General features: G+C 34.7%; 3 protein-coding genes across 3 annotated transcripts; 1 reads left to right on the top strand and 2 right to left on the bottom strand.

The window, feature by feature from the left end:
• The first annotated feature begins 8,631 nt into the window (after window positions 1-8,631).
• LOC128552212 (mitogen-activated protein kinase mpk-1-like) lies at window positions 8,632-11,676 on the top strand. Its single transcript, XM_053533239.1, has 3 exons — window positions 8,632-9,066; window positions 10,181-10,285; window positions 11,575-11,676. The coding sequence occupies exons 1-3, from the start codon at window positions 8,632-8,634 to the stop codon at window positions 11,674-11,676; spliced, it is 642 nt and encodes a 213-aa protein (XP_053389214.1).
• A 14,245-nt stretch (window positions 11,677-25,921) lies between these two features.
• On the bottom strand, window positions 25,922-29,281 carry LOC128552211 (uncoordinated protein 79-like). Its single transcript, XM_053533238.1, has 3 exons — window positions 29,189-29,281; window positions 28,936-28,980; window positions 25,922-28,267 (listed from the first exon to the last, which is right to left on the bottom strand). The coding sequence occupies exons 1-3, from the start codon at window positions 29,255-29,257 to the stop codon at window positions 28,088-28,090; spliced, it is 294 nt and encodes a 97-aa protein (XP_053389213.1). The 5' UTR covers window positions 29,258-29,281; the 3' UTR covers window positions 25,922-28,087.
• Window positions 29,282-31,543: 2,262 nt separating this feature from the next.
• Window positions 31,544-40,844, bottom strand: LOC123527114 (uncharacterized). Its single transcript, XM_045306403.2, has 6 exons — window positions 40,789-40,844; window positions 36,258-36,568; window positions 35,643-35,697; window positions 34,811-35,240; window positions 34,157-34,338; window positions 31,544-33,767 (listed from the first exon to the last, which is right to left on the bottom strand). Exons 1-6 carry the CDS (start codon window positions 40,807-40,809, stop codon window positions 32,382-32,384), a joined length of 2,385 nt encoding a protein of 794 aa, XP_045162338.2. The 5' UTR covers window positions 40,810-40,844; the 3' UTR covers window positions 31,544-32,381.
• Window positions 40,845-64,768: the final 23,924 nt, after the last annotated feature.

The following is a 64,768-nucleotide window of genomic DNA, read 5'->3' on the forward strand; positions in this document are numbered from 1 at the left end:
GATCAATGAACCACAAATTGCGCGTGCAATATTACACGCATACCTAGTACAATAATACATTTTATATAAAAGACTAAGAACGAGTAAGGTTTTCGTGCAATGTTTAGCTTCAAATACACGCCAAAATGCACCATTTGCGGTTCTCAGATAAAAAAAATCATGGGAAGGATACCAATACCCCTACGCATTACCCCTGCGTACTATGAAGAATGGCATAGCTACGCGCCTGAAATACATTGAGATACATTCATCTATTGTTGATAAAAATACAAGTGTACGGGACTACGCATTTCTAATCGGAAGGCGATGGTACGATGGTGAAAACGCAATGGTACGATGGTGAAAACGCGATGGCACGATGGTGAAACCACGATGGTACGATGATGATAACGCGATGGCACGATGGTGAAAACACGATGGTACGATGGTGAAACCACTATGGTACGATGGTGAAGCCACGATGGTACGATGTTGATAACGCGATGGTACGATGGTGAAAAGGCGATATGGTACGATGGTGAAACCACGATGATACGATGATGATAACGCGATGGCACGACGGTGAAAACGCGATAGTACGATGGTGAAAACGCGATGGCACGATAGTACGATGATGAAAACGCGATGGTGCGATGGTGAAAACGCGATGGTACGATGATGAAAACGCGATATTACATCGACATTTCACCATCGTACCATCGCACCATCGCGATTTCATCATCGTGCCATCGCGTTTTCACCATCGTACCATCGTTGTTTCATCATCGTGCCATCGCGCCATCGCGTTTTCGTCATCGTACCATCGTGCATCGCGGTTCAGTATTAAATAAAAAGTCACTATTGTCCGAACGGAACACCGTACTCACCTGAGTTCAGTTGCTTGCTTGATCAGTTACTAAATAAATACAGGCAGGTAATGTGTATGTGTGAGCTTTTGTTGGTTTGTTTGTTTTTGGGTGGGTGGCTTGGGGCTTGAGGTTGGATAAGACATTTGGGAAATGATATGATATGACAATATTACACATGAAGATTTTTGGAATTTCCACTACATGGAAAAAAAAAAAGGAGTAAAGTGGCCACACCCAATGCTTTTGATGAAACAGAACAATTTCTACAACTTACGTAAATGGTCACCCAAGAAACATTTGTGTAATATTCTTTAAAATTGGCCTTGCTGTTTCTGACAATAATATTTTTATAGATGGAAAAAGTGGCCACAGCCCCTGTAGGCCATGTTTTTGACGAAACAAAATAATTTGAAGGGTCATACAGGAAAAATTTGTGTGAAATTATTTCAAAATCGGGCCAGCAGTTTCATACAAAAATATTTTTTAACTTTTCACTACATACATATAGGGAAAGTGACCGCGCCTCTCTGTTGGCCATGCCTTTTTACAAATCTTAATAATTTAAACAATCTTGGTAGACGGTCACATAAGAACCATTTGTGTAAAACTAATTAAAAATCGGACAAGCAGTTTCATATAAGAATTTAAAAAAAAAAAAACAACAACAAAACGCTATTGCACTATATTCATATAGGGAAAGTGACCATGCCCTCTGGCGGCCATGTTTTGCGAGGAATCCGAACAACTTGACCAGTTTTGGTAATGGAGCACACAAGGACCATTTGTGTAAATTATTTTAAAATCAGACCAGCTATTTCATACAAGAAGATTTTTAAAGCTTCCACTATATACATATAGGGAAAATAGACCACGCCATTTGATGGCCGTTTTATGGAATAGGAATAATTTGAACAATCTTGGTAGATGATCACAAAAGGTCAATTTGTGTGGTTTTATTTCAAAATCGGACCAGCAATTTCAAGAAGATTTTTAAAGTATCCACTATATCACTGTATACATATAGGGAAAAGAGACATCGCCCCTGGCGGCCATGTTTTTTATGAATCACTCTTGGCAGAGGGTTACATGTTAAGGACCATTTGTGTGAAATTATTTCAAGATCGGGCCAGCAGTTCCCACTATAATTATATATATAGGAAAAAGTGACCATTCAGGCCAAGCTTCATCAACTTCTACGAAATGTTTTCAGAGGAGATGTTGTTTTACCTCTGTTGTTGGCATACATCTGATATTATGATATTACATTAGATGATACATCATTACATTTTACACTTGCGTTAACAATGATAAAAATATCATTCCCTACATGTAAAGACATTTTCAAAGTCAGCAATCTTAACCACTCGGCTACATATCCTTTGAATAGTGATTGGTCTTCGTTACATAGCTTTTTTTCTGTTGAAGACTTAATTTTCTTAGCATTTTAGAGTAAACAGTTTTGGCACCGTGTTCTCACGACCGGTAGAACATGTTATTACTTCAAATCAGACTGGCATAACATCATATGTTTTCAAATAATAAAACGTTGCATTCATTAGAGTTAGAGTTTCAGATTATTAACTCATAAAGTTTAAGAATTTGGCAACTAGCATTTATCATTTGGCAATATGCATTAGCTCTTGGACATTTGGCACTCGGCATTTAGCATTAAGTATGTAGCAAGAATTAAGGATTACATGGTGTAATAGTCATATTTCATGTCTTGTAACTGGGTGGTAATATTTAAATGAAATTTGGTCACTTTAAAGACATTAAAAATTAAAAATGTTTCACCGAGAGATTTTTCAATTTTTTCATTTTTTGGGGAGATAATCGGTATTGAAGTTAATATTGATGTCTATGGGAAATATATAATTTCTTTGATTATGAGAATCTGAACTTGAGTTTCGAGAAAATTTTGCGGTAAAAAGCTGCATTATATGATTCTAATACAAATATCAAAAAGAAATCTAAAATTCCCCGTAGGGAAAAGGAGAAAACTTTTTTTTTCTAGTTTTCTATCCGCCACAATACAAACTGCTACATTACACATTTCAAATTAGTAAATACAAATTCCATGCACCTAGATTACAACTTCTAACTTCCATGTGGCAAAATTGAATTTTGCAACTAAACAATTTGAGTGTTCATACTCAAATCCCATTTTCTTACTACAGTGTATGAAAATTGCTAAATTGCATATTTCAGATTACAAATTCCATGTATCAACATGACAACGTTTAACTTCCTTGTGACTAATTTGAATGTTACAAGTAATAAATTAAAAAGTATATTCACTCAGCTGGGTAGAGTCTAATGCTTATAGAAGGAATTATTCCAAGAGTCAACTTTTTACTTTCATGAGCGTTGATTGCAATATTGTAATTTAAGTAATTACAAATTGCTTTCAGTGAAAGGTAATTATACTTTTCATTCTCAAAGGCGTATAAAACATGCATGTCAGTACTATTTGATGTTATTTATATTTTATTTCTTAATTCATTGTATCATTAAACAAGAGCTGTCCGTAAGACAGCGCGCTCCACTATTCGGCGATTTGAAAGTAAAGTGTATTTATGTCTCAATAAGAGACCTCTACTTTAAAAGGAAGATACACCAAGATATAAAAAGACCCTACTACTCAGATGGTTAAAGTTATATCAAGAAAGCGAAGATTGTAAAAAAAACTTTAAGTATGAAAGGGGCATAAATCTGTCAAAAATACAATTTGAGTTATGGGGATTGCAACCACACATGTAGATGATGCTTATAAAGAAATATCTTTAATTTCAAGTCATTATCTTTTAATTAAAGTACCAAAGATATGTCTATAAACGAAGCTTTCGAAAAAATCTAACATGAAAATAATTCCAATTATAACAACTTGGTGACCTTGACCTTTGGTATAATGGGCCCAGCCCCTGCACATACTTTGTTTGTATGCTGGACAATGTTTATGTTAAGTTACAGTAACATATAAGCAATAGTAACAAAGATATGACAGAAAAACAAAGGTTGCCGAAAAACTTTAACCTTAAAAATAACCTAAGTATAACACCTTGGTGACCTTGACCTTATGTATAATGGGCCCAGCCTCTGCACATACTTTGTTTGTATACTGGACAATGTTTATGTGAAGTTACAGTAAGGTATATGCAATAGTAAAGATATGACAGAAAAACAAAGTTTGCCGAAAAACTTTAACCTTGAAAATAACCCAAGTATAACACGTTTATGACCTTGACCTTGGGTATAATGGGCCCAGCCCCTGCACATACTTTGTTTGCATGCTGAACAATGTTAATGTGAAGTTACAGTAAGATATATGCAATAGTAACAAAGAAAAACAAAGGTTGTCGAAAAACTTTAACCAAGAAAGTTCACGCCGACGCCGGGGCGAGTAGAATAGCACCCCTATTCTCCGAATAGTAGAGCTAAAACTGTAATGTTATTACTTGGAATTAAGCTAAATTAACAACACCATCGGCGACCTACAACTTCGCCTTTCAAGGAGCAGCAATTTTTTTACGCTAGGTGACTCTGTAGATTATGACGAAAAGTAATACAGCGGGTAACGATCTAATATTAACATCATTGATACAAAATTTGTTTCTAGGATGAACCGTTATATCCAGAAGTTTCAAACATACAAATTAACAGTTGTCTTGTGGCAGAAATAAATTCGCACTTGAATGAAATACAATTTGGTAATTACCAAGTTGCAACATTAAATGTACATACATGTACATGGGAATAAGAATTTGGGATTTGCATAAGAGTAAACTCAAATTTCTCATTTGCAACATTTAGTCTACGCACAAGGAAGTAAGAATTTGTCATCTTGGTGCATGTAATTTGTAATTATCAATTTGAAAGGTGCAAAAAAGCAATTTATATTCACAGGAAGTTAGAAGTTTTCAACTAGGTGCATGGAATTGTATTTAGCAATTTGAAATAAGTAATGTAGCAGTTTGTATTGTGGCGCATAATGACCAAAAAGCAATTTACATTCATAGGAAGTTAGAAGCTGTCATCTAGGTGCATGGAATTTGCATTTACTAATTTGAAATATGTAATGTACCAGTTTGTATTGTGGCGGATAATATCCTCCATAGTTTTCAGGGATGATAACTCATGAAAAAAAAATTATCAGGGGGGCGGGTGGTAGTCTAAAGGATTTTTTTAGAACTTCTGTCACTATATAACTATGCGCGGATCCAGCTTATTTTCTCAGAGGGGGGTCCGACCCCCCCCCCCCCCCCCCCCCCCCCACGAAGCAATTTGAAATTTAGCGCTTCATTTTCTGCATTCTGGGGCATTTTAGGAGCATGTAAGAACACCTATCCACTGCAATTTTATATACAATATACCCTTTATTTTTACAGTTTTATGTGCTAACCTGTTAAATTTGGGGAAAATATCTGGCTCTTCTACCAGTTAGCATGGCGCACCAGCCTTCCATATGTATCTATACGAACTGTTAATTTAGCAGTATGGTAAAGTCACCCACTAATCTCTCTTTAATCTCCAAATATAGCACCACTGAGCTAAAGAGAATAGTTCAGGAAGATATATATAATACAGTCAATTATTTCACAGTCTTTTAAATGAAAGAACTATCATTCCTAAAACACTTGAATTCGTAAAAAAAAAAACAGCAACAGTTTCATCACACTTCTTTCAGAAAAGGAGTAAAAATTCAATTCATGCATTATGTCTTGACCGTATCTATAGTAAACTGGCAGCGTCACCCGAAAATATAGTCTACCCATTTCTTCTTGCATGCCAGACAGGAATTTCATGCGTTTTTGCCGGTGCTGGAAAAACTCGACTTGCACCACGGTGTGTAGAATGACCCACGTGCTGTATTTTTTTAATTTAATAAAGTAGTATACTAATAATAGAAAATTAGTCGGTTTTTATATCTTCTTTTATCTGAAAGGTACGGTATGCAAGAAGAAAAACCTATCACTTGAAAGAGCGGTTTGAATATATCTGGGTCTTCTACCAGTGAAATTAATACAAAAAAATGACCACGTCGGGAATCGAACCCGGAACCCCGTAGCAATAAAGAAGTGTTCCGCTTTCGTTACCAGTACCGTTAAGTATGAAATAATCAAGGCAGTTTCCCATTTAAGTTAAGTTGGTCTGCAGTTTACAGTTCGCGATTTCAAATGCTTAACTCAAATCGGTTTACCTCGAGTAAAGCGTTACAAACGCTTTTCGATTTTCATCGTAAAAATTAGTAAAAACAACTAATTCTCACGTGTTTCTGTAACATAATTAAGTTTCAAAGCAAGAAAATATAGCATTAATTTCCAGATACAATTTTGTATCTAAGGAGAACTTCCTTTTTTGTCGAACGATCTTGGGGCCAATGCCGTTGACTTTTCAGTGTTTCGGTTTCACTGTTACACGTAGAAGTCTGTTTAATTGATGATTTTATTAGTATGTGCGTTAACTTTCTAATATTTTCGCGGGGCTCATGTTTCCATGGTAAAGCATTTTCTCTCATTTTTAAACAACTATATATGATAACTGTTTTTTTTCGACGGCTTTAGTGTCATCCTTTTTATGACCAAAATTTAATATTAGGGCAATATAATTAGCAGAATATCAAACACTTTTCATCGCTTCGTTTGAAGTAACCATGGCAACATATATAGATGTTTAAAACATCTAAAAATTATATCTTCCTTTTAATCGTAATTTCTTAGAAAAATATTACATGAATTAATTTCCTCGTTTCATATAGCTTCAAAACATTTTATTTCTAAAGTAAGTAATATGTTCGTTTTATTTGCATTTATTTAAACAAATATCAAAGCTTAAAATACTTATAATATGCAATAAAATCATAGGTCACCGGTATTGAAAAAGAGTTTTCATGTCCCTTTACAAGTATATTTACGTAATAAAACAGTTGCACTTACTCCATAATGGTTAAAATTCTCTATTACGGAAGCCTTTTGGGGCCGTTTTGACTTAGAGCTTAGACTTTATAACTTAGATCTTAGAAATTAGAACTTAGAACTTAGATCTTAAAACTTAGATCTTAGAACTTAGATATTACATGTCCCCATACACCCGGAAAACGCCATATTGGATCCAGAAAGCCGGATGAATGGAGGTAAGACTATTTTAGTATTTTCCACGAATACGTACTTGCTGAGATAAAGTTTGTTTAATGGGAAATACCAAAACAGTTGAATTATCCAGCAGTTCCGTCCAGTAATCAACTAATGTAAAGTACTGTCTTCTGCGTGGTGTTCTTCGTGAGGGTAGATCTATATACGGTTGTATTATATTTATATTTTATATTGTACAAAGATCTACATACGGTTGACCGTGGAAAATTTTGTCTGACAGCACATCCTGGGGGTTGGGATTCTGACATCTCTGTGTTTCTTATTATCATTGTCTATTACATCACATGTACTAAGTGAAACATATTTTTTGGCATTGTAGGAGGATGAAAAGGAAACAGAACTTACTGCTAAACAATCGAAAACGAAAGTTACAAAATACAAGTTGCACATTGGCTGGGTGACCTACCAGAAATGGTAGTTTCGACAAGTAACATCAAAATATGGCGGTGACACTCTGGAAGTTTTTTTCATGAGAAAGACGTTCTACAGTCTTCGAAATGGCAAAAAAATGTTTTTCCCTAATGGCAAAAGCTATTTTGGTTTCTTGTCAGAAATTGATGCTTGTTTGAGTACATTCAAAAGTGACTAGATTGAAGCATTTCATGCCATTGATGGGAATGAGTGTAGTCTCCAAGATCAAATAGAATTTATTTCTCTTAGTTTTATGTTTACCTTAGAACAAGGTAATTGGACATAATTGCTGCAACATATAAAAAGGATAAATCTTCCGAGGAGGCGTCTGAAGATTAATCAGGTATGAAAAGCACAATAACACAAGGTTTGGAAACTAGACATGAAACAAAAATGAATGGAGCTGATGGAAATCAATAAGAATTCAAGTTTTCTTGTGAATGGAATGAGACCAGGGGAAATGTCAATCAAGTACACAAAAGAAAAACAGTCATTGTATGACAACTCCTTATCATATTTGAGTTGCTATTCCATCAAAGGATGTAATGAAAGAATACAACCTTCGAAGAATACAATCCCTTTCTGGATGGATTTCGGATGGCAAATATGTCAGTTGGTGGAATAACGATACACAATGTACTGGAAACAAATGCCAGTGATAACACATAAAATGCAGAATCTAAGTTAGATGAAGTCGTTATATATACTTCCCATGATATACATGATATACTTGGCTTTGAAGCAGCTGGAGTACATATTTGGTTCTTGGTGTGGTTACAAGGAATTTCCCGGAAAATCCAGTGATTTATTGGTACATGGATGGACAGCTTATATATGTTGGACGAGAGTTGTGTGCCATTCCTGTTACATTTCTGGCTCATACAGTGTTGCTCTTGAGATTGAAACTGAAGGTACAGTAAAAACGTTTGAGGTCAGTCCACCAGTATATGTAAGGTGCAGTCCATCCAAGCCCAAGACAGTCACTAGGGAGGTGAAGACCTTGTCTTCTGATGAGATATCAGTTACACATATTGATTTGCATGATATTGTCTTTGGAAATAAAATTGGACAGGGGTCATTTGGAGAAGTATATAAAGGCAGTTGAATTGACACTGATATCGCTATTAAAAATCAAAGTTAAAAGAATGAAGTATTGTAAGAAGCTTCTTTTGCGTGACATTGCTGTACACAGCAGGATAAGACACCCCCACATTGTGCTCATAATGGGTTTTGCAGTGGCTATGGACCACCTGTATCCGATTGTAGAATATGTTAAACGTTTGAATCTTGATGATGTTATCTTTAGTGAGGAAAATCAGAAACTAGATGTGGGCAAAATGTGTACATTTTCATTGCAAATTGCACAAGCTGTGGCATATCTATATAACCAGAAACCTGCGGTAGTTCATTGTGACATCAAGCCAGACCACATAATTATTTCAGAGAATGCTGATGTTGTGAAACTGTGCGATATGGGTCTTTCAAAATTAAATATATTAAACAGTACACTGACAACATTCGCAAATCAAAACGGACTTCAGCCTGGAACACCTGCCTACCAAGCGCCTGAAGTTATTTTGAACCACTCACCTGCTTGCAAAAGCACTGATGTTTGGAGCTTGCCATGCACCATATCTGAGGTATTTTCAGAAGAGCAAGTATGGCCTCTATAGGGAGATTCTCTAAAGGAAATCACTGAAGTAATGAAAAAGAAGAACACCATATAGACTCAGAAAATTGTTGGAAGATCAGGCTATTCCAAGAGTGGTAAACTTGGTCAGTCGTGGCCTGAATTACAACAGTGAAGAACGCCCGGCAGCTATTGAATTTATTGCAGAGTTGTAAAAGCTCACATGAGCTTAGTCTCATGTTAGATTTAACGATGTCCCTTTGTTGATTGAAATTGTATGTGATTTTAGCTCACCTGAGCCAAAGGCTCAAGGTAAGCTTTTGTGGCTACTCTATGTCTGTCGTCCGTCAAAAATTTTCTTCTTCAAAACCACTGGGAAAATTTATTGCAACCCTCACAGGAATTTTCTTGGGTGCGCCTCTTTCAAAATTGACCAAAGAATTGAAATCAATGCATAACTCTGCTTGCCATGGCAACCAAAAGGATACCTTTAAATATTTTCTTCTCGGGAACTGTCAGCCTGATCTGAAAAATATTTTGTAGGAATGATCTTTGGCTGACTCTCTACAAAAGATGCCCAAGCCGTTCCGTTTCGATAAAAACATGGGCCCATGGGGCTGAGCTTATTTTCCCTATATGTCTCTAAAGTTAACGTCAAATATCTTCTTCAAAACTTATTGGCAGGCTTACACCAAACGTCACAGTAATGTTCCTTCGGTGGCCTCCTTTCAAATTGCCCAAATAATTGAAATCCATGCTGAACTTTGGTTATCTTGGCAACCGAAAGGAAAATCTTTAAAATTCTTCTTCTCAGAAACTATCGGCGAGGTCTCAGGATTATTTTGTAAAATGATCTTTGGGTGATTCTCTACAAAAATTGCCAAAGCAATTCTAATTCAATAAAAAAAAAAAACATGGCCACCAGGGTGCGCGGCTTATTTTGCCTATATGGCTGTATCGTAAACTTCAAAAATCTTCTTCAAAACCACTTCGCCATTCAGTCAGTATCTGTTTGGTATGCACCCCTTTTAACAGTTAATGGTATTGTCCAAATTTAAAGATTGACAAGTTCATTAAGAAATGTGACGGGGTAAGGGTTAATACATTTAAGTTTAACTTAAGTTTTAATGTTACAATTACAGGAGAGGGACAAGCTGTATCTGACCAGGACTGTGATCTTTCAGCTTGTACAAGCTCTCAAATACAAGATCAGTTTACCTGATGAAAATTTCTTACTTCTTGTTCAGGTACACAGATTACATAATTTCATCCCCTATTCTCAACAGACGCTGAACAGACGCTTTGTAAAGGGAGTAAACTCTAAGAGAAGCTAGTGCGTACATTGATGGAGGAAGTACGTTTGGGGTTGGAAACTGATACAGCTAAACATACTATGGATTACATTGCATCTGTAATGCTACAAGAAGAGGTTATTATGGAAGAAACAAGACGCAGATGCCAGGTATCAGCCTGCGCAGAAATACATACATACGTCCCTGGCAAAGCATTTCCAAAAATAAAAATTATGTATTAACAGCACGTGAATTGCCTTGTTTGCAAACGATTTTAAACTACTTTTTTCGCTGGATCCGCCCATGTATAAACGGGAGAAAAATTGTGTGCAAACAAGGCAATTCACGTGCTGTTAATACATGATTTTTATTTTTGAAATGCTTTGCCAGGGACGTATGTATGTATTAATGATTTTTGTTAGTATCAGTCGGTTTGTTTTTACCTGATTTTTCGCAGAAATCATATAATAAACCTCGGAAGCTAGTCACTAGCTTCGTACTCATCCGTACTCCAAGTGTGTTCGTACTCAAAATAATTCGAATGTAAAGTTGTTGTTCTTAAAATTGTGTTCCTGTTAATTAAATTTTTAAGATATATGCAAAATTATGTGTAATGTAACGTTTGTAATAACTAGAAATAAAAATAACATGCTCAAAAACCTTCAAATCACGCTTTTAGTAGTGTTGTTGTTGTTATGTGTGCCCCGGTTATGGATATTTAAAACATGTTTACCGTTTCCAAGAACAACCGAATGGTAACTAAAAATGTATCGGAATCGTAAAGTCATCACATATGAAAACAATGCATTCAGTCGTCGTGTAATGTTTTTTTATGCAAGAATAGCGACAATACACGTTTGTTTTGTGTATTAACGCCTGCAGAAGCCCTTGGGATATGTTTGTGACCTCGACTTTCGGTCTCGGTCACAAACAATCCCGCGGGCTTCTGCAGACGTTAATACACAAAGAAACGTGTATTATCCCTACACTGATGGTAGAGGAGGACCCCAGGTGCCCGTCCATGCATTATTTCAATACGGGCGGGCACCTGGGTAGAACCACCGACCTTCCGTAAGCCAACTGAATGGCTTCCTCACATGAAGAATTCAACGCCCCGAGTGAGGTTCAAACCCACATCAGTGAGGGGCAAGTGATTTGAAGTCAGAGACCTTAACCACTCGGCCACGTAGGCCCCCTCTTTCAATACTATTTCAGTCATTATTAGTTGAATGTTGTCCAAGCAGTATGAATACACGTTTAAGATTCGCATGTCTTTAAACATGAGAGATTTATGCAGCAGTCTGAAAGTGTTCAATTTCTTCTCTCTGTTTCTTGTACAACGCTGAGTGAATTAAAAAAAACATGTCCATTTGAAAGACACTGTTTACAGTTTTAAAGGTATGTGTCGGTCAGTATATTTAGCAAGTATATTGGTATGTCTAAATAAATTATATATGTAAATATGATAAATACAATAACAATCCCGTTAAAATACTACTTTTATAAATTTACAGAAAAAAACTTTGTACGAGCGTATATATATTGTGCATGCTGCATGTTACATTAACAGTTGTGGTTTTCAAGCGCAACCAATTTAACTCTACCAGTTAGAGAGGGGTTTCTAGTGACAATCTTTCCTATTGTGAGTAATAAACTACAGCAATTTTCATGAAAAATTGCTTTTCTCGTTTCATGATCAGCTGTAGAAAGGAACCACTTTCGATGTTTAAATCCCAAATACAGTATTATTACTTTCAACTACATTGCGCCGAGATATTTCTTGTTTATTTTTTAGAATGGATATACGTTCAAACGTATTTGCTATTTGCATACTTTCTGATACATTCATAACTGCAACATGCTTATTCTGAATAGTCTAAAATAGTGTTGCAAACATTTCTCCAGGTTGTTTGCATTATCCTTTGTTCATTTTCTACCTTCCAAACAATTCTTGGTTTTACTCTGAGCAGCTGTTTCATTACAGGTGTCATGTTCTTCCTATCAATACCAGAGCCATCAATAAGAAAAAGTATGATCGGTTTTCCATTTTCTCGTGCTCCTTCAATAACGCTGCCGTACCTAGTATCTTTACAGAAAGATAATGATGCAACAGCGATAACAACTGACGTTTTATTTACAACATCATCTAGTTCTGTACCAAAAGAATGTCCTGCCTGCACGTCTTCGCTTTCCTTTAAAAGAGATCTGTTTTCATTTTTGATCTTGGTAAGACTTCTTAATTCATCTTCCAGATCTTTAACTAAATTATCTTGAACAAAACTGTTGTCATCTTCGTGGTAAACAAGAAGTGCAGCATGCTTGTATTTGTTCTTACCTGTCCGAAGTCGTTGAATTACCTCATTACGGTGCCATTTTTTGCATGCTTTAACGGACGCGATAGCCGTTAGAACTGAAATAAATGCAACTGAGAGGCATATAATAACATTGTATAGTGCAAAGAAACATATGTTCTTCACTAGATCTAGGGTACTCTGTTCAATAGCTATTTGCAAGCCATCTTTATTGGTGCAAGTAAGATTTTGCGAGGTAATGTTTACCATTTTTGTGTCTAGCAGCCATTTAATGAAAGTTTTAGCACCACATGTAGAACATGACAGGTTGTTTCCTTTTAGATATACTGCAGAATAGCTGTCATTCTGTCTAGTTGTATGATATATCGAGTCCAAAAGACTTATTGATGTTTCGTCAAGAATGTGTATAAAATTATTTCGTAAATCGAGAACTTGAAGATTTTCTAGATGTTTCAGTAAAAACGTCACCTGGCGCAATTTGTTTCTTGAAAGATCAATCGTCTTCAAATCAACATTGGTATCAAACATGTTCAGTGGGATTGTGTTTAAGTTGTTTGCCGACAAACTTATAAATTGTAAATGTGACCATGATTTTACTAAAATTTCAAAGAAAGAGCCATTATTTTTGGCCATTCTAAAAAGCTGATTAAAGGACAGATCCAATATCTTAATGTTTGGGGCAAAATGTGCAAGTAAAGGATTTATGAACTGTAGTCCATTATACGAGACGTCTACTTGTTCTAAACTGGACGCAATGCAGTTGTTGCAGAAATGGTCTACATGCAAATCCAAATACTTGAAGTTGTTGTTTTTTAATATCAAACGCTGGAGGAGAACTTGTTTTGGCTTATCTATAATAACTGTAATATTATGTATCCAGATACTTGATAGTGCAGGCACAACTGAAGACATGTTGAGTATCTTTGCTTCAATAAAGATTACGAACCCCACCGCATGAATTGTTGGGTTTTTCACAACTATATTTGAAATAACAAGTCTTCCTGGTGGGAATCTCATTCTCGGTGGCAAAATCACGTGGCTTAAGTCAAGAACGATGTTTCTGAGGTCACAGAAATCGAAATCGTCTTTAAAAGTATCACCAAACGTTGCACCCGACGCATTAACAAGTTTAAGGTACCTTAGGTATTTCAATACAACAAAATGAAATGCTGTTATCCCCGTGTCACTCATATCTACATACGTCAATATTTTTTGTCCTAGAATTTGTCCAAAACTTTCACCAATCACATTTGGGGGATGGTACTCATTCATTCTAGACATCGTAAGTTTAGTTAAGCTTGGTAATTTATCTGTCCCATTTAGACTTTGTAATAAATCATCAAAACTCAGTCTGAAGCAATCACTCACATCTAACCATTTGACAGAATTAAGACCAACAAACGTATCAGGATCCAGATATAAATAACCAAGATGTAGCTGCAATTCATCCAGCCTCTTCAGGTCAGAAAAGGTTTCAGCTGATGTATTTAAATCCGAAGAAGACAATGAATTATTGATTTCCAAGTATTTCACATTTTTCCAGCCTTTGGAGTTAAAATCAGTGCTGTTTATTGCCATACTTTCATTAGGTCCTAAAAAGTCCACTACCCGAACTCTTGAAATCTCTTCTGAAATCCTATTAGGAAAATAATTACATCTTAATGTTTCTTTATCTTCAACTACACAGCTTTTCCTTAACGCAGATGTCAAAGAAAACGTAAGTAGAACTACAGTAAAAACCGGAGACATTTTAGAAGCTTATTCATAAGAAATATGTGATAACTTCGTATATTTGTGTAGATTCTCTAATTTATAACAGTGTACTGTGTTTAAGCAGATTCATAACATTGTCATGTACGCTTTGTACGAAAACATGTCACCATTACATCAGGAGTACATCAAGTAGTTCATCCACAGAACGTTTCGCAGTAAACCTGTGATATAGAAAAAAATCATATTAGTTTTGTATTTATGTAAAATATGCATTATTCCTTAGGAGATTTTGCATGCTAAATTTCTTCATTCTAAATAAATATGGTTTTGATAATTGTTTATTCATAATGATAAATGAACACTAAATGGAATAAAATCCTCAAACCATTTCCAAAATTGGTGAATATTAGATAAGAACTACTCAATGAAGAGAGGGTACTATTACAATTTTCACAATTTTAGTAAATCAATGGCGATAACACAGAGCCTCTGTGACAATTCAGTTGGTTTAAGAACCTGGCCGAGATGTATTTTTGTGGATGCCAACCACCCGCCGGTGATCACATAATACGACTATTTGCAAAGATTTATACATGTATATTTGATTCCATAACAATAAACAACACGTTTTTCAACTGCGAAATCACTGAACTTTACAATTGGTCGTATACTTTTCAAATGATATAGAAGTGCGAGACTATTTGCAAAGATTTATACATGTATATTTGATTCCATAACAATACACAACACGTTTGTCAACTGTGAAACCACTGAAACTTTACAATTGGTCTTCCAGATGTTTCAAGAGGCCTCACGAAAAGATAACAATGTGTGTTCTTCTGATAGTGAAATACTTGAATAACCAAGCCTGACAATAATTGTTTCAACAAAACCCCGTGATATGACCTAAATTGTATCGTTGTGGAGCATATGCCGCATTTCTTGGAATTGTAACCTAGTGTTTCATTGAAGGTTCCATGTACAACACCGAATGAACAAATCTGTGGATGCCTCTAAACTGGTTCTTGAAGATTTGCAAAGGTTGAGTTCTTCTCAACCCGCGGCTAGAAGATATGGATGCATTTCAACTACCGTACTCAAACAGGTTCAATCAAACTGAGCTTGTAACATTCTTATTTTTGTCTTTTTAAGCGATCTGTGAAAGTCTTGTGTTTTAAACAAATTTTAAATATAAATACACCTTTAAACGTGATATTGTAATGCTTCATTCTGTCTCTCAGGTTGTTACTTTCGTTTTGGCTTCTTTTAATGGCAACAGCACATTGAATATTGAATGATAAAGTATTGTTGTCCTATTACATTTTCACAAGACAGCAACAAAACATTACGGAGTACGCATGTTTGATCTTTCCCTTAGTTTTGAAACCGTTTTTCCGTCAAAGTTTTTGTATCCGATTTTCACGACTTGTGCCAGCAATTTTGTATTCCTTCATTTTAGTTTCCTGATGTAGCAACCTTGCTAAAGTAAATTTTCTTCTGTATTTTTTTTTAATCTGTCATATTTATGTACGCTAACTAAGGAAGGCAGTGAATTTTTCATAAGTGCAGCAATGTATACTCAAAACTTCTCAAGAGAGCAAAGTTTGAAGTATTTATTGTAGTTTACTTTCCGCAAAGCAACTATTGTACTCATAGTTTTTCCGTGGGGCGTTCATTGTGAAATTATCGCTTGATTGGTGTGGGATGTTAGATTTATATTAGGGCTGTTCACCGTCCTTAGTGAATTCCAGCACCACATTTTCGGCTATTGTGTTTTACATTCATTCAGAATTAAGATTTAAAATTTGTCTCATTAATGCATGTTTCGAAGTTTAGATATCCTTTTAGGAAATATACTACTATTTTAAAACAAGTTTATTACATAAAGAGTAGTTTGTATGTGCTGGCTATTAGCCCTTCTTGTGGTGGTGGTGGTGGAGAAGGTTGGCCAAAATCGGATAAAATTGATCGTCATGAACATCTAGGACTCGTTTCATTCTATGTTATCAAACCTGGTCTGCGACACTTTCTGGAACACTCGCAGACTTACAGAAGTCGGCGCAAAACATCTCTCACAGGTTCGAATCCATTTGCAGTGATCTATTACACTTTCAGAAATACACGCAAAAAATCAGGAAGCGCTGCTTAACCAGTTCTTCCTCTCATAGACATTCCTAATAGATTTCAATCCATTTCGACCAGTCTGTGTAACTTTCAATCGCAGACTTTCAGAAAAACGGTTCCAGTGGAAATAAAGTCATTTATAACATCGTGTTTCCATCTTAAACTGGTCGGTGACACATCTAGGAGGACTCGATGAGTTTTAGAATCTGGTGACGATGAAAGTAAAGTTGAATATTACACCTTGGTTTCATTTAAAATTGTTTAAGTACTAATAGTCTGCGACACTTTCAAAAGAACGCTCTCCACGGTAATCGAATACTAGCTCATTTTATCAACTTATCAGATCAAATGACACTGCTGGATTTATTATTGTTTTTCTTCTTATTTGTTGGGTTTAGCGTGAAATTTGTTAGTGATGTCTGAGAGGAAGGTAAAGCTGGTTAAGCAGAACCTCCTGAAAGATTGCGAGTATCAGTGCAAATGGATTCGAACCTGAAATAATTTTGGAGAAAAGAATATATTAAGCACAACATCCTGAAAGTGTTTTAGACCAGGGAAAAGCTTTGACAACTTTAATGGATGTTTATGGAAGACAAAACTCGTTTGGCACCACGTTCTGAAAGTCTGTGAGTGTTTTGAGAGTGTCATAGACCAGGGCAAATGCTTTTGCACATTTGATATATTTTGATGGAAGGAAACGTTTAACATCTTGAAATCATTCGCGTGCTTTTAAGAGTGTCGCCAACCAGGTCATTTAATAGATTTTTAAGGAGAAAGAAGTCATTCTGCACCAATCCTGAAAGTCTGCTGTTGTTCCTGAGAGTGCCGCAGATTAAGGCAAATGCTTCGATACCTGTAATTGGTGACTATTGAAGATTTTAAAACTCTAGAGACACCGACTTCCTGTAGTCTTCGAGAGTTCCTGAAAGTGTCGCAGACCAGACCAACATAAAATGAACATAGACCTCAGCAATGACTCAAAAAAGATTGGCACAGGCTTCTGATTCTGTGCGAGATTTTGTAGATGTTTATAACGGTCAAGGTTATCCTATGTTGCCGACGTCCTCCACAACCTACACAAGAAGCGTTAACAGCCATCATATCCAAACTGCAATATCGTCTCGTATCAGTAACTTAATGCTTAAAATCGTGAAAGACAAGTAACCTCCATGCGACTTTGGTTTACACTGGTATATTATTAAAACACTTATAAATATTTTAGACACCAAGATCATTATAGTGCACTGAAACAAACTGGTAATCTTACTTGGTGAAATTAGATATGAATCAATATTTATTACAATTCAGTTCAAAAGCTACTATAATAATAATATGTTTCACTTTGAGTAATATCCCAATCTGATTAAAATCATCTCCTATTAATGCTACGCACATTGGGTCTCAGGACAGGCTTTTTGAGACTCGCGTTCACCAATCATTTTGTAAGTGAAAGTAGAAGTTTAAAAAAAATGTATTTAACCTCGGATTCCAGTTTTTGATATGTGATTTTAACGTACGGGTTTATAACTCTAATATGTATGCTTATAGAAACACAGGAGAATTAGTTGTTTTTCTTATTTCTTTCCATTCAAAATTGAAAAGCGTTTTTCAAGGGGTACCGGAGGTAAACTGCCTGAATTATTAAGCTTTATATTTAACCATCGATAAGAACGTATTCCTCATTGCTGTTTTGGTCAAGAACACATGAATTGCCGCGGCGGCCCAGGTTCGATTCTCGACTCGGCCATGATTTTTTCTTGATTTTACATTTAAAAAAAAATAGCTTAGAAACAAAATATTATGTTCTCATGGTCATAATATGACGAAAATTTTATTCTAAAGAAAAATTATTTTAGACAAAATCTGAGTTCAGTCCCTTTTAGCCAAACGTTTGTTGAAACAAGTCGTCTGACTGGTTCAAATAAAATAGATTGTTGGAAATAAAAATAGCAATATTGGAAATCCGATAATACAGAAAGATAAATTTGAATGGGTTGTCATCAGATCTAACTTTTAGGAGAATCGAGAACCTTAGTCAGATTGAATTCTATCCCAACAAGGAAAACAGTAACAAAAACTGATACTCACTAACACTGAAAAGATAATCCGCAATGTTCTCACCAGCTCTGTACATTTGACGGTGGAATCACTACTAGGCGTATCCAGCGGTACATGAAATTGGCGTTTTTCCAACTTTAAGATTGATAGAAAATAATAAGCACCTGTTTGAATAATAAAATAACCGTTATTGTCTTGTGTTAAAAACAGTTTTATCGCTAGAGACACACATATACTGCGGGGAATCACATGATCATAATAGTCTCTAAACCACAATAAATTTATGAATAATGTCGGATAATATTGAAGAATCTTTTGCTGTAAATCTAAGATACACCAACATACATGTATCCTAACACTACATAGATTTCAGTCACAATCACCTTCTGGTTATCTGGAACACTTCAAGAAACTGATATTTCTTATTTTCGTTAATGTTTGTAATTACAGGATATTATTGTCAACTCCATGATAATTTAACAATTTTCATTAGTCATATGATAGGCTTTGTTTAAATTTCATATCTCATCATGACAGGAAGTTTATTCATGTTCTTCAAAATATAACTTTGGTTTAGAGATTATTTTGATCATGTGATTCCCCGCAGTGACATATGCATTATGTTTAAATTGCGTGACGATCGGTATGGTTGCTGTGTTATGCCACAATGTGGTACCAACGCATTTTGGTACTCGGTATCGAAATTCGGCTGAGGTTTGTTACGGAGTACCGAAATTTGGCCGAGTTGTGGTAAATAGGACGAGACACATTTTTGAGTTGAACTACGAAAATGCGTTAAATTACTGATAAACTGACAGGAGTGCATGGAAATTCACAGTGCCATGATTTTCATAATATACCTAGGGATACGTTGTAACATATGCAGTGACTTTTACGTTCTGGGCTGGTGCCAGTGGTTGTAAATTCAAATGTTTCCCTGTTGATATTCATATTGCCATGAATTCTTATGGTAAAAGTCATCATTGTTGTTCAATATCTGACGATTCTGTTTACAAAACGTGTCATTCTTATTCTATGTTATGTGATTGTATTTGTATAGCGTCGCTGTGCTATTTATATCGCGGGAAATCGCACATACAATAAGAATATCAAGCTTACAAAAACAATAATGAATATACAACAACAATAACGTCTTTTACAATAAGAATATCGAACATACAATAAGAATAACGACAAATAGAATAACAATGGTAACACTAAGAATATGAATGACACGACATTGAATAATAATATCAAAGATACAATAAGAATAACGAAATATAGAATAACAATTATGACTTTTACCATAAGAATATCGAACATACAATAAGAATAACGACATATAGAATAACAATGGTAAGACTTAGAATATGATTGACACGACATTGAATAACAATAACAAACATACAATAATAATAACATATATAATTTAGCAACGTTTGACATGCCATATGTGAAGTCCTAGAATAATATATACTATGAATAGTACAGAAAATTTGATGAACAATTTCTTACAGGTATTGGTCAAACAAAGATTGAAATATTACACACACAACGGAAGCTAAATCAATAGCTTTTGACATTGTACGTAAACGTATCGGTATGGCAAATAATAAAACAAGAGGGTCATTGATTCTAAAGCGCTCACCTGTGTACAAGGCTTCAAGTGTATTTGTATAAGTACAGAGTTAGGTTTCTTCTATGTTAGCCTATATTATATACATGTTACACACACTTTTGAACCTAGGGCAATAATTTGAACACTTATCGTAGACATTACAAATCTGATATCACACGACAAATATCAAGGCTCTAGCTATTACTGATTCAAAGAAGAAAAGTGACCACGCCCTCTGCCAGCCATGTTTTTTGACGAATCGGAATAATTTGAACAATCTTGTTAGAGGGCACAAAAGAACCATTTGTGTAAAATTATTTTAAAATCGGGCTTGCAGTTTCAAACAAGATTTTTTAAAGTTTCCACAATATACATATAGCGAACAGTGACCACGCCCTCTGACGGCCATATTTTCTGACGAATCAAAATAATTTGAACAACCTTGGTAGAGGGTCACACAGGGACCATTTGTGTAAAATTATTTTAAAATCGGGCTAGCAGTTTCACACAAGATTTTTAAATCTTCCACTATATACATAAAGGGAAAAGTGACTACGCCCTCTGGCGGCCATGTTTGATGAATCAAAATAATTTGAACAATCTTTGTAGAGCGTCACACAGGGGCCATTTGTGTGAAATTATTCTAAAATCGGGCCAGCAGTTTCACACAAGAATATTTTTAAAGTTTCCACTATATACATTTAAGGAAAAGAAAAACAAATTAATAAGGATCTATGACATTGGCAGAACTTATCGTAACATATTTGTATCGCAGGCGGCGGCAAGGAGAGCTTTGAGTGTATTAATTGCAAAATATAAACATCTAGGTGGTATTCTCGGCGATATATGACCATTTTGTGTCGATTCGCCGTAAAACTCATCTCACTCTAGGTGGTATGCCATATCATGTATATAAAAGGTGTATGCCTCTATATGGCCGGTAATAGCTTATGAGCAGCTTTTTTGGGGAAGATAAGGGTTTCATGTATTGAGGCTCTGGAGAACCAAGCCATGCGCTTCTTTCTTTGAACAACGGCAAATCCACTCCTGGCTCTGCTGTGGCTAGAGATATGGGCTGGGATCCAGTTTACATTAAACAGCTAAAATGTGTTGCAAATTATTGGGTAAGAATATCAGTTATATACCGGTCTAGGCTCAGTTACAGAGCGGCAAGTATGGTTATAATATGGGCAATAGAAACTGTAGAAATTGGTATTTTAGAGCAAAAAAACTAAAAACCCTTGTTTTAAAAATTTGGATGTGTATAATTTTGATTTTAGTGTACCATTAAATAAGAATATACCTGTTCCAAAAGTGGCGAGTTCTGCCATGGACTGTTGTATTGATGAATGAACACAGTCGGTGCATAGTTTAGAAGTCAGAGATGGTAAAAGTAAAAACAAGCTACGTATAAATCAGAAGTTTAAATTTGACTATGAGCACGAACTGTATGCAACTATGGCAATGCCTGATTGTCATAGGTCAGCATTAGCAAAGTTTCGAAAGGGGGTTGCCCCGGACCGGAAGGTATGAAAGAGTAGATATAAATGAAATAATCTGTCCTATTTGTAAATCAGCAATAGAACATAAAAGGCACGTATTGCTACACTGTTCGATGTATAATGGTATTCGCTAGAACTGGTTTGACAAAGTCGTTTGTGTTTGTCCACTGTTTAAAAAATATAATGATACTGACAAGAGGATCATTGACCCTCAAGCGCTCACCTGTGTACAAGGCTTCAAGTGTGTCTGTAAAAGTACAGAGTTAGGTTTCTTCTACGTTATATACATGTCACACACATTTTTGAACCTAGGGTAATAATTTAAATAATTATGAAAGAAATTACAAATCTGATATCACAGGCAAAATATCAAGATTCTAGCTAGCTATTGTTGATTCAGAGAAGAAGATTTTCAATGTTCTTATATAAAAGCCTACAGGATAATAATTCAGACAAGTATGGTAGAGTGTTAAATCCATATATCTCATGGCAATATCAAAGCTCTAGAGAAAAAGATTTTTAAAGTCTGACAGCTAAAAGCCTACTTTCAACAAAAAAGTCCCGTATGTTCAATGCACCAGAACCATTTGAAAACATTTGTAAGAGGTCTATCCCGAGATCATTTGTGTAAAGTTTCATCAAAATCCATTCAGTGGTTTTGGAGGAGATACTGTTTAAAACAAGAGCTGTCAGTGGACAGCGTGCTCGACTATTCTCAGTGCTTGATAGAATAATATAAGCTACGAGTAAAACTTTTAACATTACAATAAGCATATTCTAAGCCGAAAAGGGGCCATAATTCAGTCAAAATGCTTGATAGAGTTGCCTCCTTCTTTTTACAGATGGGGTCATGATGGTAAACAAGTATGCAAAATATGAAAGCAATATCTCAATGGACAAACTTTAACATTACAATAAGCATATTCTAAGTCGAAAAAGGGCCATAATTCAGTCAAAATGCTTGATAGAGCTGCCTCCTCCTTTTTATAGACTGGAGTCATGATGGTAAACAAGTATGCAAAATATGAAAGCAATATCTGAATGGACTTTGAAAATATTTGGGGTGGTACGCAAACTTTAACATTTGTGTGACGCTCACGCTAACGCTCACGCCAACGCCGGGGCGAGTAGGATAGCTCCCCTATTCTTCGAATAGTCCAGCTAAAAATTGTTGATGAAAACTGACCAAGTCCTCTGGTGACCATGTTTTTTGATGAATCAGAAAAATTTGAATACTATTTGTATCAAACAAGGACCATTTGTGTAAAATTGTTCTAAAATCAGGCCAGCAGTTTCACACAAGAAGATTTTTAAAGTTTCCACTATATACATATACGGAAAAATGACCACGTCCTCTGGGGCCATGTTTTTGACGAATCAAAATAATTTGAACAATCTTGGTAGAGGGTCACACAAGGACCATTTGTGTGAAATTATTCTAAAATCGGGCCAGCAGTTTCACACAAGAAAACTTTTAAAGTTTCCACTATATACATATAGGGAAAAGTGACCACGCCCTCTGGGAGTCATGTTTTTTGACGAATCGGTATAATTTGAATCTTGGTAGAGGGTCACACAAGGACCATTTATGTAAAATTATTCTAAAATCGGGCCAGCAGTTTCACACAAGAAAACTTTTAAAGTTTCCACTATATACATATAGGGAAAAGTGACCACGCCCTCTGGGAGTCATGTTTTTTGACGAATCGGTATAATTTGAATCTTGGTAGAGGGTCACACAAGGACCATTTGTGTAAAATTATTCTAAAATCAGGAAAGTCATTGAAAGTCTTACAGACAACTCTTGTTTCTATAAGGACACTCCATCATCTCATTATTCATTTATCATTTTCATCCCTTCATCAGTATTTGAAAAACATTTCAGGAATTGATATTATGTACTAAATGTATACTTTTCCTCTTACTATGTTGAATTACATGGATAAACATGCATGTTAAAACATGTAATGTTAATAAGTAATGTATCCATATAATGAACATGTATGTATTACCGTAATGTCAATTTACTAAAATGAAATAAAAATTGGAAAAACAAAAAATTATTCTAAAATCAGGCCAGCAGTTTCACACAAGATTTTTAAAGTTTCCACTATATACATATAGGGAAAAGTGACCACGCCCTCTGGGGGCAATGTTTTTTGACGTATCAAAATAATTTGAACATTTATTTATTTATTTATTTATTTGGGACTACAAATTTTGGTTTCACATCTCAAAATTTGTAGTCTTGTTTGGCGCCATATAACCTATACTGTGTTGGTGCGCCGTAAAACCCAAATAAACAAATAAATAAATGTTCAAATTATTTTGATTCGTCAAAAAACATGGCCCCCAGAGGGCGTGGTCACTTTTCCCTATATGTATATAATTTGAACAATCTTGGTAGAGGGTCACACAATGACCATTTGTGTAAAATTATTTCAAAACCGGACCATCGGTTTTTGAGATGCTCAGGTCTGATCACTCGCCATCGGAAGAACAGGCTCAAACTCTTAAAAGCAATACGAGTTATCTACTCCCAACTGGCCAATCACCCAACCAAGTTCGAATGGTGTAGGTTAAAGGCTTCTCAACAAATGCTACGGAAACTGTTTATACCAGAGTGTCCTTGGCATATGAACCTGAAAAGTATTAGGGCTCATCTACTTCATATGACCAATCATCCAATTGTTCTGACTTTCCTTTAAGGTTATTTTTGAACCTATTTAACCTATATTCAAACTTGACCTAGATTTCAGATTTCATCAAGACCAACACTCTGATCAAATTTTATGAATATCTTGTATAAAATGCAGCCCATATTGCATACGCAATGTTTTTCTAAATGACCTAATTTTTTAACCCAAATGACCCATAATTAAACTTCATCTAGACTTCATCATGACAATTATCCAGAATACAAGTATCCAGTGAAAAATACAGCCCCTATTGAACTCACCAAGTTTTTCTTTGATTTGACCGTGTGACCCAGTTTTTTACCCCAGATGACCCTCGAAGATCAATATTCGTACTAGACCTAGGTTTCATCAAGAATATCATTCTGATCAAATTTCAAGAATGTCCAGTGAAAATGCAGCCCCTGTTGCACAAACACAGTTTTTCTTTGATTTGACAGGGTGGCCTAGTTTTTGACCCCAGATGACTCATATTCGAACTTGACCTCGATTTCATCAAGAAAAACATTTTGATCAAATCTCATAAGATCCAGTGGAAAATGCAGCCCCTATCGTATACACAAGGTTTTTCTTTGATTTGACTTAGTGACCTAGTTTCTGACCCAAGATGACTAATATTCGATTCTGACCTAGATTTATTCAAGACAAACATTCTGATCAAATTTCATGAAGATTCGGGATAAAATGCAGCCTCTATTGCATATACAATCTAAGTGTTAATAGAAATATTCAGGCACAAGGTCATAAAACATTATATTTAACTTATACAGTAAAAATACATGACATTGTATACAATAATCAATATATTTAAGATGCTTTGATTAGAATTTTATAAAAATATTTAAAATAGATATGCAAATTAACACATCAAAAATTAAGCAGGGTATACTTTATAATATTATGACATAAAAAAAATGATATGATCTTAAGACCCGGGGTGACCCATTAAAGTAAAACTAATCACTTATATATACACTGGGGTACTATTATCATATATTTATAATGAATATTCAATTTTACTCTTTTTCAGGATATTTAGCCAGGATGCACGTCGATCTAAATTCGATAATATCTGAACAATTGAAACACCAACGATTGAACAATGTTCGATTGTATTGTTACTTATCAAACAAGCATCGTAGATTTCACAATCTATGTACCTTCAGGATTTTATTTCAAAGTTTGTCGTACAATTGGACCTGTGTGGATAGATATAAATTTATTTCGTTTGTTTTGTTAATACTCATCGGACGAAGTTCCATATATTGGGACGTCTTAAACATCGGAATGATTGGGGTTGGAAATCTATATACCGACTCCATGAAGCAATTTAAGTAAAACAAGCAAATTCGATGAATTGGTATCCCCCTCCGAAAGGGTTTGTGGTGAGGAACGGCAAAACAGTAAAACACATCGTACAGAATAATCCGCGACTTTCAGACAACTGGCCAACAATACAGTCCCCTAATATCATGTACATAAAAGTCACGACAGGATCCACTATTACAAACACTAAACACCTGAAGGGACTAGGGATGTAATAAACACATAAATCATTAAAGCAAACATATTTCACTCCAAACTTTATTTCACAACAAAGAAAACGACAACTACAATGTTTTAACTTTTAAGGTTTGCTTGACATAATGTATAGTCTCATGTTTTCGAAAATAACCTTTGTGTCATACATAGTACTTATGCAGTTTGACTATAGGTAAGCCTGTCTAACAATATAAACTTTTCTTTTCATATTATATTCATATTTCTCTTATCTAATGAAATCAACATATCTTACAGATCAATTATATCTTCTTGTACAACCAGGTTTGTTTCCCCATAAAACACGGAGTAACGTTACAAAAAACGTGTTCGAATATTTTTAAACACGATGAACAGGTTATACGCATGTGGAATAATTTCACGTGGGTGGAGCCCGAATTAGTTATTCTACATGGCGTATAACTGATTCGGAGATGATAAAAAGAAAATAATTATTTTTGGCTTACATATGGCATAGAAAGTCGAGATGATATCAACAGGAAAATATATAGGATTTTTCATATCGCAGTCATCAAATAAGCATTGCCTTCGCTTTCTTTTTCGCCTGATTTACCATGATTCAAGATGTACAAGAAAAGAATGAACCACAAAGTCATGAGCAAGAGTGATCAAATTTCCAAGAATCGTAATGCCGACCATGGTTAATCAGACAATAAACCAAAATAAAGCATTGTTTATCTCCATTCATGTTAGCTCATTAAAACATGAATGATAAAATATTATTCTGAATTTCATCTAAGTTGTAATGAACAGGAAATCACAGGGTTAATTTATGTCATAATGTTCTCTCATAGGTCTGCGCTGCAAACGTTGTATATCATAGAATATAAAACGTTTGACTTCCTATATTATCTGTAACAAGCAAATTCGATTAATTGGTATACCCCGCCGAAAGGATTTGTGGTTAGTAATGGCAAAAAATATATCTGGCAAAAAGTTAAGGATGTTACTAAGAAGCAAATAATTTTATTTAATTTAGTCAAAATCAATTTAACAGAAAATGAATGTTTTAAGTGTACATAATAAATATATGTTATGCTGATCCTGACTAATGAAATTATTTTGAATGGAATTATGTTTACTGTAATAAGCTTAGCTTTTGGAATTAAATGGAGTTATTTGAAATGTGAGCTTGAAGTGTAACTAGAACGAAGTAATTGTATTCGAGTATTTTGGCATTGCTATTTAACATGAACATTTGAACTTAAAAGAACAGAATGATGTCCTTAAGAGAGTACAATCAAGTAAGATACGTACAACAAAAATGTTTGAACACCCATTTAATTGTATTTCTGCAGTACATTTAGAGTCAAAAGGGGAAAAAGTGAAAACTAAATCACATCTCTAACAAAATGTTCAATATTCAATTACACCTTCGAGTGTAGTTAAACTATCTTCTGAAACGAATTATTCTAAAGAAAACGAGTGTGAAATAAGGAATTGGAAACTTTCACAAGAATAGGACTATAAAAACCATTAACCTTCGAGTGTATATCACATTATTTCATTATTTTCAAACTTGGTTTAAATATATACCAAGCTAAAATCTGGCAATTTTTGTAACGACTAATACCGATAAATTTTGTCAGGTGAATGGCTAGATTGATAAAAAGATATATTTCCAACTTAACAGGTAATACCATTGCTATCAAAATATCATTCTAATAAGAAAACCCATTCAAAAAAATCAATACAGGTCAATTGCACTATCACAAAGAAAGCCCGCTTTCTTCACAAATTTAAAACATAAATGTCTCTAAAACAACGCTATTTCAAATATAATCATGTAAAACAGTAACAGATAAACTACGATTCTATATATCACATCTCTTAAATGACTAACAAAATGTACCATCTTTCTACAAATTCCATTTCCAACCTTAATCTATAAATCACTAAAAAACTTTTTCTAAAACATGTAAATTTTAACTGAACACATTTAACTATAAGATTATACCTTTAAATAATTAAACAAGACAAATTATCTAAGAATATTTTCTGCAGTCTATACTGCAAGAAGCAATACTGCAGCAAACAACTGGACTTTAAACTGGCAAAGCCAGATGGCAACACTTGCAACAGACAACTTCAGCAACTCCAAGGGTCAGGTGTGTATCTCTGAACAGGAATTGTATAATGTTCTAGTTGCTGAAGTGTGTTAATATCTTTGAGATCTACACTGTATAGAACTGTGTTGCAGCAGACGACTGCACTTCAATCTGTCCTAACCTAAACTGTATCCGCTTCAACCATGTGAGAAGGATGTTAGAGTTGATACATGTCTGTTCAGTAGCAGGTGCTGGTGGCTGCCAGTTTTGAACTGCCTGTAGACGAACCTGTAGGTGACCTGGCAGCTGAAATAGAAAGTTTTCTCTACTCACTCAAACTAACTACACATAAATAGTATAATCCATACACAGTACTGAATCTTGTTGAAATTGTACCTGTACAATGATTTAGAAATTACAGAAACAGAAACAAATATATACATCAATCTGAAGTCCTGTTTTGTGATTTGAATTGTTACTTTTTATACCAACAAAAATAATGGTGCTGACAGCCTCTTTTTTTCTTTTCAACGAGAAGTAAAATGAGGAATACAACATTTCCAAGCATTTCAATTTATTACCTTTAAATTACGTTTGTTTGAAATTGCAAAAAAAAAAACAACCTGAAATGTCTTATGATCTAAAATGTACTTCATGAAAATATATGAGCCGTGCCATGAGAAAACCAACATAGTGGGTTTGCGACCAGCATGGATCCAGACCAGTCTGATCAGGATCCATGCTGTTCGCTTTTAAAGCCTATTGGAATTGGAGAAACTGTTAGCGAACAGCATGGATCTTTACCAGACTGCGTTTATGCGCAGGCTGGTCTGGATCCATGCTGGTCGCAAACCCACTATGCTGGTTTTCTCATGGCACGGCTCATATAGTATTACATGCATTAAGTTCCGTACAATGCTGAACCAAGTATTGAAATGGTTTGAAATAATTCATGTTACGAAATGCTAACCTACCTGACCGTGATAGGCATACAGTATTGATGTCCACATGGGAAACAGCTGAAATATAGAAAGACTTAAAGAAATCAAGTGTAAATTTTAAACAGGAAGACATCAGAAAAAAGATTTCTACAAGAAAACAAATGCAATCATAACATAAAAGATCCTAAAAAAGTGTTCAGACATTTGTTTTTGATCTGATAAAATTTTTACAGCTTTTCTAGAATTTTACAACAGTTACTGTGTTTACTATAATGAATTAAAGTACCTTAGCTAGAACACTAGAGTTACATTCCTGAAGGGCTTCCATCAGACTCAAGAAATGAAGGTTCACCATTTCTGCTAACTGTAACAAGAAACCAAGATTTTAGTACCAACAAGGGATTTTCTTTCTGATCTGGTGCCAGTGAGCATAGTTTAGTATATTAGTACAAAGTTATCAATGGAAAAGGAATAGATAGGTATTACAAATCAAGTTTGTTTTTGAAAATGGACGTAACAAGAAACCTTTAAGCCAACTATATATTACATGAGCTCTTTTCATATTGCATTTATTAAAGGAGTTGAATAAAACAAAACTAGAATGTGTCTGTATACGACACAGGGTGTGGTGCCCCCCCCCCCCCCCCATGGTACATTTGTCACAAATAAGGGGCAATAATTCAAATGTTTGCAGTCTTAAGGGGGTAATATAGCCTAAACTAACATTTTATGAAAAGGATTCAGTATTCTAGGCCATATATTTTTTTAGCTATGAGCATCACAAACAAAAAATCCACTATTTTGGCTATTTCATAGGCCGTAACTCTGTAATAAGCACTAAAATTCTCAAGAAGAATGACAAGTGTGCAAGGTCACATCACGATAAAGACTCAAGCAAGGTTTCATGAATTTACATCAAATACTTTTTGAGCTAGGCAAATTATTAGGTGAAAATGTGCATTTTTGACTATTTCAGGGGCCATAACTTTAAAAATAGGGGGTTGAGCCTGCCAAAAAATAAGAGGTGCGCAAGTTTATATCATGATAAAGACTCAAGCAAGTTTTCATCCATTTATATCAAATACTTTTTGAGCTAGATGCATCACAATGTGAAAATGTGCATTTTTAACTATTTCAGGGGCAATAACTCTGGAAATAGGGGGCGGAAGCAGACAAAAAATAAGAGGTACGCAAGTTCATATTATGGTAAAGACTCATGCAAGGTTTCATCCATTTATATGAAATACTTTTTGAGTTAGACGCGTCACAAGGTGAAAATGTGCATTTTTAACTATTTCAGGGGCCATAACTCTGGAAATAGGGGGCGGACCCAGATAAAAATAGGAGGTGCCCAAGTTCATATCATGATAAAGACTCGTGCAAGGTTTGATAAATTCTTATTAAATACTCATTGAGCTAGGCGCGTCACAAGGTGAAAAAGTGCATTTTTAACTATTTCAGGGGCAATAACTCTAAAACTAAAGGGCGGAGCAAGATGAAAAATAGGAGATGCGCAAATTCATATCATGATAAAGACTCGTGCAAGGTTTCATCCATTTATATCAAATACTTTTTGAGCTAGGCGCGTCACGAACTTCGGACGGACACACAGACGCACGCACGGACAAGACCAAATCTATATGCCCCCAGCACTCATTTGGGAGGGAGGTGGGGGGCACAAAAATGCAAGACTCTGTCGAGGAATGTGGAAAGACACAAATGTAATATTCTTTTTATCACATGTTAGCTTTTGCTACTGAAATATCAAAATTTCTTGTTTCTTTAACTATTATAGACCAAGTCAATATCGACATAAGTACATAAAGCCGCAAAATATTGATCATTATTCAAAGCGGAAGACTCATTAGAATATTTCGGCAATCTTCTGGCTGTTTGAAAATACCTGAAAAAAAAAATGCTCAGAATTACGTACTTTCACTGACACGTAACGTCATGACGTCGATGACCTCATTTTAACGCAACAAGGTTTTGTAGCGTTTCTGCGTTATTTGTTTTTCATTATTTCAGCAGTAATAAACCATTAAACATCAGATCAGAGATAGGGTTAATGAATCTGTTTCAGAAGAATGAATATACAAACACATTTAGTTTGCCGTAAACGTTGTCGTAAATGCTCACGCTAGCTTCTGACTGGGCATGCGCACATACAATGTTAAAGCATACTACATGCTTAAAGGCAACGTGTAGATTTGAGACACTGAAGGGATGGCGCCCGTGTCTAAATATTTGTAAAAACACACAAGATTATTTTGTTTGGTTTTTGAGAAAAAGGCATAGCTTTGTAACATATCTATGTTTTTCTACTGAGTGAACTGTCATTCATGCCAGACTGTAAGATTAGGGCTGTGCATTTGGGCCAAATTTTAATGGGGAAAATAATCTTAAAAATCGTGTCGGTTGTCCTCTATATTGCATTTGTCCAGCTAATCGGTTGAAACATAAAAATATAACCAGGAGACAGAGTATAGAGGTACTGCCATTTTTAACGGAACAAATTTAATGTTTTCACCATGGTGCTGCCTTGTCAGGAGAAAATAATCCAAGAGATAATTATGCCTGCAAGATCCGTCAATATAAATTCCTGTATAATAAAATACACGATTACAAAATTGACAAAACGAAGAGTTTCTGATCCCAGTTTATTTGAAAAAATAAAAGCGAAAACTAACAGATTAACCTATTAACAATACATAAGTTTTCCCCATACAGTATTGATCCAGTTTCTTGATAAAATGACACTATATGGACTGAGCAAATCATTGTGAAGGATTTGACAGTCTAGGTATATATATGATATGTAACACAATAACATAAAGAGTCGTCCACCGTATCATGTCAATGCAATTTAAAAACTATCAACAAATCAATAACACATATAGAAAAAGTATTAAGCATCCCTTACAATGTATCTCAACTATTGAAATTTATAGATTAAAATTGAATTGACATTTATAATGTTACAAAATAAGCAATAAAGTAAAAAAACAACTAATGTCAGTGTTTTGTTGGTACTAAACAACTAACAGTAGTAACTGAATACGTGATATAAGGAGAGGAAAACCGTAAGCTAAGATAGCTTTCCGTCCAATTCCTGAATTAATGGTAGTAGGAGTCTAAACTTGCAGAAATAAAATATTTCAACTAAATACGTAAAATGAGTTCAAATTTTATAAAAGTATGCAATCCATTCACAATATAAACTAAAATGTCTGCATAGTTTGAAACTATAAAAAGCACTATAAGCAAAATGCGTGATGTGGGGAAAGTTAAAATTCAACACTCAATAATAGTTTTAAAAGTATTAATAATTTCAGCACACAACAATCGCAAACATTACCATACTCCATTACCTTTTACTAGGTAAATAAAGCGTCAAGTAAAAACGTCTACACACCTAATATTTAGGAAGTACAGAGTCCTTCAGAACAAGCACGTGACAGAGTAGTTTCTTCGCACAATCACTTTTTGAAGTAGTCCATAACTGGTTTGAAGACACTGAATTTTCCCCTTGTCCTCTGTTTCTTTCTTGGTGGTTTAGGTGGCAAATTCACTTGGGCGGTAATTATTCTTGTCGTGTCCGTGAAACCTGTCCTGAAACGGTCAACGTCATCACCAATGGTTGCCTTTTTTCGACACTGTTTAAGGGATGAAATACGCGCCTGAAAACCTGGACGTTTTTCCAGTCTCTCGCTTTCAATCAGTAGATCAATATGCTCAACAACACTCAGCGGGTCGGGTCTAAGCGCGATTTGTCTTAGAATGTTGTTACAATTATTAATGGTGTCCATAAGGTCCATGATATCGTCTTCAAGTTCATACAGTTCGTCATACATTCTTTCTACGACCTTTTGTCGTGTCATTGTTTCGCCTTCGGCTCGACGGTACTTTTCAAGCTTCTCTGTGTATGTCTTTTGTTTTTGTACGGTGACGTATTCAAATATGTAGGGAGTATTTCTGTGGATATCCCAAAAACAACGGCTCTGACATTGCTTGCAGTACCCATCTCTATCCATCGCAGAACACTTCTTTTTGTCCTCATCATTAGGATACGCACAATCTTTATGACACGTCATATGACAATTGAGACAGTTTGTTACATGTTTACCTTTGGGCAAATCTATCTGCTTTTGCTCCGTCTCGGTCACAGTGTAAGTGAAATCGCTGTTTTCTTCAATCTGAGTTTTGTAATCTTCCAATATTCTGATTTCAACGCGCAACTCTTCGATTTTATGGAGGCCAGCATCTAACTTCGGAAGAAGATTTTCCATGGTTAATTCTATATGTTCACGCTGTACAAGAACATCTCTTGTCTGCCTTAAACTTTTTGTTTCCATCTTCGTTAGCTTGTCAAAGAACATCTGAAAACTCTTACAACCCATATCCCAGAACATGGGAGAAAAACACGAGACATTGTCTCCGGTATTCTCGGCAAAGAGACCAGAGTTATTAAAAGGAAAGTACTGTTCGTGTGGTAGTTTTGCCGCTTTCAAAGCAGACAATACTGGTGGTCGTTTTCCATCAGCGAATGTGACAAGCATACAAAAGTTGTTTTCTATGTCTTGTCCAAACAGTGACATAATTGCATTGAAGATATACATCTGCGTCGGAGTTAAGCGAGCATCAGGTGCTTTGATAAGAAAGCAGACGGCGTCGATGAAAAGGACGCCAGTTTCGTCTTCCCGAGAAAACAATGTTCGGATCTGCTCAATGATTTCCTTGTCTCGATCAATCCCACGTGTATCTCCAAATCCTGGAGTATCTATGATGTTCAAAGTGTAGTTCAGCCGGCTACCTCGCACCGGATGTATCGTGTAGCATGTGATCCACTGTGTTTGGGAGACTGCCTGAAGCAATTAAATGATTTAATATAATAAATAATTTCTACTTTTATTACTGAACTTGTACCCTTAGTTGGCTTCAATAAATTGACTTAACTTCTTACTATGATTTTTTTTTTCAGGCAGGCATTAAGTTTTGTTGTACTAGTATCACCGAGACAATTTTAGGTCAAATGGCATTTTTTCATTGTGTTTAAATGTGGACGGATGGTTCATGTGTCTCTCTTGGTATTATTACAGGCAAAGATTGACACTTTGGTAGAAACGCCGACCTTCCGTAAGCCAGCTGGATAGTTTCCTCACATACAATAATCGAAAAACCTTAGCGATATTTCAAACCGACAGATGTGAAGCACAAGTGAGTCATACATCAAGGGTAGTTAAAAATTGATCACCTGATCAGCTCCCCTATTAACTTCTTCTTCTTCTAGATCAACAAGTGTCACCCTGTATGTGTCGCTCCAGTTGACTCCTAGTATGTAGTTGATCATTCCGTCAACAAGAGTACTTTTTCCGCTACCTGTTGCTCCAACAAGCATTATAGTTCTTTCTAGTGAATGCGTTTTGCTAGCCTCACCTAAAAATTAGTAAAAAATAAAACTGAAACAAAATTGAACCTCGTCTGAGTTGACATATTTCCTCATTTCATGAAAATTAAAATTCCCTGACTCTTATGTTTCCATGAATTATAAATTGCAATTTTCTATATGCTTATGCAAGTAAATAATAAAACCATTTTATCAGGAGCATAATTTCGCTGTTAATATTGATGCGGATATTGCTTAAAATTGCTCGTTAACATGGTTAAGCAAATGCCAAACAATTATTAACATAAGAAGGTGGTGACTTTAGAATATTTTATGCGTATTATTCAATAGAATTGCATAAATGTATTACCAGTAATATTTAAAGATATTGGCAAAATATCAAACAATCCTTTTCTTTAGAAGGTTTTTTTAGTTTACTTGCTACCCTGAAATATACGAAATAAAAACACGTTTGGCTCCATCGCGATATTCTTTGGATAAAAATGCTATATATGATTTTACCTATAACTAATTTCCTTGTTTTCGCTTGTTCGTTCCTTGTCTCCAAGTTTTCTTCTAATGGGAGTTTTTTCAATGCCATGTCGACATCAGGTCTTGTGACGTCATACATGAAATTCATTAAGTGCTGAGCCGCAGATTGTATTGTCAACACAGGGTCGCTAACTTCGCTATACGGCCCTTCAGCCTCATCATTAACCATTCTAACTTGGAACACGTATTGTGTATCTGACTTCAGGTTGTTCATTGTAAACGTGCTAGTTGCAGCTAACTCGGGATAGAATGTCCATTTTGCATTTTCGTTCATTTCTTTATACCTTAGCTGGTAGTTGTGGTTTTCATAGCATTGTCTTGGTGGTTCCCAGGTCAAACAGACCGTATCAACATGGACTTGGCCAACTACACTAGGCTTACCGGGCCTATAATGTGGCGCCTAGATAACAAAAAGCAAGAGATTTGCATATATGTACACAAATTATCGCGTGCGAATCGAATATTAATACAACGTTTGAATAGCTTAATTGACGAAAAGTGAAAAGCCTTAAGGGCACAAACGAGTATGAAAATTAAGGCAAAATACTTAGTAGCTTGTCCGAAAAGTGAAATAAGCAGACAGCTATTTACAGCTCGTTTAAATGGGTCAACCGTGTTGTTGCACTTATAACATAGACTGGCCCGGTTTATAGGTTAGCCAGGGCTACGGATATGTATTGTATTTTGCAATCGAAATATTTCTATAAAGTGCTTCTTCCCCTTCCGTTTGGATCCGTCCACGTTTGTTTATTTTATGGACTGTAGTAACGTTTCACAAAATATTTTTAATTTACTGCCTTACCGCTTTAATGTCAATATTGATTTCCACTCCCACTCCTGAGTGTCTTGTTGGATCCCTGAATTATATATAATAAAAGAAACATTCAATGACAATATAATTATCCAAAGTAGATAAAACCTTTTATCTTTCGCAAACAGAACCCAAGATCCTTTATTCCTTAAAAGGTTTAAGTTGATAACTTGATAACTAATCGGAATACGTTTGGCGTAAATTTAATATGCTATGTTGTTTTGTCCGATGTTCTTGATAATAATTATTTACTTGATACTGATATATATCTTTGTGTTTTTTTTACTAGCAAAGAAAATTGCGAACCTAGGTTTTCCTTAACATTGGTAAACTGTGAATAGTATTCTGCCTCAATAGTAGTCTATCACAATTTAATCCATCAGAGGTCCGACATAGACGAACAGGGTTGATCTCTTGATTTGTGAGAATAGACGTGTTTACACTGAACCATAATTTCGATATGTATTCAGAATCGAAACAAGCGTACAGGTTATATTGTAACATAGTCATTTTAATAATACAGCTCTCTCTCTCTCTCTCTCTCTCTCTCTCTCTCTCGTTTTACATGATGACTCCACTTTATTCCAGACTGTCTGTATATCTTACCTATGTGGGTTAGGGAAGGAGACACTTTCATTAGCGCAAGCGGCACTACTCCCAGGTAATTCACTCTTAATATTTTCTTGATGCTTGGGCGATTTGATTTCATTATTCTGAAGATCTCCACTATTGACTTTCGTATTTCCATCTTCTTCTTGTATTGGTCTAGTAGAAGACCCTTGTGCATCCTCGGTTATCAAATGGTCGTTTGCAAAATTTCTAGAAGATATATCTGTTATGGTTCTGTCCTGCTCCGGAGTTTCCTTGCAGTGTTCAAAAGTTTGATTATCAATGTCTTCGTTGGAGAAGTTAGAATCCTGAAAGAAAGAGAATAATATATGTAGTAGCTTGATCTGTGATGCTGTATTTGGCTCGAATGAATTTTGCAATGTCGGATCACACGAGGCGCGCAAGCGCCGATCGAGATCCGACCTGACAAAATCCACGGTTTTTAAGCGCAGTCGGCGAGGTAGAGAAGGGTGTCCGGTGACAATCTTTCTCTTGGGTGTAAATATATTTAGTTTAAAAGGTGCGTACAGTTTTTGTTTAAATATAGTTAAAGGCAGGTAAGCAGTTTGTTCAGAATATACTGATATATATATATATATATAAATCAAGGACAGGACTTTGTCCAGGCACTAAGCTTTTTGTATTTTATGACTTGAGAAAAAACGCGTGCTATGACCAAAAAAGAATTGTATCAATATCATATATTTACGTTATTTGATTTTTGTTGTATTTTCGGATTCTTAAATATTTACATATTTTTGCTTAAAGACAGCGTTATTAAAAAATGCAAAACCAGATAGTTGTTAAATGTACTAGTTTAAAATCGGATTAAATGTTCTATTTTTGTAAAACTTAACTTGTTTTATTTTCTATGAAATTTAACTTGTAATATTTCTGTTCTCCCGCCCATTTCACATAATTATACACTGAAACCGAATCGAAAACAGTTAGGATGCATTATGTCAATTGCATACGCCTTAACCGTAAGTGAAAAGTAAATAAAACCGAAACGAAACCATGCACGAATTGAAATCCTAGTTGGGCTATCGAATTCAATCCGAAAAAGGTAAAACAGTCACGATACAAATATTTAAAACATATATTATTAGATACAACATGCCAAGTTGTTTGTAAGCAAACATTAGCGGGCGCAGCAGGCCCTATTGTACCAGCAGTTACTGCTGAAAATACTTTCACTGCTTCCGATACAGTTAGTAACGCCAATATTAATGTTATTACTACTACCGTTGAAAAAAAAATGTTGTTTAAACCTTTATTTTATGTAACGCCAATATTAATGTTATTACTACTACCGTTGAAAAAATGTTGTTTAAACCTTTATTTTATGTAACGCCAATATTAATGTTATTACTACTATCGTTGAAAAAAATGTTGTTTAAACCTTTATTTTATGTAACGCCAATATTAATGTTACTACTACTACGTTGAAAAAAAATGTTGTTTAACCTTTATTTTATGTAACGCCAGATTAATGTTATTACTACTACCGTTGAAAAGTTGTTTAACCTTTTTTTTCAATAACTACTCAGTATAAATGAATAGGTTAATACGTTAACAATTGAATAGTATCTGTTATATACTGTGTCAGACTACGTTTTATCCTTATACTTGGGTTTTTAACTCGTTGCGTCCACACTATATGTGGGTAAACTATTATGTAAAGGCAGTGGGTCTGTATATACATAAAACACCTCGGAAGGTGGTTTTAATACTATATTAAAAAGTAATACTACATTATTTTACAAGTGTGAACACAAATATGAGTTATAACTGGTTTTACAATCCCAAATCCACAGATCTTACCTTTTGGCAGAAGAATACCATGTGTTTCTCTTTTGTATCAAACAATTGATGCTATGGCTGGCAAAATTAATTGGAGTGTTGATGAAACAAGGACATTAAATTGCGATATGGAGTCATGCTGGTGCTCAAAATGGACTATAGATGGAATGAACAGAAATTCTTAGATGAACACAGAAGTTTAAACATTGATGACTCCTTCTTGCTTCTGATAGCCTCCGTCTTTGTAACCTTTTTTGCTTACTGCAAAATATTTGTTAACTTCCAACATTGCATGTATATAGTTAAACCACATTTCTTTGCCTGGTGTGGACGCAAACTAGATCATATTTTGATGGGTTTTAAATGTCAAATACCAATTATAGCCAATTAGTGCCTGATAAAAATAAAACCGATCTGGTGGTGTGAACACGGTATTATATGGAGATAGAAGCTAATGAACCAGAAAGCTATTTTATCTTTTTTTTTTTTCGAAAAATCAATTTGTATTCAACAGTGCTCTTAAACTAATCTAAATATGGGATTGGTAATTCCATGAAAGCTACAATTGTTCGTGCTGTTTTCATTATATATATATATATATATATATATATATATATATATATATATATATATATATATATATATATATATATATATATATATATATATATATATATCGTACTTTCGGAAAATCAAATTGAACTTAAATGTCTTTGTTACGGAAAACGGCCTCGATATTTTACACGATTTAATATGAATTCTATCAGATGAGTGTGCAAATTTCTTTTGATTGTACAACAGGATTTGACACTTGAATTAAGTTAATTTCAATGCCAAAATGCAAACTTTATAGAATATTACATGAGTGTCTTTTCCATATTGAATTTATTTTTAACGAGTGGAATAAAATAATAAAATGCGAGGCTCTGCCGAGCATTTTACCAATAAATTTATTTAACGAGTTTAATAAATTCAATGTTGAAAGACACAAGTGTAATATTCTTTTTATCACATGTTAGCTTTTCCTGTTGAACATCAGAATTTCTTCTTTCTTAGCCCATTATAGTCCAAGTAGATTCGACCAACGTCTTCTGTAAATAAACGACATCAACGCCAAAGTACTTTTGACACTAGTGTATTATCAAATTTATGTAATGTAATATGTGATAAATAACAAAATGACTATATATAACTAACCTTCAGCTTGCCGGCGGCAAGGGATCCTGCCTTTGCGACCAGTGCAGACCAAGCTAAGTCTGCACATCCGTGCAGGCTGATTCTGGTCTGTGACTGTTCGCTACTTAAGAAATAATACAAAACAGTGCTTTATCATTATTTGTACACGATGGGCGGTTATACGTTGGGCGTAATAATTTCACGAGGGCGCAGCTCGAGTGTAATTATTTCGGACGACGTATAACCGAGTGTATAAATAGTGATAAAGCACTGTTTTGCTATAAATTATTTTGATTCTAATATGTTCTTTATTGTAAAATTTAAATCAAATATGATGCAACTGTTTCTTCGCGCAAGCATGGCGCCAATAGTAGGTCTTTGTTTATACACGCCAGAGCCGGAAATGGTAATACGTCTTGCGGCAGAGTTCAGTTCGGGCGAAAATTATTGCAGCAATTATAAACAGCAAAGTGAAGAACTAACTCAGTATGTGTGTAAATTAATTAACACATTTGTACGGAATCCTGTTTCCGCCATCGACTTTTCGACCAGACAGATACGCGAAAACTTAAAATTAAGCATCTAATTTCAACTTTTCGCGCTAAAAATTTACCGCGAAAAGTCGAAAACTTGAAGTTTTTAACACGACAACTGTCGTGCAAACGTCAACTTTTCGATCTAGAATCAAGCGCGAAAAGTAGAAATTTAAAAACCTTAACTTCAACTTCTCGCGCAAAGATGGTCCGCGAAAAGTAGAAATCTTGAAGTTTTTGACCCGAGAATTGTCGTGCAAACATCAACTTGTCGACCCATAATCTAGCGCGAAATGTTGAAATTAAGTGACCTATCTTCTACTTTTCGTGCCAGTTCTTTGGCCGATATTTTCGTGATGTTATCGCTTAAATTTCGACTTTTCGTTCTCGGACTAACTAACTAACCCTAACCTACACTAAATAACCCTAACCCTAACCCTAATCCTAAAACGAAAAGTCGAAATTTAAGCGATAATATCGCGAAATTATCGGCCCAAAGAATTGGCACGAAAAGTAGAAGTTAAGACTTAAATTTATACTTTTCGCCCTACAAATTCAGTCGATAAGTTGACATTTGCACGACAATTGTCGCGTTACAAACTTCGACTTTTCAACTTTTCGAGGAAATATCTTAGCACGAGAAGTTGAAATTAGCTCTCTTAATTTCTACTTTTCGCGCTTGATTATAGGTCGAAAAGTTGACGTTTGAACGACAATTGTCGGGTCAAAAACTTAAAGATTTCGACTTTTCGCGGTAAATTTATAGCACGAAAAGTTGAAATTAGATGCCTAATTTCAAGTTTTCGCGTATCTGTCTAGTCGAAAAGTCGATGGCGGAAACAGGATTCCGTACATTTGTGCAATGTGACATTTCGTTTAAAACATGTTATTAGGTAAAATATTTCATGAAATTTAAAAGCGCTATTTCTTGATGCGTACATGGCGCTAAATATCACATTGACGTAACGTCAACATAACATCGTTGTGATGATTAATTAATAAAATAAACGTCTTACCTCCATCGCGATCAATCTCATATGTTAGAATTTGAGAAAAATAATATCGGCGCTTACATGCATTTTACTCTTTAGAATATGATACGCGGATTCTCTCTAGATACGTTTGATTATGATTTGATAGCATTAATTTATAGGATATTGATGCAAGTGCTGATATAAGAATATAAAGTCATGTTTTTTCCCCACGTTTGTAGTGGATGCGCCAAGTAAAATATCTAGATGTAGGGTTTCGATGTCTGTTTTCAAATATTTATACTTTGATTAATATATAATAAATAATCTTAAATTATTTAATGCAAAGAAAAATACGTCTGACGACGTGATATTGTGCTCTGTATCAAGATACTAACATTGCAATAGATTGAAGTTTATTTTATGTCTAAAGATGAAATATTATTTATTTTCAGATGTAAAATTAATTTGGATCAGTTAAATGCACATTTTTTCTTGTTAATTAGAAGTCAGAAACCTAACATTTATCACAACCGCTGTCCTATAGTTGATCAGTTTGGTTCAGTATATATGCGAGCGTGCTGCACCTATACACGCAAAATGCTTTAAATTGTGTAATGATATATCATTTTGGACAATAAAAACTGTCAAGTTTTTAACATTCAGAGTTTCTGGTATTATGATTTTTTTTCTGCATTGTATAAATGAAAGAGATTTGGAACTTCAAAAGCCATTAAGAGCATTTAGATTTTATCGTGGGTCCACTTTTTAAAAAAGAGTTTTTACTCTAAATCGTGTACAGTTGGAATAAACCATTTATACTGACGCTCGATTGCAATTATTTTACACAGACGTATATTTTGTCTATATCAAAGAAAGTATAGAGATGCTTTTCTTAATCCAAAAATATATATATATAAAAATAAAAAATAAAAATATATGAACAGGCAGAAAAAATCCGTACTGAACCTTTTGTATTGTATGTTGCCGGACTTCTTTCATTAATATGCATGACCTGACACAGTTCCATAAAGAGCCCACATAAAACTTCATTAAGTTCCATTTTAACATTGATAAACATTGAAGATTTCGTTCAGAAACAAAACAACAAACAAAAAGATGTAGGTATGTAATAAAAGGGTCCGTGATTGTAACAGGATCTAGATCTGGGATTTTGTATTCGGCTCTCGTGGATTTTGCAAGATAGGATCACACTCGACTCTTGCACGCCTCGTGAGATCCGATCTGACAAAAATCTAGTCGTGCCGAATACAGCATCCCAGATAGAGCTACTATTATAATAACCTATAAATATATATTGTTTCAGTAACCGATCTGAATAGGAAATTTTTTTTGTACTACATTCAAAAGGGTGTCTGTAGTCCTGAGTGTTTTCCAAAAACGTACATGTATACAATTTCAAAAAAACTGAAATGTTGGCCAAATGTTCATATCGATTAAGAATATTATATATAGAGAGATTGGGAGATTCAAGGGAGTGTACATATGTACTCAATTACCCGGCTTTTTAAAATGTTTCGTTTAAAGCTACTCGCCCACAGTTTGGGTGAATTTTTTCAGCATGTTCATTTCCATTAGTTAGGGATATAATGTATATATAACACTGAAAAATGTTAAAGTGAGTGAAAATAAAAGTAAGATATTGGTAAAAATGCAAGAAGAATGTAAATTTTCTGTATTATTTTAAAAGCGTTGTGACGGTTTACTACCTTCTACACATTTTTTTTGTTATTTATAAGAATATCTTGTAAAAATCTTAGGTCAATAAGTTTGTACCACTAGTCACTTTCAGAGTTCTTATGGATTATTGAGAGAAATTATTTTTCGCCAAAATTGTACGGCTTTGTGCGTTTAGATATAGGTATCCGCTGTAATTATTGTTATCATTATAAAATATTACATATTTCGTGAACAACATCTACATGAATTTTCGGTATCGTACACACTGGAAAAATAACTCGATTCGGGTAATATTATTCATTATCATTTCTTTTATTCTTTTATTAGCCGTTTGTGGCCACACAAAAGAAAAAAAAATGACAAGAAAAAAACAAAAACAAAACATAAACAACATTTTGCCGAAGTGTTTGCGAAAATATCGAAAATGTCTAGGAGACTTTCTGTGCCTAGAAAAACACTCGTTTTCCTGTTGTTATTGTTGTTTTTTGGCGCTGTTTACATTATTAAAATCAGTTATCAACAAAAGCTGTCGGAGGCCGACAACGCTCGACTATTCAACAGCCTTGTCAATTGAATGAATACAGAAGTCGAAAAAAGGGCGGCATAATTTTGTTAAAATGCAAAACAGGATTATGGAACCTACACAGTGCTTATTAGCTAATGACAATGGACAAGTGTGTGAAGTTTCAATCCATTCCCATTAGTTGGTACTGAGATACCAGTTTACATATAAGAATTTAACCCAAAACTGCTAAGGTGAAAAAGGGGCATAGCTTTGTACAAATGCAAAGTAGAGTTATTGAATCTTTGCACAGCATGTCATATTATAACAGTGAACAAGTGTGTAAAGTTTCAATCCTTTCTCTTCAGTGGATACTGAGATACAAGCTTACATACAAAAACTTAACCAAAAACTGCTAAGTCGAAAAAGGGGCATAATATTGAAAGATAAAACAAAACAGAATTAACTGTTTAGTGCATGTCAGATCATGACAGTGAACAAGTGTGTGAAGTTTCAATCCATTCCCATTAGTGAGTACTGAGATACAAGCTTACACACAAAACCTTAACCAAAAATTTCATGGAACCTGTGCAATGTAAATCAGTTTATCACAGTGAATAAGTGTGTGAAGTTTCAATCCATCCCCACAAGTTGTTACTGAGATACCAGCTTACATGCAAAAACTTAACAAAATCGGGACGCCGCGGCGGACGCAGACGCGGACGCCGATGCACGGGCGAGTCCAAAAGCTCTACTATTCTTTGAATAGTCGAGCTGAAAATGTTACAAGAATCAAGCGATTTTCCCGTGTGTTCGATATCAAATTGGCACTTAGGTTAGCCACCCTGATCTTTATATGCAGGTAAACCAATAAATATGTGGTATCTTACGGGATGTATAACACTATAGGAAGTGGCGGGATTAAAGCGACAAACCCACACATCGTTGTGTGAGACTTTTTTTTTTAAAAATTCAAACGTTTCGTATATTCACCTTTATGTCGCATATTTGATGTTTTTATCGAATTCTGGTGAAAATCGTTGTTTTCCTAATAAATTAAAATTAAAGGCATTCGTCTACTATTTCTGATAAGGTTTTCCCCGGTTTATAAAAAACGGAATTCCGTTCAGCGAGCTCCTTTCAAACATGATAATCAATAGAGCGCACAGGTATTGCACAGTATTATGGCGTTTTGAAATGTAAACAAACAAAACAATAATATAAAATGACGTCAGTGCACTACGTTTACGATGCGGTCAGTGATCTTCGTTCGGTATTACGGTATTCGTATTATACTTTTTTCGTCGGGAGTTCGATTCGCAGACCCGTAAAAATTGTGCTTTTAAAACTGTATTTTATTTCTTTTTCTTCAGTACGTTTCAACGAAAACAAAACGACTTCGTTAATCTACTTTTAACTTGTTAACTAACTTATATATGTCACTATATTGACAAGTAATTATGTATAAACACACTCCGCCTTTAGTATGACTTATGTTTTTGAAGCTTTCATGCGAGTTTTTTAAGCTGTACGGGTTAGATTTATTTTTATAACAATCTTATAATTTCAGTATCGACTGATTTAAAGATACTACCGATTTTACTCGAACATAAGAACAAAACACACAATGAATTAGAAACCAGAGAAAAATAAACTTACACAAAGTATTTAATGCAAAAAAAAAATATATGTTGGTCGGATGCAAGGTTCGAACCGTCAAAACTGTCACTACAAATTGAATATATATATGATTTTACTTCGTATATCTTTTATTCTAAATAGAGTGCTACTGTTTATTTACATATTGCTAAAATAAAAACGTCATAATACTATGCGATACCTATACCTTAATGTGCGCTCTATTATTAGTGACGGAAGGAAAATATGCAGTTTTGGTTTGCTTCACACGTGATGATACTGTCTAAAAAAACTGTCGCTTCTCGTTCTATATTTATCAATGTTAACAAAAATAAACCGTTGCAACGGTTTATAAAAGTGCATGAGAAAAACGGTGAAAACTTGAATGTTCAATAAGTTTGGAAACTAGAAACTAACCAACCATTAAGTTTCATGTAAATATATGAAACAGTGGCAACATTTTGCCTATTCCAAAAATCACAAATCGCCATGTGTGGGTTAGTCGCTTTAATAAATGTAACCATTGTATATAATGTTAATGTAAATGAATGTCCATTGATTTGTCATTAATAAGCTGTTTCGTACTCGGGGAAAACCTATAACTTTACTTAAGTCTAATGTATTTTCAGAAAATGCAATGGCTTATATTTTATTCATAGCATAAACACACAGTCATTTGGAATTTTATTCGGACAGTTTCAAGCAGTATGGGCAAATAGAAGGGTGATTTTATTACAACGCAGGTTAAAGCAACGTCAGACAAGTGATTCTTTTCTTCGTTAAAGTTCCCAAATTTAGTTTATGCTAACGTTTTAGCTAGATTGTGATAAAAACTCAGATCTTTATTACAGTCTTTTCACTTTTCATCAATACTTAGCATAAATCATAAACATAAAATGAAAATTGAATGTAAAATATTCTTTTTACATAAATGGTAAGAGACTGCATACATTAAAAACAAAAACAAACAAGAGGGTCATAATGACCATATATCGTTCACTTATTAAGTATGCTACCGTTGGAAAAAAACAAAGTTGCAAAGTTTTTGACCTTGAAAAAAAAACACTGAAAGTCATGGCTAAATAAGTATACATTAATATAAAGGACATGTGACAACGAATGGTATGTGTGAATACGGAAGATATTCATAAAGAAATCAAAAAGTTATGTCCAAAACTGGATGAAGATAGGATCATAAATGTGGCCTCTAGAGTATTAACAAGCGTTTAATGTGATTTGAGCACGTGACCAAGTTTTTGACCCTATATAACCCAGATTCGAACTTGACATATGTATCATAAAGATAAACATCTGATTAACCGTAATGAAAGTATGGTCATAAATGTGGCCTCTAGACTGTTAACAAGCGTTCCTTTGATTTAATTAAGTTTAGTTTTTGACCCAACATAACCGAGTTTCAAACTTGGCCTAGGGATCATCAAAATAAACATTTTGCCCACGTTTCATAAAGATAGGATTATAAATGTGGCATCTAGAGTGTTAACAAGCTATTCCTTTGATTTGAGCAGGTGAACTAGTCTTTCACCTCACATTACTCAGATTCGAACTTGGCCTAGCGATCATCATTATAAACATTGTTAATAAGTTTCATGAAGATAATTTCATAAATATGGCCTCTAGAGTGTTTAGAAGCGTTTCCTTTGATTTGAGCGGGTGGCCTAATTTTTAATTCTACATGACCCAGTCTCAAACTTCACCTAGGAATCAACAAGATAAACGTTCTGACCAAGTTCATGAAGACAGGGTCATAAATGTGGCCTTAAGAATGTAAAAAAGCTTTTCCTTTGATTTGACCGGGTGACCTAGTTTCTGACCACATATAAACCAGTTTTAAGTTTGGCATAGGAATCATCAAGATAAACATTCTTACTAAGGTTCATGAAGACAGGGTCATAGTTAAATAACGTGTTCATAAGAAATTGTGGACGGACGACGGACGACGGACGAAGGGCGAACTCAGGAAAACTCACCTTGTCACTACTATGCTTGATGTTAAACCTATGTTTGAACTTGTAAATATGTTTAGTACTAGTATTATGTCAGTTAGAATCACAGACACTTGGGACAGGACCCTTTCCAGCGCCCCTACTCCCTCCCCCACTACCACACAACTCACTCACACCGCACATACACACGCACACGCATACGTACACACATACGCGCATACGCACACACAGGTGAAGATGATAATACGGGATTTCTTACAATTTCAGCATGTTTTGAAATCATCTTTTTACCCATCAATGCTCTTTAAAAGTAGACCTGATATCAATCAACGATTCTGTAACCATTCTGTCAAATGACACCGGTCCTGGCAACTGACATTCGGATTCCGGCGAGAAATCAATAACTATCATAAAGCGGTGGTTCCAGCAAGTGTTCTCAGTGTCAGTTCCACAAATGCCAATCTTGACTGATGGTAAAAAATACATTTTTATAGACAGGCTGAAAATGTCACAAAACCCGTTTTATGATCGTCACCTACGCTGTTACATGTGAAGTAGTCCAAAATTTAGTTCCATGTTGTTGACGAAATCTGACATAATGAGTCATACAATGCGAAAGTTGCTGCAAGATGAAGCACAAGGAAACTCCGCGCCAAACAAAACAGTGTACGAAGTAATGATATAACGATACTGGTGTCTTTGTAGTAGGCCCTAGGCAAACACACAGTTTCATGGGCTTCATGAATGTTGGAGAAAAACATTGCCTTTGTAGTGTGAGTAGGATTTTTATTGTTGTATTTAGTGACCTAATTATTGACTGATCATGACCCATATATGCGAAATTGAGCTCTAAGTTTCGGTATATGGAATGGGATGTATTGCATATACAAGGTTGTGCTTAAATTCAGACTTACGTAGTTGTTCATCCGAAATGACTCAAATGAGTTTCAAACTTAGGCTTAGATGTTATCAAGACCATTATTCTGATAAATGTTCAATCAGGAATTATGATACTCTAGGCTATATATTATACTTTCAAGATAAATGATGAGGAAAGACTAAAATGCACAATGAATGAATGAAACACAACAACTATTTTATTCCGCCTAGGGGCGTGAAACTCACAGTTTAAAATGAACAAGAAAATTGTAACTCAAGTGTTATATAATGACAATTAGGTTGGTGTATTTACTTAGAGGGTATTGTTGTTGTTTTCTTTATCTCCTTTTTAGGGGAACAGCCTAGGAATACGCAGCAATGAATACGGGCTAAACAGTTTACTACTATAAACGGCTTTACCACTATATACAGTCATATACTGATCAACTGGTGTTTTGGAAGGACAAACAATCAATGTTGTGCAATCAGCCGCCTCTGGAGAAAGCCCATTGTTCTGATATTGCTAAAGATCAGCCTGTAAGAAACCTTCATTGAGATAATAGAGCAAGGATATTTCAAAATGCATGTCACATTGCTTCAAAGACCAGTTTTTGCCTTATTGTTAGGTGACATTTGTAAAAAGTTTGACAAAAATTATATATATCAAACATTAAACACATAAATACTTAACTTTAAAACAATCAAAGTATAAAACTAAAATTATAAGACACTGTTTATGGATGTTTGTTCCAGTCGTACGTACTGTATAATAAGTTTGGTGACTACCGAAAGAGGAATAGGCGTAGTCATGCCTACATTAAGATGCCTAAATGAGTTGCAGAATGAGTAACAAACTTAATACATAGAAACAACGACATATTAAAAACACGATACACAACATACAACAATCCTTAACAAATGAACAAGCATCCTTAACAAATGCTTACACAGAAGTAGTAGTATAAAACTTATATATAGGACAACATACACTGTAAGCGCAGACCTGATCTTGAACTTAATTGTCTTGAAAATATATGGCTCGAGTTAGTACTCTGTAAACTGTAAAACCAAACAGACATATTCTCTTTGATCTTTTCTATCGCCCTCCAAAAACAGACAGTATTACAAACAACCTTATCGAAGACTCTATTGGTCTAGCAGTAGAGTCCAACATATCTGATATTTTCATCACAGGCGACTTTAACTATATATTGCCTTCAATGCAAATAGTTCTCGTAAAATTCTTACTATGACTTAGAAATACAATCTTCAGCAAATAATCGAAGAACCGATTCATTTCACTGAACACTCAGAATCTCTTATTGATCTCATTTTTGTATCCATTAAAGAAAACGTAATCCAATCAGTAGTAGGAGAACACTTCCTTCAACAAGATCACCGATACCACTGACCTTTTAACGGTATTCTAAAATTCAGAAAACCTAAGATAAAATGTTCTACGAGGTTTATCTGGATCCATGACTGTGGGAACTACGACAAATTGATTAAAGATTTGATTAATCATAACTGTTACCAATGTTAAGATAACGTTATCAACATATACGCAGAGAATGTAACTTCTACTATCGTATCTTTTGCAAAAGATAACGTCCCAACCAACATTATGAAAGTTCGCCCACTTGATGTTCCATTGATGACCAGCAATATTAGAAAATTTATCCGTGAAGTTTTTATTTAACGTAAAAGATCATACCGAAAAGCAACATCATCTCAGTCTATTTACCACTGGCAGAAGTTTAGAAAACTTAGAAATGATACAGTTCTATATATTCGTTAGGCAAAATCTCAACACTTTTTAAAGTTGTCAGATAATCTTAAAAATGGTTCTCTAGAAACTATTCGCAGACAACTGAAGGACCAAATTGCTGCACTGTGGATTATGACCAATTTGCATATATCTGTCCAGGTCCAGGTCGATTTCAGAAAGAATACGAGAATACGAGTACTACTGTAATAGACATTCTTAAGGATATGGAAGTTTAAAACAGTCATAACTAATTTTTGATCCAAGGTCAGCTTTTATTGAGAAGTTTTAAGAATTCTCTCCCTTAATTATTGACTTGTGTTAAAGCAATTCCCTTCAAATTGGATTGTCTCCATTATATTAGCTAAAGTCGTGTCATTCATGACCCAAGTCAAATATTCTTTGTCATAGATTTTGCATTGATCTTAATATATTGCTTTGGGCAATACACGGAAATAAAGCTCGCATATTACTCCAGAAAAAGCAATAAAACATGTAGACAGTTTTTGATATAATTCATGTTGTTTTATAGATTCATATACTAGTAAAAATATTATTCTTGTAAAGATATAAAACATTTCTGTAAAAAAGCATTATGTTAGCTTATGATATACGGTGTAACAGAAAAGGAAAACATTTAAATAAATTTATTTTCTTTTCTTTTTAAACTTTGAATTCCGTCAGAAAATGACGGCTAAACATTGAAATCCGGGGATTATTTTATAAACGAGCTTTCCCACAAAAACTTATATAATAATTTTCCGCGATAAAAACGTCACTATGTATGAATATATATATATGTGTGTGTCCCCAATATTGGTGTTCGTCCTAGCGAAACGGCTTCTTAAGTCTGTAAGGTGACACTTTTGAAGAAAAACGAGTAACTGTATCTATTACATGAAATAAAATAATAAACTAAGCAATACTAGAAATCAAGGAAAGAATAAATCTATTTAATTATTAATCAAGTTTCTGAGTTTTCTTATCAGCATTGGTGTATGTGTATCATTGAGATTCGAACTCAGTTTATTAGAAATTAGTTTTGATTCATCCTGTTTACTTATTTATTATTTATAGCTCTAATCTAGTTTTTTTTGTTGTTTTTATTTTTACTTAGTCTAGTATAAACAATGATACAGTATACATAAATCAAATATGCAATTCAGATCAGATATCTGTAAGTGCTTTTATTTTATGTTTTCCAGTGAATTATAGAGTTTTCTCAGTGAAATAAAAGTGATAATCCACAGTTTTGAAACAGTAGATTATCATTTTTATTTTCACTGTTTTTGCCGAACTTGTTCCGGTCCTCCGTCGCAATTGAAGTCAAATTGTATACCGGGCGTTATGAATACCGGGGACCATAATGACGATGACGTCGATAAAATGACGTCATTTGTGTTATGCTTTCTGTTGATCTTTCCCGCGATTTTCGACATTTTAATAAATTACGCAACAAAAAGTTTTACACATGAAATAAAAAGAAAATTTGTTTGTTTCAGTGAAATATCAATTTTATTTCACTCGTGAGCACCAAAAAAAAGTCATTTTCACTCGTGGCTACGCCACTCGTGAAAATATCAGTTTTTGATGCTCACTTGTGAAATAAAATTGATATTTCACTGAAACAAACAAATATCCTCTATATTATACAGTTCAACCATGAAATCAAATTTATCTGTGTAAACTAAAGTTTCTTTAGCTGTAAAGGTGACTATTGTCCTTGCTTTCCACGAAGAAAACCGTGACAAAAATGTAGGTGATAATCCTACTACGCAAATTCATGGAAAGCATGCTATTATAAATGTTGTTTTTTGTTTGCTTATTTAGTTTTCCAGCTTGTTTCTTTTCTAAAATAGACATGATATTGCGCGTCTGATAATCCCCCCTTGGAAATCATGCTGTATCTTTTATTTAAGTAAATGTACATATTCTCCCTCACCAGCTTTCGCTGACTGTCTAACTTGCAAACTGCACTATTTCCTAAGAAAATTATTCTTTGACGTCGTTTTTCTCCTGTTTTCGAATGTTTCAATATTCCAAAGATATTTAGCTTTCAGTCAGAACTAATGTAATTTATGTTGATTCGTGTGGTTCTAATAAACAGTTGGGAGAAAAATCAAACGTCTGTTCTATACTGTTCCGTTCATTTTTTTCTATTTTTGTCTAATTAGAGAATTATGAACGTTATTATTGTAAAAATCTATATTGAATCGTACGTACGTCATTTGTTGGTATATGCAGTTCCATAAATTAACAGCGTTTAAGTCACACCAGAACTTTAAGAAATCCAACAGTTTTTAATTTCTAGATACACTTTGACATTAAATTGAAGCAAAAAGCTTTTACCCTTTTACAATTATAATTATACTATTGTATTGTTTATAAAGTCAAGAACACCTACATATGTGCTAATAAGTTGTCATGTTTTGGAAAAATATAATTTATATACCTCTAAAGTAAAAGAAATTGAAAAGTTTTGTGATTTTCACTATATGTTCAATATAAACGATGGTGATACTTTTAAAATAAAATTGGAAGCAAGAAGATGTTCAGTTAGAATAAATATTTTCACATTATAATGAAGAGGAGAAATTGATGTATACTGTCATATTTGCTAAAATATTCACATACCACAAGACATATTTGAAATTAATCATTGAAAATAAATTTCCTATATAATCTATTGCTCAAAGTAATATCAACAGGAACACCAATATTGATTATCGGATAATTTTCAAAGGGGGGGGGGGGGGGGGGCAACCTACTATGATATGCCAGTCAATTATAATAAAAGCTGGGAATGCAATATCTCCGAAACAAGGTTTTTCCTTGACTTCTCCTTAAATATGATACAACACCAATGATATTATAACATCATTTAAAAAACTCTGAGTTTGGTAATAGGAACTTTTTTAATTGTCAAAATTTTGATTGGTTTATTTTACATTGTAAATCCATTTATGACTCCATAAATCTTTTTAAATCCATTTTTGATTTTGTGAACGGACTGCTATAATTTAGTTACTACAAAAGCAACATGTCCGTTTAAAACCTTTGTAATATGTCGATTCGTTGAAAAAGTGATTTTGAATGATTTTTACAAAGCGGAAAATAAATTGTGGCCATAAAATTGACATTATTAAGATATCTTATCAAAACGATCATACTTCTACCGTCAAAGACAGCCCGCTCGCTACGCTCAATAGAGAGAGCTTCGTTCTATGGGCCGCGAGGTCGTGAGTTCGACCCCGGGCGGGGCGTATGTTCTACGTGACGATTTGATAAAAGACGTTGCGTCTGAAATCATTCGTTCTCCACCTGTGATTCATTTGGGAAATTGGCAGTTTAATACACTCGGAGAACAGGTTTGTACTGGTACAGAATCCAGGAACACTGGTTATGTTAATTGCCCGCCGTTACATAACTGAAATACTGTTGAAAAACGGCGTTAAACCCAAAACTAACACTTTGAAGACCTTTAAAATGGTGAATACGTTATATATAAAGTCGAATTTCATGAAAATCCCCTTTACGAATTAGATGGATCAAACAGTACAGGTAGAGGATCCGCGTTTACACACGAGTTACGGGATTCATCATATTGTAATTATTTGAACTTTAAATAAAAGCTTCTTTATGTGATTTTTAAGTAAATGATCGTGATTGAAGATTATACATATTTAAGCGGACGACTGACCTAAGCTATTTAACTAGTTGGGGATTTTTGGGGATTTTCCCATAGAGGAGTTACTACATATGTTCTTTTATAAAACCGTACTTGGCGTACCTATCCTATTCTTAATCGTGTCTGTGTTCCACTGCCTCCAATCCTTTTCATGCAGTTTCCCATACTTCACTATTATCAATATCTTTTAATAACTGTCTACAAATAAAGGATGTATTTTCTGCTTTCATTTCCATGAAATGATAACAGTCTGTCATACACGTGTCACATATATAATATTATATTCATTTTATGCACAAAAGAAAATGAAATATTTGTTTATTGTTTTTATTAGGAAAGAAATAATACCAACCACCTAAAAACTACAACATGCAACATATCGAACCTTGTCCATTATTTACTTACAAAATCATAGCTTTCATTAGATTACAAAAATCAAAACGCGCTTATACACTTTCATGAAAATACATCATCAGATAATTGTGTTTTCTTTTTCATCAATGCTCAGATCAGTCAGTTAAATGGTTTTGATTGAGCTTCACCTCCCTTTATTATTAGCTATGTACACGATCCATCAACTACCTTTCTGTTCAGACAATAGTTAAACATGAACTAATGACAATGTTGAGGGTCTTTAAATGTTTATATGAAGATCCTTAATGAGTATTGATTTTTTTTTTTAGACTTTTAGCACTCATTGAATTATACAGAAATACATATATCGTATATATGTAGTATTTGCATATTACAATCTCGCCCCAGTGACTTAAACTTTTAACACTCATCTTCCTAGTATATATCCTTTAAATTCAGGCAGCAGAAATGAAGACAATTGGTTACCACTATTTCAATACTTACTGAGTCACCAAGCGGTCACATAGTAGGATAGAAATTCCTTTTTTTATTGCGTTTGCGGTATGTGATTGTACATTTTGATAATATTTGCTGCAGAATATTCACGTTTAAAAGCTGACAGACCATCATCTCCTCCATACAATGAATGCGGATCTTTATTAAGCAAATCTGCTAACAGTGAAATGATTTCAAGGCCTCCCGCATCTATGATCGGGCTGTCTTAAATCCAAAATATCGCGGTCTTCTCTGTTTTGATACAGGAGTAATTGACAAATTAACACATGGATCTCTTGGTGAAAGCCAAACATTTGAAGCTCTTGCTAGTAAGTTTTAACCCCAGTTAGTTGGAGAAGTCGTCTCCGACTTTGTGGCAACAACTGCACGTACTCTCTAAATCATTTGTCCTTGTGTGAAGGTTTTACAAACTTCATTCAATAGCTTTTATGCTTTGAATAGACGTACTAAACAGACAAAGACCATTACCATATCCCTTTCGCATAATTAAAACAGTAAGAAAAAGAGAGTTCTTGTACACTGCACTTTTTCATTGTATACTCTGTCAGTGTGTGAAGTTTTAATAAATGTTTAGGAGTAATGCTTCAGAGCAGTTTTACGAGTAAACAGAGAGAATTTGATCTCTTCGCACTTAAAAGAAATTTGTACTGGTATTATGCAGTTCGTTTGGTGGTACCTTTAACTATACTCAGTAGTGGAGCTGATAATGATATCACCTTTAAAGAGCTCTTATACGATAATTTTTTTATATATAACCATCTCTTTTATTTGTCTTGTCTCTTAGCATTTTGTTTGTACAGTTGGTGTAGATAAGGATAATCTGTAATCTTAAATAATCATATTTTAATTATTTAAACTCCTGGTTTTAAATAATTTAGTATTTAGTATTTATGAATTACGCAGACTATCATGTAGTAATTTGTTTTAAACTGTGTACTAAAAAGCTCACTCAGAGCTTATGTTGTATTGTTATATGTCTTTGCCGACTTAAAAAAAAACTTAACTTATCTTATCTTATCTTAACCATTTGCCTTTTGGTGGGGGATTAAAAGTATTATTTTAGATCGATAAATAATTTTGGTATTTATATATATTATTCTAATGCAGGACTGTTCTGAAATATATGGTTATCAGAAAATATTACATTAATTATATTACAATCTTACTAATATTACTGTTGCGTTTGAGAAAACGTTGATTTGCAACATATTGATATAAAACTATTCACGAAAACATTGATACAGTTACAGCATGGCATGCAAGAATCTTGAAATTGAATATAATATATCGTAACATAATCTTTATGTTAAATCTTTCACTGGTGCACCAATGCATATCTCGCTAGCAACCAATACCTGCAAAAACTGAAAAGGTATAGTGCTTCTTTTCGTATAATGCCACATTTGCTTTATGAACAAACATATCTGTCTTTATTCAAAATATCCGAGTTGAATTAGCAGTTTAAACAACAACAAAAAAGAATAAGATCAGGTATAATGTTATTCCGAAAGAAAAAGTAATGTTACATATTTGTGAATTATTCCGAAACATTCAGTAAAAGGAGTGTAAATGCTAACTTGTCCGAAATAAAAATGAGTATTGACTGGGCTCAACGTATGCACTTAGAGTTGACCTGCCTCTTAACCCCGATCCCCCAGTGGGTAAACGACTACGAAATACTCAACCACATACACATTTCCCATGCCAGCGTTTCACTACATATAATCTTTTAGCTGATATGACTGTGCAAAACTCTAGTCATGGTGTTATTAATTCACAAGAAATCCCGGTCTATTTCAGCTATTGCTGAAAGTAATTAAAAACCGGTTTGAAAAATCTGAATCGCCCTCTCCGCATTTTCTTTTCTGGTTTAGGTGGCAGGTTGACGTGTGTCGTGATTAGTTTGGTAGTATCCGTAAAACTTGTCCTAAAACGATCTACATCGTCGCCTACCGTTGCCTTTTTGCGACACTGTCTTACAGGTGCGATGCGGACTTGAAAACCTAGTCGCTTTTCCAGCCTTTCACTTTCAGTCAGCAAGTCAATGTGTTCAACAACACTCAGTTGATCAGTTCTAAGCGCTGTCTGCCTAAGGATGTTGTTACATTCATTTATTTTGCCCATCAGTTCCAATATATCATCTTCTAGATCATACAGTTCGTCATACATTCGTTCTACAACTTTCTGCCTCGTCATTGTTTCTCCTTCAGCCCGACGGCATTTTTCAAGCTTTTCAGTGTATGTCTTTTGTTTCTGAACGGTGATATATTCAAATATATATGGCGTGTTTCTGTGAATGTTCCAGAAACATCGATCTGGGCATTGTGTACAGTAGCCATCCCGATTCATAGCCCAACATCCTTTATTATCCTCGTCGTTTGGAATACCACAATTCTTGTGATATTGATACAATTTGTCACATTGCGTCCTTTTGGTAAGTCTAACTGCCTCTGTTCTGTCTCCGACACAGTGTAAGAGAAGTCACTGTTTTTCTCAATTTGTGTCTTATAATCCTCTAATATTCTAATTTCAACGCGCATTTCTTCAACTTTATTGGGACCAGCATCTAACTTTGGTAGCAGGTTATCCATAGTTATTTCTATGACTTCTCGCTGTACAAGCGCATCTCTGGTCTGTCTAAGACTTTTTGTTTCCATCTTTGTAAGCTTGTGGAAGAACATCTGAAAACTTTTACACCCCATGTCCCAAAACATTGGTGAAAACTAGAGACATTTTCACCAGTATTTTCAGCAAAGAGACCAGAATAATTGAATGGGAAATACTGCTCGTGTGACAATTTTGCTGCTTTAATGCCGACAACACAGGAATCCATCACCAAATGTAATAAGCATGCAGAAATCGTCTGCTATATCTTGTCCAAAAAAGTGACATGATGGCATTAAATATATACATATGCGTCGGAGTCAAGCGATCATCAGGTGCTTTGATAAGAAAGCAGACGGCGTCGATGAAAAGGACGCCAGTTGTCCCAACTCGGGATTGGCCAGAGAGGGTAGCTCTACTACTGCAATAACTACTTAGGTAAATATCTCTCTCACACGTTCACTGACCTTGGTGCAGTGTACATTGCTTTATAGCGTATATATTATGCTTTGCACAAAATCACTGGGAAACGAGCTGAAAATGTGCTTGAAATTAGGGCCTACATTAAATTAGGTCGCTACTCGGCATGAGGCATGTAGATATTCACGGTGAGGTGTGCGACATTTATGGGGAGGGTCAAATGTCTCACAGGACTATTTGTAGGTGGGTAGCTAAAGCTGGGACCGGACAGCAGCAACTCAAAGATACTGCTCGCGCAGGTCGTCCTGCAACAACTACGAAAGGTAACATCGAAAAGAATCCGCAGTTTGCTAAAAAGGGATACCCAATTCACCGTAAGGCAATTTGCCAGAATGACAAACTTGTCGTTGGAACGAGTTCATAGAATGTTGAAGAAACACCTAAAACTTAAAGATGGATACCTCATTTGTTAACAGATGAACAAAAGAGGACCCGTGTAACAATGGCAAAAAAACTTCTGAACATGTACCTTAAATACAGCAAAAAGGTTTTTGACAATATAGTTACTGGTGATGAGACCTTGGTTTATTATTTTGAACCAAAGCGGAAGTGTTCCAACCGAATTTGGGCCACTAAAAAATGAGAGACGCCCAAGTATTGCCAAACAAATACGAACGGCGAAGAAGGTTTTGTATGTAATTTATTTCACTCAACTCATAAGGGCCCAATCATTCAAATTCCGGTGCCAAAAGGCAGTACTGTCACAGGAAGCTTCTATAAAAACGTTGTTCTAAGAAAATTGAAGAACTACTACAGAAGTCACCGCCCAAAAACAGGACTAAAGTACCTTCGACTTTTGCATGATAATACACCCGCTCACGAGGCACGCATTGTGACCGAGTTTTTTGGAGTCAGAGAAGGTTTCCCAAACTTAAATATCATCTGTCTGGAAAGAGGTACAAATCGAGCAATGCTCTTGGATCTGTTACGTGACATAGAAAATTCACCTTTGTTTGGTAAATCACGTTACCAATCTGTTTGTGATTCTACAAAAGTATTCCATTTTCATGCAAGATCGGAATGAGATTATCAGAAATAAGGGCACTGTGTATGAAAGTATGAAGGAACATTTCTATGTTAAAAGTTAGCAGCTTATTACCGAAAAGGTTTAATAACTTTACTATGAAGACCAAATTTATTTAACCAGGTAGATAGCTTTTATGTAAGAATCGTGACATAAGTAACTCTAATAATGTCAGCACCCCAAAATAATGAGAAACTCGTGCACGTGTATATTTTGCATATCTTGTCTGGAAATTTTTATGACATAAACTGACTTATGCAGTCTCCATAACCTCAGATTCCTTCTCTAAATTCCAGTTTGTTAAGTTCTTTCCTTTGTTTTCTCGTTTATGGCAGGCCCATCATTTTAACTGGGGAAATATGCCGTTTTTCTTGGAATTGCACTATGCGTATCATTGAAAGTTGTATATACACCGCCGTATTAACACATCTGCGGATGTCTCTAAATTGATGTTGGTACTTGTTACCTGCGTAAATGTTGAGTTCTGCTCAACCCGGGGCTAGAGGGCGAAGACGGTGGCAGACATTTTCACTACTGTCCACGAACAGGCTCAGTTAGGCCGAGCCTGCAACATTTTCATTTTTGTCGTGTTGCGCGACCTGTGGAATTTTCATTTTTTTCTATTCTTGTCCCTTATCATTATGTGCAAATGTACGTATATATACATATATATAATACTTGAAATATAATTTTCATTTGAATAATTTGCTGGGCAGTTTTTGTCCCGTCAGTCTTTTTGGCTCCCCTATAATATTTTGAAATGCAATACAGGTGCTATGGCAAGAACATAATGTGTAGTTGTCTAACGGTTGCCTCATTTCGCTTTCTGGTTCTGTTTATATCATTTGGGCCACTTTGATATGGTAAAACTTAGGACTTTTTGCTGCATAATAATGCTGTAAAAATGTATAATGAAATTATTACTTTTGGTTCTTGACGGAATTATAGACACCAGCTATATAAGTCCGGTTATCAGCAATTGCATTAATTACTTTGAGTATCAAACGAACGTGCATGTACTAAAGATGTTTTCACCAAATCTAAAAGTATTATGAGAGTTAAATACTCAGCAAAACGTACTTAGTACAGACTTATAAATATGGATATTTCAGTGCATAATGGGATGTATTTCATTTCAGATTTCGTTAAGTTATTCCATCAGTGTTCATGAATTTTTCATTTTTCATTTTTCTAAAACAACACAAAAGAATGAATGATTGTAAACAAAACACCGTGTATTTTGATCTACGTGTATCCGGAATGGGACCAACGAACCCATGATTGATATTTCCGGGAGGTAGTCAATAATAAAGCAGTGAACTATATACGATTAGACTAAGTGCTATTTTGATATTTTAAATAATTTCTATAGATATTATATTGCCGAGTATGACATTTGTTCACATTTTAAAACGGATCAAGCGTTGGATGCATGGTCCTCAAGGGCATTGGAGAATGGAGAATGGAAATTAATGCCTCTTGTTAACAATTTTAGAGATGGAACTTTAAAATTTTAATGATTTCGTTGCCGTCAAACAGTTTTCGTGTGGTTCTGGGACAATCTGTGTATGAAAAGAATTGGAACCACTGCCTTACCCTTGCATGATCGTAAGAGGCGATTAATAGGGTCTTAACACTTGGTTTTGCTGTAACTCTGTGATTCCAGCAGGTATGCAAATTTTGATTCCATACCTCATGTTTTTATTTCGATGTAAATGAGATGTGGAACCAAAATTTGTAGTGCTGTTTGGCGCCATATAACCTATACTGTGTTGGTGCGCCGTAAAACCCAAATAAATAAATAAATTTAAATTTCATTGTTTGCAGACACAAAGCTATATCGTTCTTGACGCAAAAACGTTTTATATAGCTAAGCAAAAGCTGATATTTTTCCATATACATATAACAGTTTGAGGACTAGGGTCTTAATGTAACAGTGTGTGCTCAATTATTGCATAGAAAGTAAGAGTCATGACGAAGAGACTTGCAATATGCTGCATCGTATCCTTGATTCTCTGCGTAGGACATTGTGCCAGCGATTCTGCAAATTTTACAAAATTCATGGATACCGCAAAGATGACAATACCACTTTCGCGACAATTTTCGCGAGAAAAAACAAATGTTTGGTAAAATGCTTAAACACGCAAGACTGTTTGAGCATGTTTTACCACCAAGAAAGTCGCCGCTGTACCGGGTGTAATTCCTTCTTTGGAGAGAAAGACTCTACACAAGACACCCCTTCGTTCTACATGCGAATAGGTATGTAAAAAGAATGCAAAAAGGTTAATTTTACAATTATGAAAGAACATGTTATCAAAGTCCGCTGGGATTGAACTGTTTTTATACACGTCTTCTTTTCTGTTTCGTCTGGGCTTTAATGGCGTTTTTCTTGATGCTCTGTCTTCGGCAAAGGCATCGAATATATATGAATATTGTGATGAAATTAGCCGTTTCAAAATTCCCAGTGATGTTTTGCCATTTGCCGTTCGATTGCTGTGGCGCACTTTGTTCACATCGTTGTCTATATATTGTACTTTAATCATAATTACATATTTTCATTTTGTAGATATTCAAACATACAATGCAATAGGCTTTCGGTGTGAGGGGACTGGGTTCTTTGAACGTACCTGTTTGTATCAGATTCTTGATCTTGTTTTATCCTTATTGGCGTTTCTTTTTTGATCCAGCTAGGTAACAATAATCATTATAACGTTGTTTTGGTCTTACACTCATAACGGATCCGTTTTATAACTGAAACTATTTTGTTCGTTTACAGACACAAAATAACACGTTTTATCTAATGTTTATGTTTTTCTTGTATCTGTTTTGCAACTAAATAAACTGAGTAAAACTAGATCACAATGAAAAAAACTGAGAAAACATAGAATGTTTTCTTTAGTTTTAACCTATCTAAAACATCCATTAGTCAAAGTTCTCCTATATATGTTCGGTGACTGCTTTATGAAATTCTTACCGATACTCCTTCATGGATAAGGGATTGTGGAAACCGTGGTAAAGTTCCTCTAACAAAGGTATTCGAACCCGCAACCTCCGAATCAGGACTTGAATCAGCAGTCTGATGTTCTACCTCTCTACTACCGTGCTTCCAGCAGATACTGTAACTCTCGATTTTACTTCTGTCTAATGAAGATAATTAACAAACAATACATGAAGCTGGGGTCCACATGGAAGTTTACAGACTGCGAAGTTAGACCAAAATATGTGGAGATGTATCTCCAACTCAAAGAAAAACATCTTTGGTCACCATTCTGGTTTGACGATATCAAATATTAAAACTAGTCTTTTGATTTAAAAGTTGGCAGGAATGCTTATCGTCATCTAATTACTGAATAAAAAACTTTATTGCTTTATATACTGAGACAGCTGTATATTTATAACGCCACGACCGTATGTCTTGAATTAAAAACGGAAATGAAACTCCTGGACGCCTTTTGAAAAACACCACACCGTTAACTGTTGTCTAAAATCAATTACCATGAAGAGAAAATCAACAATCTTATTCCATTTTCAAAGCAGTATCAGTATCTCGGATGTTATGCAGATTCCTTTGAGGATCGTATCCAAGATGAAGCGTATCACTATGATGTTTATCACATGACAACAGAGATGTGTGTTAAATGGTGCAGACTTCAACAATTCGCTTTTGCCCTTACCCAAGTATGTAAATAAAGAATACTATCCATTTCATTCAGAACTTGATAAACATAGTTATCAAAACATAAATAAAGTCAGTTTGTAGTATCTCTCATTTAAGAAATACTGTATAGAAAAATCGTGTTTTAACGTTATTAATACACGAAAAAGAGGTTATACGTCAGCGGAATAATTTCACGAGGGTGTAGCCCGATTAAATTATTCTGGCGACGTATACCAGAATTTGAGTGTATTAATTAAAGTAAAACACGATTTTGCTATACATTTTTTCGATTCTGATATGCCCTAAATCTATAACAGAAGATAGAATATAGTAGGGCTCTTTCTTGGTCGCAACAAAAACATTGTCGTCATCGTCCGTTAACGTAACATCATTTTAGCGTTTACAAACCTGTTTTAACAGAAACAAGCATATTAGAATGTAAACTAACATAGGAATATACTGGTAATTATTGTTTTGCCTGCGACATGTTGTCTCTGTCTGTTTAGAACCGCAATGTGTCTTCCGCAACAGAGTGCAAACAATACCGGGTTAGCCAAGATACTAGAATCTTAATTATCACACTAAATTGAGTAGAATAAATAGTGTCTCTGAAACTTTCTGTAATACTAATGAAAAAAATGAAACAAAAACAACAACAACAAAAAGACCATCTTCAATTCGTATCATGGAAACAAGGAAGAATATCCAACAGGGAAAACCACGTTCTAAAAACGCAGCCTCCCCAAACGCAAACCAAGCAAGCGAACGCGCGCACGATCAACACACACACACCTTTAAACCAATTCAACTTTAAACTTTCATGAACATCGAGTTCAACATAAAATACCTTCATCTATTAAAAAGGTGAATAACTCTTGAAAATATAATCCCATCAAACATTCCATAGTTGCAAACAATTACCCAATATGTAAGTCAGACCTGGGGTAATTAAAATGTAATTGTAATTAATTACAATTAAATTACATTTCCTTAGTAATTGAATGTAATTTGTAATTGGGTCATTTATCAATTACATGTAATTGTAATTTAATTACAGAACAGTTTTAGGGTGTAATTGACAATTACATTTCAATTACTTTCCAATTACATGGCACATTATTACTGATCCAGTTTGTTGAACATATAGTATATATATGTTTATTACCAGTGAAGTGACACTTCACTTTAACATGCTAATTTGCATTTCATAGCTGTGAAAAATAACAATAGAATATTATGGTAGGTGTTAATCCCTTGGACATAGCTCCTTTGTTCTGATATAATTGTTTTATTAGAACCAACTGGTAATCTTTGATGATGTTTGTCACTATGTTTTTGGAGAAAATGATCAAATTATGATTTGAAATCGTTATTTGCATCATTATTATTTAGATTTTAATCGGAGCAAAAATTGAAATGCTTAGCATTTATAAGTACCGCACAGTATTATGGCGTTTTTATTTTTAGCAACATGTAAATAAACAATCAGTCCTTAGCAATCTCTTTTAAAAGAAAAGATATTGAAAGTATGATCAATAGTTGGCTTGATGGCGCAGTAGGTTGAGTGGATAGACATGTAATCACTTTGTAATAATAGTTTTCATGGTTCAAACCTTGCATCCTTCCATTTTATTTTTTTTGCGTTTTATTTATATACTTTGTGTAAGTTTGTTTATCTCTGATTTCTAATCTATTCACGAAAGCCTCAGAAACATTAGATCATATTAAAGATGATGCTTATTTAAACATGATTACGTGTTAAAAATGACATATATAAGTTAGTGAACAAGTAAGAACTAGATTAACAGACTTTTGTTGTTTTCGTTGAATCATATTGAAAAAAAGAAATTAAATAGTTTTCAAAATTCTTTTACGGGTCCGGGAACCGAACTCCCGACGAAAAAGTATAAGACGGATACCAATACCGCTCGGCCAACGAGATTTACTATTTGCAGCTTACATTGTAAGTTCAAGATTTATGTACGGACAACTTATATGTCATAGAAAAAAACGGTTATTTGGAGCTCAAATATTGTCTACCATATAAAAGGCTGATTATTACTTAAATTGCTTGATAAAAAGGGAGACACTTAAAAATGCGAAAGAAATATCTAGCTATTTTAAAATGAACATTCATTTCGTACAGTTTTTCTCCAGTGTTGAGCTGTATTAATCAACTGCTGTTGTGTGTTTTTTAAATAACTTCTATGAAATAAATATGACATACAAGAAGAAATTTTAAGATATATTTAGCATTCATGGTTATCAAACTTTGTGGTGATAAGCAATGCATGGCTGTGTGGTTAGAGGATACTGACTTTCGAATAAGTTTTCCGTCACCTCTGTGAGGTTGAAACCCTTAAAGTGATGTAAGGTAGCAATCCAGCTGGCTTACCGAAGATTATTGGTTCTACCCAGGCACCTGCTCGTGTCCGTAATAATGCCAGGAAAGGTACCTAGGGTCTTCCTCTACCATTCAAAGTTGGAAAATTGCCATATTTCTAAATTGTTTCGTTGTGACATAAAATCTAACAGAACAACATGGGTCGATTCTTGAAGACACTCTTATGTTCAGGACGTATAGCAACTTTCTTTAATTGTGGAGGACGACCCTAGGTGTCTCGCTGGACATTATTTCAGTATAATCGATTATTTTGTTACAAATTGTGATTTTGCCTTTTAAACAGGGAAAATACATTTTTCGCCAAAAACGGATATTATTCAAGGTTAAAATTATGAAATGTTCCTACTAACCTGAGTCCTTTATAATAATGTATTGTTTATATCTGGATCTTGCAAAATTCATGAAAAAACCTTTGCGGATTAGATTGATCAAACCGTATGTATCAAAATAAGCATTAGGTATGCTACTAGTACATCTTCATTGGCATGCCGATACCTACATAACCTAGTTTACAGAAATGTTCATCAATGACATAAATTATTACATGTTTTTATCGACAGTTCCACGGGGAATGTTGGTGTGGTAACAATCAAAACTTCGCAGAACTGAAAGTGCCAGAAGCTGAATGTAACACTACATGTGTAGGCGACACGTCAATTAATGAACACCACTGAGTCAAAAAACAAAAACAGTAAACCGCTCCAATATCCCAGTCGAAAAGTCTGCTTAACTGTCATATTTGTGTCAGTATGAAAATGTGCAGCTGTATTTTTTTCTTTGTTTCAGGCAGCTTGCAGAATGGTTATAAGAATTTACGAATTGCAACACATTACAAATCACCTTCA

This window comes from Mercenaria mercenaria, unplaced genomic scaffold (assembly GCF_021730395.1).
Source record: "Mercenaria mercenaria strain notata unplaced genomic scaffold, MADL_Memer_1 contig_2159, whole genome shotgun sequence".
Classification (NCBI taxonomy): Eukaryota; Metazoa; Mollusca; class Bivalvia; order Venerida; family Veneridae; genus Mercenaria; species Mercenaria mercenaria.

Excerpts from the sequence above, each read along its gene's own strand:
- LOC128552212 (XM_053533239.1), top strand. The coding sequence starts at position 8,632 with ATGGGTTTTGCAGTGGCTATGGACCACCTGTATCCGATTGTAGAATAT. Across the intron at positions 9,067-10,180 it reads AGGTATTTTCAGAAGAGCAA|GAGAGGGACAAGCTGTATCT; the intron begins GTATGGCCTCTA and ends TTACAATTACAG. Across the intron at positions 10,286-11,574 it reads ATTTCTTACTTCTTGTTCAG|TATGAATACACGTTTAAGAT; the intron begins GTACACAGATTA and ends TTGTCCAAGCAG.
- LOC123527114 (XM_045306403.2), bottom strand. The coding sequence starts at position 40,809 with ATGAGATTGATCGCGATGGAG. Across the intron at positions 36,569-40,788 it reads TGAGATTGATCGCGATGGAG|GATTCTAACTTCTCCAACGA; the intron begins GTAAGACGTTTA and ends TCTTTCTTTCAG. Across the intron at positions 34,339-34,810 it reads AACAAGGAAATTAGTTATAG|GTGAGGCTAGCAAAACGCAT; the intron begins GTAAAATCATAT and ends ACTAATTTTTAG.
- LOC128552211 (XM_053533238.1), bottom strand. The coding sequence starts at position 29,257 with ATGGTGAACCTTCATTTCTTGAGTCTGATGGAAGCCCTTCAGGAATGT. Across the intron at positions 28,981-29,188 it reads ACTCTAGTGTTCTAGCTAAG|CTGTTTCCCATGTGGACATC; the intron begins GTACTTTAATTC and ends TCTATATTTCAG. Across the intron at positions 28,268-28,935 it reads TGTATGCCTATCACGGTCAG|CTGCCAGGTCACCTACAGGT; the intron begins GTAGGTTAGCAT and ends TTTCTATTTCAG.